The 61,015-nt window shown below is 36.1% G+C and overlaps 2 protein-coding genes across 3 annotated transcripts; one reads left to right on the top strand and one right to left on the bottom strand.

The window, feature by feature from the left end:
* Positions 1–1,795: 1,795 nt before the first annotated feature.
* Positions 1,796–40,184, bottom strand: sclt1 (sodium channel and clathrin linker 1). 2 transcript variants are annotated; one of them, XM_088630415.1, is made up of 22 exons: positions 40,087–40,184; positions 39,044–39,116; positions 37,435–37,502; positions 36,422–36,474; positions 35,914–35,986; positions 33,630–33,685; positions 33,087–33,222; positions 31,441–31,563; positions 30,502–30,567; positions 29,136–29,206; positions 27,983–28,073; positions 26,754–26,845; positions 25,450–25,627; positions 22,459–22,557; positions 17,754–17,825; positions 16,650–16,724; positions 15,627–15,772; positions 13,699–13,891; positions 12,672–12,868; positions 4,264–4,342; positions 2,848–2,943; positions 1,796–2,176 (listed from the first exon to the last, which is right to left on the bottom strand). In XM_088630415.1, the coding sequence occupies exons 2-22, from the start codon at positions 39,078–39,080 to the stop codon at positions 2,114–2,116; spliced, it is 2,064 nt and encodes a 687-aa protein (XP_088486541.1). In that variant the 5' UTR covers positions 39,081–39,116; positions 40,087–40,184; the 3' UTR covers positions 1,796–2,113. The 2 variants fall into 2 exon arrangements, with proteins under 2 accessions (XP_088486541.1, XP_088486551.1); XM_088630425.1 differs by lacking the exon at positions 40,087–40,184 and adding an exon at positions 39,844–40,058.
* A 75-nt stretch (positions 40,185–40,259) lies between these two features.
* On the top strand, positions 40,260–48,141 carry c1h4orf33 (chromosome 1 C4orf33 homolog). The gene is made up of 6 exons (XM_088630437.1): positions 40,260–40,535; positions 42,619–42,799; positions 43,870–43,930; positions 45,068–45,119; positions 46,135–46,334; positions 47,723–48,141. The coding sequence occupies exons 2-6, from the start codon at positions 42,619–42,621 to the stop codon at positions 47,832–47,834; spliced, it is 606 nt and encodes a 201-aa protein (XP_088486563.1). The 5' UTR covers positions 40,260–40,535; the 3' UTR covers positions 47,835–48,141.
* The last annotated feature ends 12,874 nt before the right edge of the window (positions 48,142–61,015 follow it).

Raw genomic sequence — 61,015 nt, 5'->3', positions numbered from 1 at the left:
ATAGAGATCATAAACTACAAGCAAAATAAAAGATCCCCCTGCCCTTATGAGGCTGTATTCCTGGAAGCTGCTGAAAGCCTGCTCAATGTAAGCGCAGTGAACGGAGTGGCATTTCTAGGCTTCCCAGTGTCATGTTGTCCTAATTAGAAGGCATCTAATACATATTTGTAATAAGGCATATTGGTTTATAACCCAACAGTGCAACCATTCATACTAACATTTGTCAAAAAATCATCTATAAATGATCAACTTTAATTGCGTTTTTAAGCCTTAAATAAAGAAATCATGTGACTGCTTAGACATTGCTTTCAACGACATGTCCACATTTTTTACTCCTATCAATTCTTTGTGTCAAGACCACAAGCGTCGGCCCATTCTTTGAGAATTTGTCCCATTCATCCCTTTTCTTATCTTTTTAGATCCTATTTTATCTTCAGACTAACTGGTATAACTGGACATGGAAGTCGTTAAACTATTAGGGCCAGCACCTGACGAAGAAAGGTCTCAGACGGTCTTCAGAAGATTTAAACTATTCCACCATGAAAAAGAATCTGTTTTTAAAAAAGGTGAAACATGAAAAACATGAAAAAATGTTTTTCACACTGCCTTGGCATTTACTGATATGACTAATCGTTTCAGATTATGTCCAATTTTCTGTGTGCCCAGTCAAATCTTACCTTTATGCACAAAAGCCAAAAGGATATTAGATGTCTAGAATTGATTAGACGAAATCCGTTCGTCTGTGGCTTTGCCCTTCAGACTCCACCCCCTAAAAATCAATGAGGCCTACGATGCCACTTGACTGCACTCTTCCTTACATGTCAGGTAGCTTTGTGTCAGGAACCTATTCCAGTAACACGTGACAACTACAATTGATCAGTTATTTCTTTTAAAACCCCATCTGATTCTGGATGACTAAAAGGCAAGCTTATCGTATCATTGGGCAGCTGGTTTCCATTTAACACGTCGCATACGTGTGCTGAATTGCCTGGAGTAAACCCAATGCTGCCGTTTTAATTAAACGTGAAACAGGCTGCCTGAGAACTTAGGTAATCAAAATGCCTGCATACTCGGTGATAGTCCTCTGTCAGTCACAATATCCTTATTATTGTTTTGCCACGTTTTCAGTTAACAAAATTAACTGTTTATTGTAATCTGGAATTTATTGTAACATAAAACTGCTCTTTGTCAGTAACAATGATGCATTGTGATGTCATTCCTTGTTAACATGTACATGTTAACAGGAAAACCTACAATTAAACCTATAGATTTTTGTGTGCTAATGTCTTATTCTAAATCATAAGTGTATACTATTATATCTTCCAGGTTTAAGAAAATGACTATCTGCAATTATAACTGGCTTGCATCAGCTAGAAGTGATTCTCATGTATCTCAGAGTTATTTTGTAACCAATGAAATCAATTCTTGATTTGACCTGAATTACATTAATTTCACTGGAAACTTTGGGAACTACCTAGACATTTCACATTTTGACTACACTACTTCAGTCATTTCTAAAATGTTCAAAGTTTGTCTGAAGAATAAAAAGAAAGTCACCTGATGTAATACAACAAAATTTGATGTTTTAACATTATTGTTATTGCATATACTGTATGTTATTGTTGTTGTATACCTTTTAGGAGGGATTAAAACTTGGCAGCGTTCAGTTATAATCCCACCTCAACCAACCACCCAGCAGATATCTGAACCTGCAGTTCCTCTTGTACTGAGCAGGATCAAAGTTGATTCTCAGAAATTATTATTTTACATTTTAAAGATAACCTTGAAGCAGACATTTCAGCTATTATTTCATTTGATTTAATGCTTTCTTAGTAACATAATCAATTCACATCTGATGAGTATCTTTAGAAATGAAATTATCAGGACAATAAAAAGGTCTTAACAAATTATCTTTACATTATGAAAAACTACATTGTTAATTCCTTTTTAGAATGAAAAAAACAATGAAAACCTTTCTAGTATTATTTTGAATTGGCTCAAATAGTCATGCTCTATTGTAAATATCTTCACAGAATGACACTGAATATACACCTCCATTTATAGTTTAATAAATGTGTAAAACAGTTCAGTATTGTATCACTTCTTTGCAGAGTTACAAAGTCTCCAAATCCACCACAGAAGCTGCTGTCTTTCTCTGGGAGGTTATTCTGCTGAGCTGAAAAGGCAAAAAAATATAAAAAAATAGATACTTGGAAGTGAGCAAAAACATTTTAGCAAGCGTTTCATCATGTAGCCTCCTTTTCCTTTTCCAAAAAAAATAACTTCAAAGAATATACTATTTTCTGTAAGAAAGAGACTGATACTGCATGTTGAGGAAAGTTACTTTAAAAGAGTAATGGAATACAGTTACCATCACCCTGTCTTCAAACGTGACCAGAGACTGGAGATTTCCAGAACAAACAAAGCCACTTCTGATTTGCACCTCACAATTTGCTGCTGTATTTTTCCCACCCTCACTGGGTCATTCGCTCCTTTGCAAAACGTGGCCTGTAACTCGGACTGCTCCTCTTCAAACGCATTTCGTCAATCAACTTGCATCTCACATCCTGAGTTAGTACTGTATATTTTATGCCCGTGTTCAGTTCAATCCCCTGTACAAAACCAAACTGGAGATGACCAGTGGTTAATCCAGGCCACAAGATGTGTCTCTTCAAGAAGGACATTAAAATATGGCCTCAGGTGATATATTTGCAAGACATTTTCTAGGATACAGTAACATGATGGTTGCAGGCATACAGAAGGGAAAGACAATAGTTATAATAAAGGTTCTACAGTTTTAATAAACTTTTGTTTTTGCTCTGCGGTGTCACTCTATGTATACGGTACCTGCTGCGTAGCTGTGAAGGCTCTCTGTTCTGCTTGCGTCAAGCGCCTTTGGAGTCGACTGTTTTTTTCCTGGTATTCTGCCATTTGTTTTTCATACTAGTTAAAGAAAAGAAAATATTGCATAAAGGATATAAAAACTGCAATTCACTGATTTAGGAAGACCATTCTATATTTCAAGACATAATTTCCATGATCCTTTAGTTTTCAACGTACACACGACACATTCAATTTCACTCAAGCAAATCAGGACCACTCAGTTCTAACACCCTTCTGGTGTCTCCACAGAATCCACCTCTTCCTACTGCACATGCAGCTCCTCAAACCCATCCTTGTATTTACCATCACCACTGTATCTAGCTGTGCTTATTGAGTAAATTATAATATTATTATGGAGTGTTATACAATTTTTGCTTTATTACCATACACTACATTAACTACTACATACTGTACAAACATGAAGTCACCTTAGACAAGGTACTGTATGCTAGTTACCTTATCAAAATTACTTCAGTAGATTATTAATAATATTATTTTTATTAATAATACGGAGTATACAGCAGTACTTTGATAATTATTTTGCACATATTCTACTAAAGGTTGGCACAGAAAAGTTGCTCATGCAATTGACGTTATGGGCCATAATTGTCATAAATAACAGGTTTCTGTCAGCAAAAGCTGTAAGTAACTAGTTGAAAAATACTGCAGTGTCATAAGCAGTCATCCATCATTCCATGTGTTCCAAAAGCCTGTGTGTATAGTTACAGAGATTTGTTTCTTTAAATAAGAGACAAGAATAACTCTCTACTTGTCACATTGACTAACCTAAACACTGTTATTACTTTTAAGGGTTTTATTACTATGCCTTACCACTTTTTTCTATAGCTTCGTCTTTGAGGTGTGATTTGAATAATTCATGCAAACAAGGTCTTAGGAATATGTTTTGAGTGCTATTGTTCGTTAGTATTTATCAGCAGTTCACACATACATACTGTACAACAAACCAGCAGGAAATAACCCAAGAGTTCCAAGCAAAACTTAAGTTGGTTGCAAAACTAAAACAGTGTTTGCAGTACAATAGCTGGGTAAAACAATTACAGCAACAATATGATAAATGTCAAATAAAAGAATCAATGTTAAAGTAATGAAATCCTAGGAAGGGATCTCATTTGTTTCAGACATAAGTTGTGTGAATATCTAAAGATGTGAGCATGTCACAGGTGCATGATATCGCTATTGTTTTCTGGGGGAGGAGAACTGTAATATTAAACCATACAGGTACGGCTTTCAAAATGCTACGATTTACAAATGAGGCAGGAGAAGGGAAAACATTCATTCAGCAATTTAAGTTTTATTTTTTAGCACAGAAGTTACGATAAAGAAAACCTTGGCAGTACTAGAACCGATATGTCAGTTTACCTCGGCAATCTTTTCATGATCTGCTTCGAGCAGAGCTTCCAGTTCCTGAGAACGTTGCTTCTGACGACTCTGTTCCGCCCTGTCAATCAGATCACAGAAAACAGAGGTTCACCCTTTCAAACAGGCATGGGTCTTCCACGTGCCCACCCCACCCCTCGAGATATTAGCATCGCAGAATGTCCCATGTGAACGAGAGGCACCATACTTCCTACTAGTGGGGACTAGAGCACAGACTGCCCATAGCCTAATTATCTTAAATGCTATTGATTGATTGGAAAAAGAAAAAAACTCATTCATGCTTTCCTGAAATTGGTACTCTTTGGAATACCTCTCAGGTCCTATTGTGAATTCTAATAGATCAGCTTTGCGCTAAAACGGAGCTCAGAGAAAATTGCATTGGACAAGGAATTGATTTGTTCAGTACTTCACCTTCATGGAGTTGTCACTGCTGAGTTAAGCTATCACACTGGTCTGAAGGACAGCAGACTGGCATTTGGAGTCATTTGTTTTCCACTAGGAAACGATCAGAAGTATTATAGCTTTTTGAAACTATAGCTTATGTATAATAAACAGTGAACTACTATTACAATAAATCATTACAATCATGATTTACTACTTCTTCACTGTGATTTTTCTCTCAGTATTTCTTATTGTGGACAGATGGGCTTTCATAAACTGTAATAAAACAGTTTATGTAATTTTGCACATTCAAAATTCTCTTGGCTCTTCAGCTTTCCATTTCTAACTGATTTAGAGATCACTGAGAATTGCTCCTTTAATTACGTTTTAAATGTAAATTTTGATATGGACTAGAGCACAGCAAAATATGTTTGCACTTTTATATTTATAGCATATTTCTTAGTATTGGTACTTTCCATAACATCAGTTATGAGAAATAAGAAAGATTTACAGATTAGGTCATAATCATCTGGCAGGTGAGGATATTGTTGGAAAAGGGTTAACAGAGAAAGTGTTATGAATAAGAAGCTTTAAAACAATGTGTTTTTGTTAAAAAAATACCAATTATTTATTTTTGGACAGTGAAGTGGATACTGAACATGATACAGAAGCAATAGTCCACACTTTTCTGAAACCAAAAACTGTTATATCCTAATGATAAATAGTTAATGGCTGTAATGCAACTGCAAAAAACTAATGAAGCAAACTGTCATAAAGATGAAAGCTAAACCAGTGCTTGGTCCAATGAAGTGACTCTGTACTATCACAAGACAATTTGATTTGTGTACTAGTACCAAAGCTGATCTAAGATCCAGAGCTCTCTCTCATTTATGAATTCCCAAGTATTGTTAAAAAGTTCAAAGAGCATCTGTGTTTTAAATGTCTGTTTTGTAATACACTTACTTCTCTCATTCATCTCCGATTGCTAATTTATGGAAGTAGATCTACATGGAGGTACAGTATGTAGCAAAGATTGCGAGATTCAAAACAAGAAAACAAGGAAATCTCCCAGTAAGCAGCAAGGCCTTACAGGAACGATCTACCGGATCTTCAGTTGAAAGATATGTCTGCTTCAGTCTGGAGGATTCTATCTATTGCAGCCACTAAAAAGATGGCTGTTGACATTTAAACGGACATGCCTGATACATGTATCATCTGAAAACATCCCCTTGGAACCTTCAGCCCACATTCTCTGAAAGCCAGAACCAGAGCTCAATACAATTGGCAGTAGTACAGGTTTACAAACCATGAACCACAGTAAAGAAATGCTCTTTGCACTCAGTGTCGCTAAGCACTGGGCACTTAATTAATCTGAAATACAGTACAATGTGGCTCTGTTCTGTTTGAACACCACAATGCTGTAATGGTGCTATACAAAAGAAGTTTTGTCCTTTTAATAGCTTAATAATGATTCAGACTGTTTTTATCAAGTAATTAAGATTTTTTTCCCCTTGTTTTGGATATAACCAATGCTCTGAAACACTTTCAGCAAAGAAAAAAGATTACTTTTTCTGAAGTGCTGATCATACCAGACAAACATTTACACTAACACAACACAACATAGTGTTAGACTGCAAATAGGTGTAGCTAATGCTTGAGCAGGCTGATTTTCAGGGTGAGGCCCAGATTAAGGGAAAACATCAGCACACCTGTGAATCACAAATTTCAAACCTTATAAAGTACATGATGGTGGAATTACAAAATGGTAGAAGCAGGGTGTACCTGACAAAAATCTGGACATGTCTATGTCAATTTATTGCCTATTGATGTCATGAGTTAATCTATGTCTAAATCACCCAGATGGCTCCCCCGAAAAGTCAGCCTTCAGAAGTGTTTTTCCAGGGAGTTGTTCGTCATTCTTTTTGGAAGTTATGACCACAAAAACACTGAAAATAACTTCACATACTCATTCTACAGTACTGTATATACACATCAAAAACCTCAAGAGCGTCATTTTGGTTAACTAAGCAAGTCTATGTCCGTGTCTTAATGCTCCTCAGTCCTGATGATGAAGGCTTGAGTCTCCTTCAGTTGACATACTCAAATTCTGCATTTGTGTGTGATAAAAACTGAAGGTCAAATGACCCAGAATTGCAACACTGAATTAACCAACCCCAGCCATGAAGACAAAACTGGACTCCTGTATAGCACAGTCCATGGGTTGAATTACTTCACAGCTCACACCCTTCTGACGAAAAAAAAAAAACTCTTCCACTTTCCCAAAAAACTCTCGGCATGAGCTGCTGTGGTTTGGTAGTTTCAGCTTGCCTTGCAATTGACATCCCCTGTGGCTTCACCTGGGAGTCCGTGAACTTGCATGGATGTATGTAAGAGCTGCCCCCCTCCTATAACAGGCGCAGACTCAGCTGTGGGCATGCTCTTTATGCACTGTTAAAAATCAAATTTCCCTGATTGTTCCCATTTGTTAGAGCAGCCTTCGACAAGCTTCATCCTTCCCACACTCACATGAGGACTGCAGCAGAAAGGACAAACCAATTACCCAGTCATTTTGTACAAAAAAAAGTAAAAGGCAAAAAACGAATATACCAGTCAACAAAACCAAACAGTGACTGGTATACTCTTATACCCCAACTCTCTCACTCTTCTACAATGAAATGGGTTTCAAATGACTGTAAAGTATTTCTTTAAATCAATTTCTTTTGTCTGATTTTTTTCCTCTGAAAAACTGGGAGGGACTGGGGGAAGTGGTTTATATTAGGAAACCTTCTGGTTCTTTAGATCTTGTGAGTCACATGGTAGTTGACAGCAGGGGGAAATGAGCAAATTGGATATCCTAAGGAAAGCGGAAAACCCATTATAGGAACATGGTTTGCTTTATCACTCATTAATTAATGCAGGATGAACAGGTATCACACTGAGTTTGCAGATTTACACTCTAACCCACTGACCTGACACAGCAGAATGCTTCAGATAATGAATAATTTATTGCAGTACAATTATAGGTACTAGTGAGAAGTCAATTCTTACACAGCGCACCTAGAGCCCGCATCCACCAAATGTAGATGATCAATCCTCAAGACACTGATCTAAACCATTTTTGAAAAACAAAAGCATTGCTCATAAACAAATATGACTATCCACATTCCTACTCAGAATGACAGAATCACCAGGAAGAATAATCTTTATTATATGAAACTCCTAAAAAGTGTTCATTAACTGTATTAGCTTAATGATCAACCATTTTAATGCCAAAAATATTTCCCGAGAACACATTCATGTTTCCTGAGAAGTTTGATGACACCCAACAAAGTTTACATTAGTGAGAGAGTAAGGGAACAGACTGAATATTTTGACAGCAACATATAAACAAAACTCAGTTTGACATACTTAACATCACAGCAAGACTACATTAACAGCATTAAACACCAAGAACAATCCTTTATGGAATGCTGAACTGCAGGCATCTGTAATGAGAAAAAATGCACCTTTATGTGTCTCTGATCTACAGAGGAGATAATGCTGGGAGAAACTGTGTCTGACTGAACTCAATGCTGTTTCACTGTATCCTCGATTCATTTACCTGAGAAACATACAGTAAGTACTGATGTATTCGATGCAATAAAAAAAACAACACAATCTACACAATCAAAAGGAATAAACTTACCAGAAAGTAAAAGACCAAGATTTTCTTAAGTGATACATGCTTATAGAAAGATTATCAACTGTAAAAGTGTCCAGGATAAAGTTTTTTTTATATATTTGGGGGATGTATTCATTGAATCCTCTGAATCCTTGAAGTCTAGTGTACAATCCAAATCCTCTAATAAAGTATTCATGTAGCATACTCACTGCATTGTTAGCATTCTGAACGACCACCAAGGTTGGAAGAGCAAAGGCAGGCCGCTGTCAGATGATTAGTTCCTCGAGATAAGGTGCTTATATTTTATTACTTTTTTATAACAGGCGTGAGCCCTTCAATACTCATAAGATGTTTATAGCATGCACAATTTGCAAATTTTGTAAATTAAAACAAGTCTTTGTTTTCTAGATCTTTGTTACATTTGAATTTTACACTTGTACCACTCAGTTTGATTTCTTATTCTAAAATGGAAAATAAAACAGTCAATGAGAATTTATTCTGTCTTATGCATCTAAACTGCTAACCACAGTCCCCATCTTTGATATACTCAGCATCAAAAGAAATTTCTGTCTAAAAACGATAAACTCACAGAGTTATAAGGAAAATAACCTTTTTTCATAGCAGGCATGTTGACACTTTCTGTAACGGACATTACATATGTAAATTCATGATATTGATTAACAACCAACAATCCCAATCTAGTAGTGTGTTTGGCCATCGTTGAAACCGGTAAAAAATATACTTTTGTGACCCATGGGTTGCTCCAGGCTGTCCTACGGGATTTGTTCCCATTCTTCTTGAAAAGCATGTGCCCACTCGCTAGTCCCTGAGCATTAAGGGATATCCTTCTTTTCAGAATCCTACAAATGTTCCGCGAGGCCCATTTTCTGGTGAGCTCACATCCAATGCTTTACTGTCACATTTTCGTCTTAAAAGCGAGCTGTTGTTACATGAGCTGCGTGAGGACCTACTAGATACCTTTGTCCAGACCTTCACATGTGGACCTCCCCATGGACTGGTCTCTTATACACAATTAGTATATGCGTTGGCATCACTCTCGCTCACGTCCATCAGAGTGGTCTACACAAGGCCTGGATTTTGCACTGTACAGGACTGGGCTTTAATGCTGGCAAGTCCACCTGCAGTTGCTCTAGCATACCGCTAGCACAAAAGCATTGTTCTTTAGCAGGGGGGTTTAGGTGCTTTTTTGAGTTTTTCTTTGCCGATTTTCACAAAGCTTGACATTCAACAGGTTAAATTACCTCATCACCTGTGCTCTGTCAACTCACTCCAATGTATTTTTATCACTACATATGTATGCTTTTAGAAATTAAATCGGCTTTTGATGCTCAGTATATTATTTTTTATATGTAAGCATGTTTTAGGTGCCATGGTAGCTAGTTCTGTTCAGTAGTGTCTCTATTTTCAGTGTATTTATGTGGTTGGTTGGATATGTGCAAGTGTGCACTTCAACTGTGATGGACTTCTCTTTGGGAGTTAAATCCCACCTTGTACTCTATATTTTTGGGATAGTCCCTGGGGTGCCTCACCCCATGCGAGGAATAAGCAGCTTCCTGATAATGGATGGATGCTTTACAAGTTGTTAATTCTTTTGGGAGTTATTAACAAAGAAAATCATGCCAACGCACAATGCATCTTCAGATCAATCAGTAACACTGCTCATTGTTTACTCGATATGACTGATGATAGGAATAGTAAATAGGCGATCAGTTTTACGGTGTGCTGTGCAAGGCAATATAAAGCACCAATATTCATCGCAGAAAAGGTGCTCTACATGACTAATGCTCTTAGTTTAAGGCCAAATTTAAAGTCAATTCTGTCTTAATGACCCAGGGTTTCTGGAGTTATACCACAGAGAATTTCTTACATAAGCCTACAAATGAGAGGCGACAATTTGTCCCATCTTGCTCATTTGGTATATTAGTTGCCTTAGGACAGCAGTAAAGAAGTATTGTTTAGGCTCTGGACTACAGACTGGGAGGCTGTGGTATATAATTATGTGGGGTATGCTGCTCAGATGACTCCAGCAAAATGCCCTGTCACATAAACAGCTAATCACCAGGCCACCATTGCACAATAAGAATTTGTTCTCAATTAAACTATCAAGTGTAATGAAAGATTACATTAAAAAAAATTATAAATGTTATCACCAATTTCATCCTACCACTTGTTGAAGGAGGCCAGAAGTTTTGGCTTCAACCACCTGTCTGGAAAGCTTTTATCAGTTATCCATCTCTCTTTACTTCTTTTGTTAGTAATTATACTTTGTGTTTCTATTAAAATTGATTTTGTGGTACCTACCCACCCAACCTGAAATCACCAGCTGTGGCTTTAAATCTCAGCTCACAACAATAACATACATGGGGAGTAGGAGGAGGTGTAGGCTAGGTCCCCCATCCCCCTAACCAACAAGCAGTTCAACTTTTGGCATGCTACAAGTTCAAACAAACAAATGAACAAACCTTATTTGTTGTGCAATTTTTATAATTAATTAATTTGCACGACATTACAAAACAAAGGAACGAGTAAAGGTTTATTCCATGCTGAAAAGAGAAGAAAGGAAACACAATGTTTTGGATGTGGAGCCTTCTTCGGGTGTCAAGAAGAAGGCTCCGCGGCCGAAACTTTGTGTTTTCTTTCTTCTCTTTTCAGCATGGAATAAACCTTTACTTGTTCCCTTGCAGCCTACGCATGCTGACGCAGCTCCCTACTTGAACTATTACAAAACAAATATTTCTGCTCTGGAATCAGTACAAAGAAGAGCAAACAGATACACTTCTGGATTTAAAGGAATGTCATCAAAGGACTGAATCTCTGCAGTCTTGAACACAAAGGACTACGAGGGGACCTAATTCAAGTATTCAAAGTCTTCGAGAACACTGATAATGTTAGTCCTATGGAATCACCGGCGAAACACAAAGCATGGAACTTACTGTAAAAACTATAAATGTGCATTTAAAATGATGAAAAAAGGCACTTGTATTAAAATTAATTGTATTAAAAAAAATAGTTGTGGGCATATGGATACAACAATCTTTGTTGTTGAAGCTCAAACACTGACTTCTTGAATGAAATCCTTGGCTCAATGAACTATTGGACCTGCAACATACTCCACAGGCTGAAACACTCTTTGATTTCTGGTTACTCAAGTAAAAATGCGAGTGAGGTATTTTGAATTATTTGATCCAATAAATAAGCATAAAAGAAAATCAGAATTTTAACTATGCAAAATTTCTTGTCGTCTCATTAATAAAATCTATGCCAGTCGCTATGAAATGGGAAAATATTAATTTTAATTAATTGATCTTTTGGTGAGTTTTTCCCAAACAAAGTACTGGTTTCAAACCAGATAATGTGGGAACCAGATTGTTGGGTGAAATTTTCCCTTCTTGTTTCTAACCCTTCTTGTGTTCTTATAGAAATCAAACATTCTTTCAAAACCTTTTAAATTTATTTTTTGTCATTTTCTTTCCATGTATATGTTCAAGTATTTTCATTCACTTGTTTTAATAAAGCTAAAGTTTAGAAGCCAAAACTGAAAAAAGATTAATTCTTCCCTGTCATTCAGCAAAGTAATTTTTGCTCAGTAGTCTAGAACAAGGACATTTAAACATTTTATAGCCTTTTTTTGAAATCATAAAAAGGTAAATGTCACATTTTAATTCACTTTTAATTTAGCTTAAAATGAAAATGAATGGACACATCTGATTCATTTTATAAAATGACCTAGTTAAGTAACATCTTAAAACCTTCTCAGAGCAATATTACTCACTAGACTTAATTCCTCAAGTGCAAATATTAATTACAAAGATGTGGCCTCAGTCCAAATTTGAGAAAACTAAGCCATTTGCAGTTTTGCTGAAACTATATTAAATAAAAAAGTTTAACCTATTAGTGTGACACTGCTAATTAAATGTTTTTCTTCATTTATTTTTGCACTTTAGAAGCATGGCCCAAAGCATTTTAATCTTGTAGTACCTACACAGAGCATGGGTTATATACAGTATTCACTGCATTCCATTCACCTGCTGACATTAGGCAAGACACAGCAAAACAAGATCAAATATAACATAAATGGTAAGTAGCCACTCCAAATTCAGCCCTTCATCCCAAACTCTGAACTACAAAACCTTATTATACTCGACACAGGGGAAATACATAAATGAACAAGGTGTTATGAACATCACCTGAAAGCTACCAACATCAGTACAATACAATCAATATGACGACTGTTTTCCACAAATCTCTGCGTTGGATGTCTTACAAAATTGGAAAGCAACGACAGTTTTCAATCTCCCATTTTGTGATTAAGTATACACGTACTTACTTCAGGCTGCTCATCTTCAGCTCAAAGGCTTCGGCCAGCTTGCGAGACTCTTCCTTCCAGCGCTTGGTTGTCTTCTGCTGGGCCATCAGCAGCCGACTCAGCTCGTTATTGGAAGCCCTGCTGCTTTCCTCCAGCTCCCTCACTCGGGCTTCCAGCCCATGTTCCTTTAGGGAGAACTCGTGCTCCATTGTAGAGACCTGGGGAACCAACTTTAACACTCAATCTTTCATTGTCAAGAACTGATCATATCTGACAAGTTCCCCTATCGGCACATCTCTTTATATTTTAATCACTATTCAAAGTGACTCCCTTGCAAGCCGAGAAGCCATAAATGGACATTGTACATGTACCGCAACCAAAGTACATGTTTGGGAATAAATGATCAAATCAAAGATTTAACCCCATATTTTGTATTCTGTACAGCTGTGTTACTGTGCATCTCAATTTGGCTAACCCGCAAATAAAACAATGGGCTCTCATTACCAAAAAAACCCCACTTGACATGTTGTAAAACTCAGTAGGAATCTTTTGTCAACAAAGCTGCATGGGGATATGACTATGGTACATCTGAGCCATGGGGATCTTGATCTTTTAATCTTGTATTAATGCCTACTAAATAAAAAAGGAGAAAGTGTCATTCAAATGCAGGCATTTGCTGATAAATTCAAAACCTCAAATAATGAGCAAAAATAGCAAATGCCGAACCCTCAAACCCTGATAAGAAGGGCTAAATCTGTATGGCAAATTTTCGGAAGAGCAGACATAAATAATGTGGTCCTGAGACAGGTTTTGAAACTTCAGACTAAAGAAGGTTCTGAAAATACTATTATTATTAGAGAAGTAATGTCAATTGCTGCAAATATATACTGTGAGAGTGCCTCTGATTTACTCAAACCATAAACCTGCTTGTTCTACAGAACGTGTACTAAACATTTATTCCTCTGGGTTCCTCGTAGAAATGTGAAATTGAAAAGTGAGTCCCCAGCCAACACCTATTGAAAACCCTGAGGTCTGAAGAGCCTTGCACCTGTTGCTTTGCCATCCTCTGGGCTTTAAGGCTGGATTTCCTGAGGTCCTCCATTTCCTTGCGGAGCTGCTGGTTCTCCTGCTGCAGCTGCAGCCTCTCCTCGCTGACACTGTCGCAGTCCTCCCGGGCCACGGCCAGCGCCCCCTGCAGCTTCTGTACGGTCTCCCGGCAGCGAGACAGCTCCTCCTCATAGCTGGGGACAAGGAAGGCAGGAAGGCAAAGCCACTTAATCAAAGATACAATATAACCAGTTTCATGTTCCAGTAAAGTCCTTGTTGTGGTTTTTGCGCACCTATAGTCATGATTTACTGTACACTCATTTTCACTTCATTTCCATGGGCAGCTAACTTTTGCAAACTCTTGGCAGATGAATATGTAGTTAAGTGTTACGTAATACACACAGGTAGCAAAACATACAAATCTATACATACAGGATAAGGAACACTTGAAGAAACTACTTATGAAGAAGACGTGGGTGTTTATATTGACATGAAACTATCTTTTTCTTTTTTTTGGACAATGCTGGGGAATAATAAAAAGGCAACCAATAATAGGTTTAACAGATGAAAGTTAAGGATTTGATATTAAAACTGATGTCATATTGAATTTGCATAATTTGCTAGTAAGATTTCATTTAGAACATTGTGCACAATTTCAGTCACAAAAATTTGTTAAAACAATTGCTGCTTTGGAATCATTCCAGGGAAGAATGAAATTCATTCATAGCTTTAAAGGAATGTTCTACACTAACAGAATAAAATAACCAAACCTTTTTATGCTTGAACGGAGAGGACTGTGAGGGGAGCCAGTTCAAATATTCAAAATCCTCAAAGGCACTGACAAAATCGACCTTAATGAATTTCTTCAGAATCAACAGTGAAAAAAGAATCAGGACTCAAGTGGAAACAATGTGGAAATGTGTTGAAAATTAAGAAAGGGAAAAACAAAGCGTTGTGGGAGTATGGAATACACTTCCAAATGTTTACTGTTAAAGACCATACCCTGGCTTCCTTTCAAGAATGGCTAGACAAAATCATTGGATTAATTACTTATCATCTACCAAATAGCCTCCTTTCATTTATAAATTTTCTTCTGCTCTAAACCTGTGTGGACTTAAGTTGGTCTGAATTCTCCTAGAAATATAATTAACAGGTAGTTAAATAAGAAACATTCATGATTTACAGATAATCCAACTACATCGTGAGTGTAATAGCTAGAAACTTTCTTGCCACACACATTGTGCCTAAAAAGGCACACTGTGTGTGGAATACAGTTTTTTTAAACAATACTAAAATTAAAAGTAATCCAAATACAATATTAATGGATATATCTAGATATATATGTAATCTTTAACACAAGGTATATAAAAAAGAGAAAACAGAATTTTAAGAATGCAAAATCAAATATTTAATAACTTTGTATTTTATAACCTTGAATACAAATAGTACAAACAATAAAACATTAAATTAAATTAACTGCTTTTTTGTGTTTTTTTCACAGCTAAAGGTATTGGTTTCAATACTTGTTCATTGCTCCGCTTCTAGTGTTTTTCTTTGTAGCAATTGTAGGATTGCTGTTACTGTTGAATTTAATTCCAGCTGAATCATTTCACACAGGGCTCTTTGAAATGAGTATTTCTCAGGGCAGGACATGTTCTTGACCTGAAAATAATTACTATTAAATGGAAGGAGATACTGACATATGAATTGAAATTGTGGGTGGAAAAGTAAATCGTACCAAGAAAAACTTCTCCCTTTACAAAGGCTGGACAGAGAATTGCTATCTGAGAATCATTAAAGCAAAACATAAAGCAAGTTAATGAGAAACCATGTCATAAGAAAACAGACTTATCCTGTGTTCTTTCTAGAGAACATTCCTGAAAAGCGATGGAAACTTTTCTAGTGTTAGGGAATATGTTTGGCACTTACTTCATCTCTAGTTTTTTTACTTTGGTCTGGGATGCCTGCAGTGATATCTGCAGGTCATCTTTGGATCGCTCAGCATTTAGGCACCTCTGATGAAGCTCATCTATCTTCCTGTACTCAGCTTCACTGCCTCTTCCATCACGATACACCTAAATCAAGTCAAAGGGGTTTCATAAGTTTTAAGGCTTCACTACACTACTATAATATACTTATAATTATGTGGCAGAACCTCCAATAAATTTGACTTCTTCATATCAGTAATTCACAGCAAATCCGTTTTTAACTTCTGAGGGGAAAGAACATTTGGAGCATATAGCATGAAAACTGCAGGGCATTATAACTGAATACACTGTGGTTCTGAATGATAAATGTAAGCCTCTAATGTTACTTCACAATAATTTAAATTCATTTCAGACTTGGAGTATTATACATAATGATATAATCTGACTGTAGCACAAAGGGAAGATACAATTCTGTGTCGTTTGACTCTATGATGTGACAATCAAACCCATCTGCCTCACATCCACTCTATGGTAACTTGTTGCTGAGCACCAGCCCTTAAGGAAAACAGTTAAATTCTGAACTGGAAATTAAAAAAAGAACTGCTTTATCTCCTTGGTGAATCCGTTTCCCCCTTCCTCTTGCTAACAATATGTACCACCTCTTTTTTTATAAATTCAGTAGCCTCACCATTGCAGATAAATGTAGTGGCGCACAGAAATAGCATAGGAAAATTTAACTTGATACGGTTTGTTAAACTACACTGATTACTTGCCATAATTACTGAATATCCTAACACTGTACAAGGGTAAAATACAGTATATAAATAATATACTATAAATATACTATATTATATATACTATATTAAAATACAGTTTATCAAATTTTTGGAAAATTAAACATTATTAAAAGATATAGTGATTTTGGTGATTCAGAAAGTCCAAAACATAAAACAAAATAAAAATGGATTGATTCTTGTGTCTTGTTGGCAAATATTGGTCCAGCGCGCAGCACTTCAGTCTTTACCTTTTCAAGCTCCTCTTCCATAGCTCGCTTCTCTCGTATTGCTCTCTGTATCTGAGCCTCCCTGTCACCACATTCCTTGTTGGCAAAACAGAGTAATTAATAATCCAGCACAATAAGCTGTAAAACTAGGAATGAACATTTACTCAGCTATGTCTTACAAAGAAAACCAAACCAAATGCATTATTCACTTGCTTCATTGTTACTTTTTTAATTAATAATCCCTTCTGTTCCTTGAAAAAAAAATCAAAGAACATGAAAACACAGATCCTACTTTAAAATAACAAAAATGGGTGTCAGTTCCTTTATTTTTGTGGTACATTAACCTCATCTAGTGCTGTCATTTCTAATTTCTGTAGCTCTGTAAAGCTAAATGTCAGAGCAATATTTATTCAAAAAATCATCAATCTAAAGCTGTAAAGGTTTACAGATTTTCATTAATCAAATGGCAGAATTAATCACTCTTAAAGGCTCCTTAATACTGACCACAATTCTAAAGGCAAGATGAAGTTTTTACAAATACAAATTACATACAAAATTATATGAAATGAAAACATATTTGCAATGAGAATAAAACACCTTAAAGGAAGCTAAGCTATATTTAGGAAAATGTTATATGGTTTATTCCAGGCTGAAAAGAGAAGAAAGGAAACAATGTTTTCGGCTATGGAGCCTTCATCGGGTGTCAAAATAACACAAATAAGTGCCAGTTCCTTTATTTTGTGGCACATTTACCTCATCTAGTGCTGTTATTTCTCATTTCTGTGGCTCAGTAAATATACGATTAATGACACACAAAGAAGGCTCCACAGTCGAAACGTTGTTTCCATTCTTCTCTTTTCAGCATGGAATAAATCTATTACTTGTTCCTTTGCAGGCTACGCATGCTGACGCAGCTACCTACTTAAGCTATATTTATGTTCATTCACACTAATTGAAAATTCTCATCATGGTGTCAGCTGTTGTGTTTTGATGTGGTTGGCAATAAAACGTGGAGTTAACTGAATGAAATTGGACTACTAGATTCTCTAACACACCAGATATACCATATTTAACACACTAAAAGAAACTTCATAGTTTAATACTTAATTCCAACAGTTTACATACCAGCTGAAGAGCAGAGAGTTCCTCAGCTAGTCTGTATATCTGCACATTACATTGCTTTCTGACATTTTCAACCTGAATTTAAAAGAAAAAAAGAGAAAACATTTTTTGATGATAATGCTGGGTAAAAAAGGAAATACTTCAATGTCATTAACTGATCATGAAAAACATTTAAATATTTTACCAAATCATAATGAATTAAGTTTGTTCAGTACAGTAGTACACCTATGGTGTTGACATAAGCAATTCAATACTACATGTTCACAAATCCTTACTGCACACATCACATGCAAGATACTCATACAATGCATTCCCAATTCAATTTCCTCTAACACCTAACCTTTGCCATAAGAAAGAGTCCCAGTCAGTAGTTATTTTTGAAGTACTTATCCAATGCTGAATCATACCTGAATCACTGTGTGCTCTCCATACACTGTGCATGCAGCCTCCAGCTGCAGTGATTCATCTGTGCTAAGGTTACACTCTGAAGATTCACAAATGGATGGCATGACCTTTCACTGAGGACATTTTTCCTTAACTTTTTTTTTTAAAACACACCTCTTACTAGCACAACTGATTTTTGTTCTTACTTCATGTAAAACATTCTGGCAAGATTAATACTCACTGGCTACATTGGAATTAGCTAGAATGACATACCAATTTTGCTGCTTTTTTCCATCATATTTGAAAGAAGAAATAATGAACTAATAATGGATTTCATGAGCTCAGCTCACAGGTTTACAGTTTATTTGTATTATTTAGTGTGATTTCTTATGCACAGGTATGGTGTGTGCTGTTACATTTCAATTTAGACACAAACCAAGAATTATAGCAATAGAGCAACTCAGAGATAACCCAAGTGCAAGTGACTTTGCAGAGCTTGTAAGTTTAATTAAGGATGTACTGTATATCAGTGTCTCTTGTAATAAACCTCAGGTAAACTGTATGATGGTCAGATTCCATCTTAACCTCTTCTCTTATCCACACTCTCAGGGTCTTGCAAACATTAGTTGCTAAAACCTAAAGTAGGGCTAGAACTCACACATAGTGAGTCAATCGCCTCTGAGAGAAACTTGATATACAAAGATACACAATGCCAGTAAATCACCCTTGCCTCATGCTATCATTTTCAAATGCTTAAGCCAGGAATATGTGAGGAGACATTCCCAGAAAGAATGTATCTGCATGGTGAATGTTTTTCAGAAATAAGGTAAAATGTTTGGCTGTGAAGGAACAGGTCCCTGAGACTTGTGAGAGACAAATGGCAAATGTGGAAAGAATCTTTGAATATCCAAATCAATCACGTGATTATAACATCACTTTATTAACCCTTTACAATTTCTTGCATTAGGAATTGGTCTTTTCGCATACCCCAGCTTGCTCTCCATGAGACACACAGACAGGGAGAGAACCCGGGGTCAGAACGCAGGGTCTGCCATTGTACAGCACCCCTGGAGCAGTTGGGGTTAAGGGCCTTGCTCAGGGGCCCAACGGAGTAGGATTCCTCTGCTGCGGGATTTGAACCGGCAACCTTCCAGCCACAGGCGCAGATCCTTAGCCACAGAGCCACCGCTCCGCATATTATCAATCAACCAGTACAATGTGTATCAGCAGTTAATGTTTTACAGTTAAACAACGACTATAAGCCGTGACCTTTAAAAAATCCAATAATTACAAATTAATTAAAAATTGAAATAAAAAATCAATTTCTTATACATAATTAAAAACATTTGAGGCTGATCTTTGCTTCTCTCGATCCTGTTCCATGTTTACACTACTCTTGTTCAGACACTTTCTCCTTCTCTTATTAAGCTTCAATGCAATTAATAATGTAGTATCACCATGTGTCAAAGACATTTTATTATTTTAATTTCCTGTCTAGAGTGATTAAGTTTAGTGTGACAAAGCTTGAGGAATTGAGGATTCCCTTGAACACTGGGCTTAATACCAGGGTGTTTCCATAATTATTTCCAATACTGCCTCTGCTGTACTATACTATTCAAATCCAGGAACAATCAATTTAATTGATAAAAGAACAATACAGTGTAACAGTATTGCACTTCTAAAAGCATTAATATTAAAAAAATGTTCTTAATATAAGTGTAATAGTATTTAATTTAATAGTAGTAGTCTGTAATTGTTTCACACATTTTATTTTTGCCTCTTCTAACACTGCTTTTGTCCCTTTAGGTTCTTGTCATCTGGTTTGACAACATTAACAGCAAATTAAATAATGAATTCATCCGCAGGCACTGTTCATGAAAGCTTTTAAGAGCATGGTGTGATATTTCAAACAGCTTTTTCACCAGGGGGCCAATTCTCTCTTCCCTCACTGATTGAAGAAAACCTAGCCCCACCCCAGTGAGTAAGACAGCAATCGGAAACATGCTGCACGTGCCTCTCAAGTGTAATCTTCTCCCCGAGACTGAACAGAGCCACTACATTCGTAGAATAACTGTCGCAGCTCAATAACCTAACAAGCACAGTCGAGGGACTCATTTATTTCTCCCAATAATGTGCTTATGGCTTATTAGACTGGTACACACACTCATGTTACATGATACAGCGTTCTTTCAAAGACCAAGGTTTGGTTTCAAAACCAAGACAAAGTAAAAACACGTATTTGAAATGTAGTGGTCCTTGACATTTCTTACCATGAGGAACAGCAATTTTCAACAAATCAATAAATACCTAAAGGTGAGCGGTAATGCAAAATATTACTATAATTTAATCACTTCAATGAAATATACTGGGTAGCAGATAAAAAAAAATAAAATAAAAAGAGTTCCAGGTTTTTCACATCATTTTTTAAAATTAAGGTATTTTAACTCAATATTGGGTGAAACACTTCTTCCAAATATGGAAATGGTTTCTTGAAAAAGGATATAAAGAGACTTTAAGCTACTTGTATTTAAAGACAAGCTTGCTTTTAATTTGGTGTACAGTTTTGCACATCTGTGAGATATTCTTTTAGGCAGTAGGTTTGAGAAAATCATGTTCTTCATGTACGCCACAGACTTCTGATTAACTGCTTATGGCCCAGTTTGTTTAAACAAACAAAATGTATCCAGTTTCATAGTGTATTCCTACCTGTGACTTTGACTATATTATTTAGAATATGCTGTGTACATAAGCATGATTGCCTCTAGTTGTTTGATGTATTTGGAAATGTCATTACCACGAAAAAGTACAAAACAGCACTGCAATTGCAATTTCACCATAATTCTGATCTGTAATTAACACCAGGAGTTTCATCTACCTAGGCAGATTTTTTTTTAGGTTTTCCAATGACTGCTTAATGTACCATTTATATTGTAATACATATAATATTAATTAGAAAATGCTCCTCCTTCTTTTTTCAAGATAAATAAACCCTCCATTTAATGGACTAATGGGAGAATGGCTGTTCGTTATTGCCAAGAATTCCATTGTACCAGTACCGGTTACACATGGCAATAAAGTTCAAGTTCAAATGTCCGTTTAATCATAGTTTTTTTCAGACCAAACACACAATATCATATTAGAAATATATATATAATAAATATGTACACAACGTATATATGCTTTCTGGTTCTTTTGACAGGGTTAATGAAGATTGTTCCTTTGCCATTTTATCATAAATATACAAGTTCTTTATTTCACATCGTAAACATACTAATACTGTATACTGTATATACAATTCTGTAAACCACACAAAACAAAAACAACACCCATTGCAAGCAACTGACCTATTCCTGTAGGACACCATTAATACTACATAAATGTAAAATTCAGGCATATCTTTTATCTTGTTTTATTATGTGTGTATTTTCCCCATTACTGTGGGGACAGTCTGGTATTTCCCCAATTTTAATAACAAAGTTCCACTATAGCAAATATTGTCTGAAAAATCTGAAGTCCATTAAACTAGGGTTTTACAGTATTTTCCGAATTTGTTAAAACATAAAACATTGTTTCCTTAAACTGAAAAATTTCAGTCCTAAATCATATATTTTTTATTCCAAGTAGAATAATCTGTAAAAAAAAAAAATACACTTGTATCACATTACAAGATATCACAGTAAAAGCTGTTTTAGACAAAATCTCTAATTTTGAGATAAGCACTTAACAACTCTTCTTCTGACATCCTCTGAAATCTCTTTTGATCAGGTCATATTGCACTTCAACAGAATTCTGTTGTGAAGAGCAGGTAACCAAAATTGTGTGATTTTTTTATACAGCAGTGCAGGTCAAACCCACACCTGAATTGATTAGAATACCTGACTCCAATTACCCTCTTTTCAAGATGTCATTATCCTAGAGGTTCACATACGTTTTCCATCAGTGACCTTGATTGTTTAAACCATTTGTTCAATAAAGATATAGCAATGTAAAATGTTGTGTGTGTTTGTTAAATAAGACTGTCTTTATTTATTATTATGACTTAGATGAAGATCAGATCACATTTCAGGAGCCATTCATGCAGAAATACATATAATTCCTAAGGGTTCACAAACTTTTTCTCACAACTGTATTTACACTGTAATGACTTGTTGGTACAACTGTAATGTAACTGAAAATGAACATTTTAAGGGAAACGACAACTATAGAGAAAGTTTAAGTTTACTTTTTCTGCCAACAAAACTTTGCTGTCTACTGGGAATACTTAATTTAATGTCTGTGTCATGAGCGTGCGTTTCATATACAAAAAAAAGACAAAGACACTAGCCTCTTTCCTTGTTCGAACTGCAGCCTCCTGAATTAACTGCGAAATGGCCTCTTTCATTTTCTCCAGCTCTTCATCTTTTTGTTTTTCTCTCAGAAGTGCCTGTTAACTCAGCAAATAGAACAACAGGTATCACTAATTATAATCACAAGGCAACTTTAGGAATGCAAGTTGTTTCCAGGCAGATTGTAGACTGTATAATGAAGAAAATATGTACTGTAAAAATGGATATACTGTAATCATGTTGGCTAGACCAATCTAACCTCAACAGGAAAACATAGTAAAATTGTCAAAGGCCATCCTGTCTTGTGTGGGATATAACACACATTGACATATACAGTACACACCTACAGTACGGTATACATCATACACATGTCTAAAAGTAATTCTATAAAAAAGTAAATATTTTGTTCAACCCTGCAAAAAAAGTGGCTTTCAAAGATCTGGCCTCAGAATACAAACCCAAACAATTAAAAAAAAAAGACCACTCTACATACTGAAAATACAAAAGTACTTGATTAACCGTTTCTTAAAAGTAAATCTCTTGCATGTGGTCTTCTGCTGCTCATGTGGAACATACAATGTATGGCAATCATCCTCCCTCAGGAATGAAAACAGGGAGCAGTACTGTACTAAAAACTACACATTAGTTAATCAGGATCATGTGTGCAGTCTCCAATGAACTAAATACAGACATTCCTCAAATAAATGAAATTCCAAACCGATGCACAAAAGAAATGCAACACTCAGACCTACTGGATTTATTCAAATAAAGTGGTATCAAATACATGATAGAAAATGTGAAGAGAAATACAGATCTTTATGAGTTTTCAGTATGAAATGCAATGTAAAGTCAACATGAAAACTTCACGAAGTTGTTAAAACTGGGTACAACCTCTCTGAACATTATCGTAATCTTAACACTGCTGATGCATAGATTATACCACCTCTCTTCCTGTGCAGCTGCAGTGAGACTGCAAAGGCTGGTTGATTACAGTTGCCTCCTGTCTTTGTGCTGATGTACAAGTTATTTGTGGAATTTCAGTGTGGAGACACACTGCCTTCCAGACTATGACCAGCCTTTCACAGAGCCAATTTCCTCTGGACTAGCCTGACTGGTGAAGCACAAGTTCTCTAGAAGTAAGGCCACCTTCAAACATGCTGATAGTGTTACATGCCACAGGGACATTAAAGATCCCAATACAGATTAGTTAATACCCACCGAACAGGTTGCTCACGTTCAGTTTAATACAGTTCAATTGTACTCAGGTCTTGACAAAGGAGATCATGATCTCTGGTTTTGCATGCGTTTCGAAAGTATTGTCCTGAGTGGGAAATGTTTTGTATATAATTCGCTTGGTCTTTCTATTACTGAATCTGTCTTTCATCCCCACTGTTGGGATCTGTTTGCCACCAAAAGTCCCAGATGGCTTAGTCTGGCCTTTGATCAGGGCGGGATCTAGGCAGTAACATTTAATGTGAATACTTGTAAATAATAACCTATGTTAGTTTGTAAATCTTGGAAATAAATTGGTGTTTGTGTCTTCTAAGTTAATCAACGTTTATTGGCTCTGCAACCAAAAAGCCAGGTTGTTATGCTCAAGCCAGGTTGTTATGCTCAAGTTTTCCTGACTACAGGGAAGGTACTACCATCTTTAATACATTTTCTTGTTAGTCCCAACTTCTAACTTTATTTTTAGCCTAATGTATTAAATATATACACACTGTCTATTAAGAATGATATCTGAACTTTACCATTATGGACAAAGTGCCTAATATACAACAACAGCAAGCTAATTCTTATTCACCTCATTTTAGCAATTTAAACAAACACCAAATAATGGACAACTGGTGGTCTTATAAAATCACATGGAGAGAGCTCAGTATTTTGTTATACAAAAGTACATTGAACAGGTTTGTTTTTTTGTCTAACCCATCTGTTTTAAAATGTGCCCAATGATCTAATCTCGTAAGAATGTTGCGTTTCCATTGTGTATCAGTATAACATACAAGTTTTACCTCCCATGTGCAACAACCATCAAACATTATAAAAAAAGCAGTTTGTTAAGTGTGTTCTAAGTTTTAGAATTAATCATCCAAATGATTTATTGTAGTTTTAGCTACATATACTGTAAACACATTGCAGTGCCTTTAAGTGTTATTAGCCCTAGCTATCAAGAAATTGTATCTTGCAGCCACATGCATCATGACCTCTCATGCAGAAGTATTCTCGTTTTCACTAGAGTGATGATGAAGAGCCACAACACTGTGGCAGAATTAGCAAGCAATCTCACAACCCCCCTTTCAGTAAGGCCTCTGCCCTTTTCGACAGGATTAATCAGACTATACGTAAATTGAACTGAAATTCCATGGAATGAGGTCAGCAAGGCATGAAAAGAATGATGACAATGACTAACCAGTGACTAATCAAGCAAATCTAACCTGGATCAATGTTGAAGCCGAAAACCAAGGAAACAGACACATTTGAGGTATATACAAGATACTACATGTAACTAATTAAAGAATGAATCAAGAATGTAAAAAAGTAATTAAAATAGATTATTTTGTGTATCTGTTTTACTCTATTACTGACGGCATACATTAATTTTCATTAAATCTGTTAGACCTATTACAATGATCGACTTTTAGCAAGAATTCGGCTTTTCCTTTACCAAAACATTTTGATTAGCGAAGTAGGAAATTATATTTCTATACAGAATCAGAGCATTGTGGAATCACACTTTTAGGAACAAAACAGAATGAAGAAACAGTTCACCAAGACAGCACAGGGAAGATACCAGTAATTAACAAAAAAACATTACATGAACACATGACACATGGTAAAAGGATCTCAAACCAGATCCCTATCTCTTTTCAGCACTACAGGACATCTTGACCTAGGGCTCCACAGACCCAGCAAAGCAATGTCAGTACGGCCAGTTATTCTGTTGGCTTCCTTCTTTGAAACTGGGATGGCAACCAAGTAAACGTCACCTGATCTTTCTGCAGCGTAGCCTCTTCTGCCAGCTGAATGTTGTCTCGAACTCTAGCCACGGCTTCGTACTTCTCCTCCTCCAGGCAGGCACATTTCCCCTGGAGCTCCCCGACCTGTCGCTCCCAGACACTCCTGTCCTTCCTTACCTGCTCTGCCTCTTGGGTGGCCACCTTTAGCCTTCAAAACAGTCAACCAGATGGCATGTGTGGACAAATGGGGGCTTCCACAATAGCTCCTACTAAATCAAGTCTGACTTTCTCGGGAGGATTTTAAAAGAGTTAAAATCCGCATCATTTGAAGATTATCTTCAAATTTAAAGCAAAGCAAGTTATTAACCGCTACAACCTAGGCGATGACGATTTATAAGAAACCCATTTTCTTTTGGAATCAAGTATGTAGAATGGGCTGCCTTTGATCTTGGGTATAAAAATATATCAAACTATATGAATCTACCGAATTATATGAATACATACCTTCATCTTAACACGATTTTGTAAAAAGGAGGTTTTGCCACCTCATTTCGGTTATCATTAAGGCCAATGCAAAGTTGGTCTCTGCACCAGAGTCAAAACAGTAATTAAAACATTCCAGCATGCTTACTTTTAAAAACATGCAGCTTAAATTGCTGAGAAGTGGAAAATGGTGGAAAGAAAACAGGTGTTTTCCAAGTTCCTCTTTCAAATCAAATTATAACATGGAGCTTAGCAACAATAAAAAGTCCATGCAATGACAGCTGCAGGTACTGTAAAAGGGATATCTGAATGATTATTCTCACATTCTGAACAAATACGATATCCACAGATGGATAAAATAAACTATTTTAAAATACAAGTAATAGGTTTATTCCATGCTGAAAAGAGAAGAGAGAAAACACAACGTTTCTGCTGTGAAGCCTTCTTCAGGTGTGAGCCCGAAAGTTGCGGAGGGACTAGACGTCCTGAACTAAGCAAAGCTTATTTCCACAAAACAGGTTGGAGAATTTCCCTGAGTTCAAACTCTTTCCATATGAAAAGAGTTTCACTTTCCCCAAGACAGAGCAGACATATTTGGCACTATGTAGAGAAGGTCTGTTGGAAATCTTTTCCCATTAGAGTAAATACACACTGCCTAATGTGTTAGGCAAACTTGATGAACGTTAGTGAAAGAGGCTGTAAAGTGGAGTGGGAACAACACAGTTATCATAGCAATCATTTTGTCAGGCTCTTGGTTCTAAATGAAGGTAATTGAATCTTTCTTGCAAGATGAAGTTAACCGTGCCCGTGATGATAGGGTAAACCACAATGAGAGTGTCGCGTTTCCTCACCTGGCTTCTAACTGGCTGATGGCTGACTGCAGTTGCTGTACCCGCCTGTCTGAGGCCTCCTCTCTCCCAAAAGCCGCCACCGCTTCTTCCTCCTACACAGAGTGACAAAACCACCGGCACCACAGACACAGAGTGGAGCTCCATTAAACACTTTCCACTCCGAAGTGCCATGATAGACCTTTCTGAGAGGGTGGTTTTATATCAGAAATCAGAAGTGAGGCAAGTTTTATCTTGGTACAGTGCACCAGTTTTATTGTAACCCTGCAACACATGCCAAGATTTGACGGGCTTATCTGATACATTGCTGCCAAAATTAAAGAGAAAGTGTAGGATTAATGTTAACCATCAGAGCAGTTTACTGCAACTGCATACACTGCTGGAGTCATAACGATCCAAATCAAAAAAGTTATCAGAAGGTGAGATATGATGTAAGTGAGTCACAGGAGCAGAAAAATAAAGAAAAGACTCACAAAAACAACATTTGGTACTAGACAACGGTATGGGGGTGCACTGAGTGGGTGCCACTGAAGTTCAAGTTATGTTTCCAGGTTGTGCACAAAGCCTTGATAATGGCAAAATGGAAGTAAAAAAATCCATTATGGACAGAGGGCAAAACTCAAACAATTAATAACGGACAGAGGTAAAAGAGAATGACTAGTCTAGTCAAGACTTATATCAGTAGCTCTAACATGCTGCCTCTCTCTTCGTCACACAATTGCACACAGCCAGCTCTACATGACGTAATGATCCTAGTACATTGGCCACATTGAATATTACAATCAATTCATCCATTGTCAAAAGGTCACATATTCCTGGCAATGGCTGTGGCAACCCAGATCCTGTCTTGAAAGCACAGGATGCAATGTGGGACTACACATTGGATGGGATTGCAGCCCGTGCCAGGGTACACACTGGACCAGATGCACAAGCACACAGGGAGAATTTAGAGACACCCCTCAAAGCCTCGCCAGCCTGTCTTTTCAAGGAGGGAAGAAGCCAGAGCACATGATGAAAATTCACTCTGAACAGTGGGAGAACATGCAAAACCCCACGTAAAAGGCATGTCAGCCCAGAACCGAACCCACAACCCAAAAGCCGTGAGGAAGTAGCACTAGCCACCATGTTGCATGCCACACTATAATAATTTGTTAAAAATAACCTAATTTCAGTTTAGTACTACAAATCAGTGAAAGACAGCAATTCATTGGCATACTAGTAAACATAATTACCCATCTTTGCATTTGTTCTTGAAGGTTCTGCATAAGTTTTGTCATTTCTTCAACCTTCGCTGTAGCTGTTCGCAATTCTAACTTTGCTTGCCTACAAACCAAAGAAATTATGATGTATAGAATGTGTCACAATATGAAAAGGATGTTACTTTCAGAGTTTGGGCTGATTCTTAAGGGTTAATAATAGCAGTTACAACCTAAACAAAACCATCCGTCTATTTTCTAACCACTACTTCAAATTCAGGTCTGCAGGTTAGCTGCAGTCTATTCCAGCAAGCTAAATCTCAAAAGAAAAATTAAACTCTGGATAAACAAGAAGGGGTCTAATGCTTGAACTAACCACACAAACAAGGTTTGCCAGGTCTAACAAAACAATAAGAGTTCATGACAATTAGACAATTAGATAAAAACAGGAAAAAAAACTAGTAAGTAGTAAGACTATACAGTAAGTAAAAGGATCTTAGCATTCAGCTAGCACAGATCAAGACCTTGATTTTTAGAACAAGGCTATTTTTTGCACAAAACGTGAAAAATCAGAAGTTTCACTCAGCAAGTTATCTTTATTGAAGCCCAAATTGTGTCAGATGGGAGATTTGCTTCAGAATTTATTGTAATATATGTATTTTTTACACACAGACATCCTTGTAGAGAGAATGCCATTCTCATAAACATACATGCACAAATAAATACCGTCCTTTATAATGAAAGATACTTGGAATGTCTTTGTCCTGTACCATATCAGGTTAAAGAGGATCTGCAGTCCCAATTTCTTAGAATGGTTATTAAATCTCGGTAACAAAATAAAATTAATTGACGGTATTACAAAATTGGACAAAATGCTGAATTAAGCACAATATCATGAACTTTGTGAAAGTACGGTGTAATCATAATGTTGTTGCAAACCCTGGTCTCGCCACGGGCAAGCAAGAGTTTGTGAAAATTGCAACGTGAAGTGGTCCTTCCTGTAATGAAGCTGCTATTCCCCTTTAAAATGAAGAACTGCAAAGTGTGTGCAGGTGAGTATAAACTGAGGCACAGGGACGTGTCGGACCACGTCCTAGGCCAAACTGCACCTGAACTGATGGTTGTAGTCCTGACTGCTTTATAGTTGCTGCTGCGCTGATACCAGCACTGGGACCTACTGCAAACCTACCTCGTCTGAGTGCGAAGCTGCTCCAGTTCTGTGCTCTGTTCCGTCACGGTTTTCAGAAGCTGCTGGTTGGTCTGCAGGAGACATGAAGAACAACAATCGTTGTGCTGCATGCTTTTGAAGAAACTCTTAAAAAAATGGCAGATGAATAAGGTAGCAAAGACATAAAGAAATCATTTAAAAAGTGCTTGGTGCTTATTAAAAATGCATGAGCATGGAGTTTCTCCAATCCAGAATCAAGAATTAAAGGATAATGAATGTCACACATTAAATACATTTAAAACATATTCATTTTACTCAGTATAGAGAAAAACCTATCTTACTAAGAGTGTGATGAGGAAGTACAGATCTAAGATTACATGTTTTTTATCTTTGCAACTAGTGTTTAAAAACATTTCTTGCAGCAGCACATGTGTTACATCTACAAACTGGCAAAAAAATGATAGCAAGCCTTCTGAAACTAGTTTCTTTCTTCATGTCAGATGGGTAAACTATTTTCAACCTGTTACAATGTGATTTTGCTCAGGGTTCTTTAATGTACTTGAATATGAAAGATAAAAGTGTAACTCTAAAGTGTTTTGACAGGAATTCTCAATTTCCCTGATATCTCTACTGATGTGTATGTGCAGGGATTAATTATTTAGCTTTGTACTTTACATATAAATGATAATGAAACACTGCAGCTACAAAAGAGAATACAGTATTTCCAGGAAATACATTGACTGGCACAAAACAATTGGTTCCACATGTTAGCATTTTAGGTTGGCCTACATATTCATTCTGGTAAGTTAAACAGAGTTTGAAAGATCTGAACCACACAGTTGTATCTTGTTGTTGTACAACAGAATTTGGCAATGAACTATTAATCTTTTTGTTCTTAAAAGGATGAAGGTTGGTTTTAGAAAACCAGGCCTGAAAAAACATCCTTATACTGTTATTAAATGAATATGTGTTTTTGCCTGTATGTATAGATGTGACTTTAATGTGACTATTGGACATACATAAACCAAAAACTAAAATACAAAAACAATATGTACCAAACTGGTAAATGCATAATATTGAAATACAGTATACTACATGCACAAATGATTTATCAATGATTTTGAAAAAACAACCTGCACATTGTATATTTTGTACTTTGAGTGTTTTTTGTTTTAGTGCAGTATTCATATGTATGTAACTTTATTTGTTATTTTTTATAAGGTTTAGATACACTTTCCTACTGTATGCAGTTCATAGAAATCTTGACAACAAACTCAGTAATGTAATGAGAATCACAGGCACAAGTAACACAATCTGTGTGCACGTTCTATAAATAATGCCTGTGGTTTGACAGAATAAGCAGGCTTTCCAGATGTTTTTGCCTTACTGACTCCAGCTTCTGATTGGCTAATTGAAGCTGCTGAGCAAGTTGTTGAACCTGGGCCAGCTGATCCTGAAAGAGAAACGCAGGAGAGGGTTTCAGACACCACTGGTCTTGGGAGTAAACCAAGCATAGAGGAACTAAAAGGCCTTTGCATTCATGTTAAAATAATGTTTAACCGTTTTTTTGTTCTTAAACGTGAATCTACTCTATGGCAAAAGCAAAGCACTTTCTAAAGACAAATTAAACACTGCACTGAAGGCATAAAAGTTGTAAGACAAAACCGTTGAGCATGCTACCCTCTAGTGGATCTAAAAAAAACATGCACTTTCACAGCTACTTTTCTGTCAGATAGCTTTGGAAGTTTCATCATGTAGAGTATTCGCCAGGAGTAAACGACATTCCTGTCTTGAACCAAATATAACTAAATAAGCAAATTAGAATTGCATTTTGCAAGCTGTACACTACAATCAGACATGGAAAAAATAACGTTTTAAATAATTAAAAAGTATAAGATAAAAATGGCTCCTTCGGCCCACCAGCTTGAGTCTTATAATGATTTTAACTTCTGATGAAACAGATTATTTAAACCCCAGACCCCAGTCTGAACTGATTTATTCTAATTTCATTACTGTGTCAGATCCCTTTTCCCATCTGTAAACCCGATCAGCTGTTGAGTTCAGAGTACAGTTAACTGAAAACCAAATACTGAGAATTGTTGTTTGGTTTTACAAGACACCTTCACTGTTCAGAACATTATACATTATTTTGAAAGAATATATACAGCTAGCTGCACACACAAAACCAACCAAAGCTGAAGTTTTCTATTTTAAGCATTGTACAAGTACATAGGAGCCAAAAAAAATACAACATAACCCAATCACACTCAGTGAGAATAAGTCCCTTTCGCCTCAATGAATCATTAAAAAGCAAATACAGGCCTGCCTTTAAATGCTGCCTTTCAACCACATGAATCTGAGCCTCTGTCATGGTTTTTTGGTAAAGCTGCTGCAGCCGATCGAGTTCTTGTGCAGCAGACTGCCACAGTTCCATCGCCTGCTCTTTCTCCTGGAGTAACATTTAAACAAACACAGCATTACTAATATTATTACACACTTCAACTTGATTTTAGGCTTCAAGTCTATGTTCTCCAGTCAGGTTAAACAATGTAATATAGTTCCACATACTGTATGAGAGCAAATAACAAACAGGAAACTAAATCTTCAAAAACAAAGAGCAAAACAACATTCCTTCCCAGAGCTTGGTTCAGATAAAAAAAAAGAAAAAAGAAAAGTTAGAATAATGCCTTACATCTATACACTGCTCCTGGTTCTAAAGCCCAAAGTGTTCTCTATATGTTTGGAGGTGTACGTGTGAAACATTACTGCTCATACTGAATAAAGGGTAAATTTTAGGAAGGCCAGACAATGCAAGCCCTAGTGTTTTAAAAAGTGCTGTGGCATCTTGACAAAGTGTCAGCAGGTGTCTTGAACTCAGTTTAACACTCAGTTTAACAAAGGACAACAATTTCTACACCCGTGCTTTCAGTCAATAAATCAAGGCATTCGTTTTGGGAAAGTTTAATACAGAGGAAAGTGCATTGCCTGATTGTTCATCAATACCACGTGTTGTAGCAACCTGATTTACTTTTAGCCCAATTCATGACCAAACAGTCCCAACCTTGCTAGATCAGGCTACTTGACAGTAAGGCTGTTGTCTGATACAGAGCTGTTATGCTGCTAATAGTCTGGTGCCATTTTTATTTTCATCCACAACATTCTAAATATATATTTTAGACAGACAGACACAAAAGGTTCACAGCAAAACAGATGACTAATTTGGTACTTAAGTAAACAATAATACTTAAAATAATAAATAATACTTAAAAGAAATAACTACTTTTATTTATTTTTATTAAACAGTGATACATTTGCACATAATCCATTTTGCATAATATTCACTATAATCAAAATGTCATAGAAGCAGTCAACGTACAGTTAATGGACACTGCATCTGGACTCCTATACCGCTTAACTGAAAAGAATTTCAATTATTTTAAAAATCTTGAGATACCCCCACAAACCGGAATTTGGAAGAGGCGGTTGTGGATTTTGAGATACTTCTGAACCATGAGTAAATACTTAAAATTTAATGACGTACAGTGGAAAACAATTAAGGTGGTGGTGACTAAATCCAGACAAATGTACCAATTGCAGACTTCACTTTCAGGCAGATGGTGGCATGGTGGCACAGTGGTTAGCATTGCTTCTCAGTAATGGGGCCATAAGTTAAATTCCTGAAGTATTACAGTATGTGTGTGGAGTTTGACTGTTCTCCTTTTGTTTGTACACGTTTTCTCTGGTTGCTCCCGTTTCCTCCCACAGTTCAAAGAGATACTGGTAGGTTAACTGGCCCCTGGGAAAGATTGTCTATGGTGCGAGTGTGTGCGTGGCCGTATCTGTCTACCCTGCAATAGACTGGCATCCTGTCCAGGATGTACCCTGCCTTGAGCCCACTGCTTGCCAAGATAGGTTCTGGCTTCCTTGCAACCCCTGAAGTGGAAGAAGCTGTTAGAAAATGGATAGATATACCTGGAGAGATAATTGTATTTGTTCTTGCAGATTTTTCACTACTCCATCATTGGTCATGAAGTCCTCTTCCAGAGCAGCCCCTGAGGGAAGGGCCTGCAACTGTTTTTCAATGGACTCGCGAAGTTCCGAGTGAAGTCTTTGTGACAACACAAACAGGAATCAGTGATGACACAATTTTAAAAGTAAACATACAATCTTCATTTAAAACATAAAAAACTGCATAATCCATAAGCCACACAAGGTATTGTACATGTACATACTTGCTAAACTACACTTAAAAAGTCCCAGTACAGTCATTAGTATTACAAAGCACAAAGATATCTATTGATAAGATTTTTTAAAACAGAAGTACTGTATTTCAAAATAATAGCTATTTTCTTTTAATTAACATCAGAAGCTGTGTTAATTCTTTTTTTAAAGTTTAAACTCTTACCAATAAAGCATCATTTTCACAGTACATCAGTCTACAGGCACATTTTAACACCTTAAACACCTCTTTCACCATGTATAGAAACTAAAAAAAAAACAATGATTAAAGAACACCTTTCATTTTCTTTTATGACTTTCTCAAGTTTCAGTTTGATCTCTCCCATCTGCATCTGTTGGTTGAGAGAAAGAATAAAAGGTTTGATATGTCAATAAGAAGAAGCCGTGTCCACGTTAAGAAAATCAATATAGATTAATTTTAATCTAAAAATGTGAAGTGCAGATACATCAATTCTGACAGTTATATTAGTATCTAATACTAAAGAATGAAAAGCATACTAGTTTGCACGAATCAAGAAATTCAAAACATACAAATTACACACAGGAACAGAATTTGGCCATATCAATGGATCCTAAACAATATAGTAAAACAAAGAAACAGTATGTACATAATTACAGTTTCTCAAACAAGTATTTGTATACAAATCATGTGTACTGCATATAAAATGTCACACAATATACAAGGTCAATTTATTCCATAATTTCCAGTATAATCTTCAGGTCAGTATTACAGTGGCTCCAAGTAGGCGATGAACTGACTGGTGCTGCACATTATGGGTATATTTTTTATTATCTGAGCCTCTTTTTGAGCTAATCAATGTCTGCCATTCATTTGCATTACTCATAGACAACAAATAAAAAGCAATAAAAAGAAAATCAATGAGAGGAAGCTGATTTGCATATGGTCCAACCTGGGGTCAATCAGAAGGAAGGGCATAGCTACAATTATATCAGCATTTTGATTAACAATACAATCACAAAAATATTCTGTTAAATAACAATTGCATTTATAATAAGAGAACCTAAAATTTTAAAACCATTGCTGTTCAAATTAATATATACACATTAATACTTAAGTAAACAAGGAGTAACTTTTGACATTACTTTGCAAATTTGGAAAAATATTTGAAATCACAATAGTTATTCTAACTGTAGTGCCTCTGTAATTTAGTGCAGTTCTGAAGTTCCTCTCTGCTTCAACCTGAATGCTAGCTTTAAGACTGTTCCTCATGCTGTTAATCTTCACCTTCCATCTAACTTATCCTTGCTACAATCCTAGCCTTAAACCTAAACCTAGTTATAAACGCAGTCTTTCACTCTAACCCCACTCCTAACTTATACTTTGCCACATTCCAAGTGGTAACCATTCTGCTGTCCCTGAATTTCCTAACCAAAGCTTTATACCAAACTTTACTTCAAACTGTATTTGCAACCCATGCCCAAAGTGTCCCATATGGGATGAGGTGAAGATGCTTCTATACATTAACCTGCATGTATTAGTATTAGGTAAATGCTGTACAGCTGTGAGAAAAAGTTTGTGAAACCTTTAGAATTATATATATTCCTGTATTTATTGTTTGTAAAGTGTGTTCTGATCTTCATCATAACAAATGAACACAATCTGTTTAAACAAATGACACACAAACAATTGTAGGTTTTCATGTCTATATTGAACAAACTGTTTAAGCATTTAGATTTAATAACTGGTGGAACTTCCTTCAGCATCAATGATCTCAACCAAACATTTCCTGCTGATCAGTCATGCACGTCGCTATGGGGGGGTAGTTTGGCTCATTACTCTTTAGAGAACTGTTTCAATTAATTGATATTCACTGATCAGATCACATTTTAGGAGCAGGTGCAACAGGAATAGAGATATTTCCAAAGGGTTCACAAACGTTTTCTAACCACTGCATGTACTTCTGTACTGTAGTGTTTCCATTTCACTTTCAGGCAACCAAGGGAAGTTACCTGACCTTTGGAACAATCATTATGGTTCCAAACTTACTAATTTCCATATGAAAGCAAGATGCAACATTAAAACCCCTGTACAATGCACAGTGTCTAGTAAGTTTAATATAGAACTGAGCACATATACCAATTCAGGTGTAGTAGTAGTCTCTGAACAATGTATAGTTTAAATGTTTCCTATAAAGCAACTAGATAATCTGCCATTATTGCCAATTATCAAGGCTGTCATTATTTGCAGTGGATTACATATCTTTATGAAATAACCAAACTTATACATGAAAAGCATAGGAGTTATTAAACTGCAACATATGAGCTCCAGTGCCAACATTGCATAAGAAAAATGATTACAATGGTATGTCGATTTTCAGCAATAACTACAGGTGTCACTGATGCCATGTTTCTGCACGGTTTTATCTACCACATTAAAAAAATGTTTATTAGTGTTTGCAGTTTTACTCCGCCTTGTATTTGAAAATAATTCTTATTTTGACTGAACACATAAGTGGTATAGCCAAATCCAGAACTTCAACAAAATACTGAAGCTATTAAAATATTGAACATTATAAGAAAGAAAAACAAAAGTGCCTACCTGATAGTACTGCAACTGTTCATTCATGCCTTCTATGTGTCTGTCATATTCTGCTATAAGTGGTGCCATAATGCTAAACAAAATACAGTTAAAAACCTGAATGGCATTTTCATTTCAAACATTATTATTTCACAAACACTAGTCATACAAACAACAATCCAATGTGTATAAGAGGGTAAAAAGAGCTTAAACAAATGATCCAGAAAAAAACTAATGAACTTCAATATATGATAGAGCACTCCAGAGTTTAATATAATATTAAGATTGATTGTTGATACAGCCAGAGGGAGATGGACAGTCCTCCACCTTCATCTTGCAGAAGAACAACATATCATAAGTCTTTTCTTGTACAGTATGTAACTCTAAGGAACAGTATTTGAAATAATGACAGATATAAAAATGTAAAAGTCCTCTACCACTATGACCAAGAGGTTTTAAAAATATCCACATTGAAAACAAAAATCAAACTTTTCCATGGGCTATGGATGTTATTCGGATATATAATCACCTTTTGTCTGTGAGCCAAGGTGCCAGTGACTCATTTCCAACAAGCGCTTCTTCCTTCAAGAACAAACAGTAAAAAATATCCAGTACACTGATACCCACAGGCAAATGAAATACCAACTGCCACTTTGAAAAATGACACACTGTGAAAGAGCACACTTCATTAGGCAAAATAAAAAGTACGAAACTTTGTAATAAACTACACTATGGCTTTGTTAAAGCTATGTTCTAACTACTGTATAATGCTACAAAATAAAAAGCTCTAATTTAAGGGACAAATATACTGGTGAGATATAAACCTTTAGGATTTTGCAATGAAAAAATATTTTTTCACCTATTCCAGTTTGTAATCACACAGTTGTTGTATCATGGCCCCTTTAACACAAAGTGACGACGAATATGTCAGCACACAGTTCACCATGCCCATCTCCATCACAGTGATAACATGCCACGAGGCCCAGGGTCCCTTAGAGGAGTGGAATGGTGCATATCTCACTGGAGTTACTGCAAACTAGCAAGTGCTTGGCAACCCCAATGCTCCCTCCATCTATCACTGCTGCAGTCTGGCCACCTCAAACCCCCCAGTCCCCAGGGGTGTGTGGGTAACCCCATGATGCTGCTTGAGGAGTCCTGGTCACAGCTGGTGAATGCCATAGCCCAGGCTCAAACCAGCAACACCTGGCCTATTGCACTTATTTAAGAATGTTTTCCTAGTCAGTGTTTGCAACTATAGTTTGACCTACAGTATTTCAAGGAAACTACAATGTATTGTGAATTTTGCTGTCTAAAACACTTTCACATGTTGCATGGTCACTTTATACAGATTTACTGTACTTTCAGAATGACCTTGCATGATATCTCTTTCAGTTTTGTACAGTATTCCAAGTTGTAAGGAAGAAGGATAAAGATCTAAGCATTACTCTAAAAGCAACCAAACCTAGAACATAACCATTCCTTGCTTTGGATACTTCTTAATTTTCTTTTAAAGTATAAAAATAATCACATATTTCCTAGTACCTGTAGTGGTGTGGGGTGAGATTGATGTCCTTCATGGTACTGTCTGAGAGCAGAATTCAGTCTTTGAACTGAAATAAATCAAAATATGCAAATATGTACACACAATATTTTGCACATGCTATCTTGAGATTATTAGGAAATAACACCACTTTATTAACCCTTTACAATTTCTTGCATTAGGAATTGTCTTTTCCCATACCCAAGCTTGCTCTCCATGAGACACACAGACACACAGACAGGGAGAGAGCCTGGGGTCAGAGCGCAGGGTTTTCCATTGTACGTTGCCCCTGGAGCAGTTGGGGTTAAGGGCCTTGCTCAGGAGGCCAACGGAGTAGGATTCCTCTGCCAGCTGCGGGATTTGAACCGGCAACCTTCCAGCCACATTATTATGACTTCTCGGAGTCATAATAATTTATTACATTCCCTTTATAATTGCTTTTAAGAATAGAAAGGTACTGCATTTTATTCAGTTTCATATAGATACTATTTTGTTCAACTATATTAGTGCTCAGTTATTAAATTATTTTACTTTGAGTCTTCAAGAAAAGCATATACTGTAGGTAATGAAAACATTTTTCTTTCTTAATAAAGTCATTGCATTCCTTGTTTAGAAATTAGGTCTACTCTTTTCATAATATGAACAGGATGATCTCTTATGGCAAATACTATATATGACGAATATATATAGGGAATGAAAATGTCCCCATACGGAGTACAAATTACTTCACCACACATGCTTCACTGAAGTGGATTAGATCAGTGACATAAGCCTGAACAATCCTCACTGTCTACAATCACTGAAGATGCACAGTATTACAAATTACTGTATGGCAAAAAATGTTCATCCCGCCACCAAAATCTAGATTAGGAAAACAAACAAAAAGGTGTAAACTCATGTGCAGATAAATAAGCAGGACAAAGTAAAAATGGATGCTGTCATCACATATTCCAGTGTGAAATATGCATTATTGGTATCTGTAACTTAGAAATATAATTGTTGCGTCAAAGGATATCACAGTTTTCTTACAACACATGCATGATGGTGGATTTCATGTTTCAATTTACCCCAGCAGCTCCCCATCTTCTAGAAGGCAAAGCCTTATCTGAAGCCTTCACACAGTGATTCACCACTAGAATTATGCTACAATCCATTGCGTGTGCAATCTCCAGGCCAGATCGCATTGTCACAGCAAGGACCAAAGCATCATTCAATCACAAATCACTGAAAGGGAAAATTGTCAAAGGCAGCCTATTTCTTTCAGCCCTCCTCCAACAGTTCGCTCATTTCACAATACCATCTCTGCAATGTCTCCCCCCTACATCATGTTTTCTTTTATTTAGAGCCATTTCATCAATCTGCAAAATGAGTCCATTCTGAAAGACCATTTGTAGAGTAAAAGTACTATAGCATTTAAGGGTCATAGGTGATTATCTGACTGACCCATTCTTATTCATGCACTTTAACATTAACAAATGAGTCACTGAGTCATGTTTTTCCTCACCACACCATTGCTTTCATGTTGCAGAGACTAATTGTTACTGTGACAGAAACTGGAATAACATTATAGATTCATTGCACTTTTGACATTTTCAGGCTTTTAGACCTTACCTTGATCTCTTAGAAATTCAATTTCTGCAGCAGCCATTTATTTTTCTATTGTATTACCACAGGTAATATTTGGCTGTAACAAAACAAGAATAAAACAGTTACCAAAAACAACTTAACAAAAATTGCATACAAATCCGCGAAATGAAACATTTTTTTGCGCCAAGAAGTAGAATAAAACGTTAAACACATGTTTTCAATACTTTGAGATACATGTACCTTAAATTAAGGTTTTAAAGTATAAAACAGGTAAATTATTGATAACATACAGTAAGCTTCTTCAATTTAAGACAGTCACTTGTAATTATCTGTAAGGTTAATGATAGTGATGTGTTGCAGCCTACATTGTATCTCATTGCATCTGTATTTTAAATAAGCATTTGTAATTTCCTGTTATCATTCAGTTACAATTAAGACCATAAATTCAAAGTCTCATCCGAAAGATGCTGAAAACTGTGAAAATAATTTTAAACAAGTCGAAACGAGTTTCTGTAGACAAAAACCTAAGCAAATACTTAAAGATAACTTCATGATTCCTTTTAAATTCATTAGTAACCAGAGAGCCGTCAGCAATAGGTTGTATTTTGCAGGTTTACAGAAAGTACCAGAACCAGACTTGATGTTGTGTATTTTATGTATTTTTAATTCATTACATAAATCGCCGGCATGTACTGTAATTACAACGAACGCTGAACACAACTTTAGCAACACTGTTTCGTAAACCGACTAACATAATTTTAAAATGGCAACGTGCATTTGATAGCTATTGGAAAAAAATCGAATATTAAATCGTTGTTTCTTACGGGGAAAAGCTTTTTTAAGAAAGCCGGCGTTTGTTACCAATGGCAACCCAACCAAATTACGTGGATTCAAGTTTAAAGCTAATGTGATAGGAACACTGATTGAAATGCATTTAAAGCTTATCGTTACATTACAAAATCAAAGTAATTCATTAAATAGCTGAATGCTCAGAAATCTAAATTATTATTCTAAGTGTACTTTTAAAGAACAATGTCCTACAGAAATAACCTAAAGAAAATACTCACTGCACACAAACAAACTCAACTTCCCGTTTCAAACGTCTTCCGCCGTCTTATTTCTTAACCAATCAAACCCCGGGCCGCTTCATCTGTGCAGCTCTAACATTGTCCCTACGGAAACACTTCAGATTTTTTTTTCTAGAGATTTTAAGGGTGAAAGCTACAACGTGTTTTATTGTTTTTTTTTCAGTTTTCAGGAAGAAGAATCATCTTTCGTCCTGATCCGACACTCACTGTGACAGTTTTAGTTTGCTAATGTGTCTTGTTCTCCGACTGTGCCCGTGGTACAAGTACTGTATTAAACTTATTGAATTGGATCGTAGACAAAAGTTCTATCTGAAGGAGGTTTAAGCTGAATGAATTCGTGAAACTATTTATGATTTGTTTTGTACAAAGTCTAATTCGGTGGAATAACAAGGGAGCTGGTAACTTCTTTTCCTGTCCATTGCACAAAGGTAATTTGTTCTTAATTCAGTAACTTTTATTTCTTTGCAAGTGTGTAGTTAATAAAAATTGAGCTGTTCGATGTCTCATGCTATGCATTTGTTTGTTTCGGTTTTAGTATTACCTATGGGGTTTTCACCAGTACTGCTGAATCGGAATGCACAGCCCATGTGAAGAGATACAGGTTACAACTGAAAGAATGCCATTTGGGGGCTAATAGTAATAGACGTGCTGAAAGAAAGTTTCAGAGCAAGAAATGGGCTGAATGGCATCTTTCCATTTGCAACCTTATGCCATTATCTAATTACAAAGTTTTAATCAATATTAAAAAGAATTAAAATATATAAATACTATAAAAAACTATTTATATAGATGTCAGATAGAGATTACAATGTGAAAAACATAAAAATGATTTTAAACTATATTTTAAATATGTCTAGCATACAGTAAATTCCTAGTGATTTTATTGTATAAATATTTTAAGAGTTGTAATTGAGAATTAAAAGTAGTAAATTAGCGATGAGAAAAACATATGCTAAAAATCTATGCAAAAATATGTTTTGCATGTAAATGACTCCAATGACTCTAAAAACAGACTTTTTTTTCTCATTTTACATGTCTCCAATCACTACAGAGGTTTTCAAAGGATGCATGTTGGGATAACAGCTTACTCTTACTCTTACTCTTACTCTACAGACTCTGTAATCTTTATATTACAAAAGTCAGAAGAAACAGTTCCCTTTCAGGAAACAATCAGCTAGGATTCACTGCTTTTTAAATGACACTGAACAAACACTTTTTGCATTTACAAAGCAGTCTCTTTTATGAGTCCCCTTTGCCCTCACAATTGAGTTTGCTCTTAACTTTGTTGGGTTATTTGGAAAGAAATAAGCCATTACCTCTTAAGCATATTGCAATATTGTCTCGAAGAGCTACTCTCCTTCCATCACATTAAAGATAAGAGACTGAGAAAAAGTAACCAATGTCGTGTTTATTTTGACATAGGAACTGTTGTGGCCTCAAACAAATAAAAATCAGCCTTAACCCTCTGAAGTATTTGTTATCTTTTTAAGTTTAGCTAAGAGAATTGTGTGTGAAAGATCCTACTGCCAACCAACCCAAAGGTCTTCAAACAGAAAAACACATAACAGCCAATGGCATGATAGTCAGGAAGCTTTATTTTAGCCCCTTTTTAGTTTATATCCAAAAATTCCCACCCCCACTCCACACTCAAAAATCTCAAACCCATATTAGTCATGTGCAGACCCTTTATATACCACACAATCTGAATTAGACCTATGTGAGAATGTGCATTTCCAGACCGTCACCAATAATCCAATAGTAAATTAACACCCTGTGTGCCTATTTACAACAAGTAGAAGCCATATAGCTGACTCTGGCATTTTAGCTAAGTAGCATCTTGGCTGTAATTACAATCTCTTCTTAAGCCAGCCAAATGTTTACACTGTATCTTTGATCTGATCTGACCACTAATCTGAAGTTCAAAGTACTATAGAGTACGATATTTCGGTTTAGGATTCTTAGTGTCGCACATTCTGAGTGTGTGTTGACTGTTAAGTCATACCAGCAAGTACTTTAATTATTATTGAGTTTTATTCTATTAAGAAAACAAGATTTAATAAACAGATTATTTTCAGGGAGTTGTGTATTTTAGTTTTACAGTTTATGGTTTAAGGCTAGTGTTGAGTCCAGTTCTGTGGTCTGCTAGGGAGGTTTACAACTAACTTCAAACATCTCATCCATTACATGAAGGTAATGTGTTGCTTTGTTGTTGTAAAGTTAATTGAATCAGCTGTTATGGATTCATTTTGTTTTTCTGTTATAAAAAAAACGTTTTCCTTAGTTTGATACAAGGTCTGCTTTTCACCTTGAAACAAATGTCTCCTGTTGAATAAAAACATTGCTTATTTTTGTAAAGCTACACACCACTGGTGATAGCATGGATCGTTGTTGATTGCAATAATAAGTAAAATTTCTTTTGATCAGTTTATTTACTTATGATAATTGTATATTCCGGAGCTCTATTGCAGATTTTGACTCTTTTGGTATGAAACTTATGTATTATTTCAATAGATGGACTTTCTCATTGAACACACATGGGACAGCACTCCAGTAAATCACAGCCCTGTGAAACTGACCTTTTCTCCTGGTGACGGCGGCTTGCTTATGGAAGTGTGTGCTCCTTTCTTCAACGATCCTCCGTCTCCACCAGGGCCTCCTAACCAGACTTTTCCTGGGCTCTGGGATTATGAAGGTGAGTATTTCACCTGATGCTTATAACAGAGAGAAGTGTTAATGTGAGGGAAAGTATAAACAGTGCAACATTCATGACTATTCTCACTATTATAGAAAAAAAACACCATTTTGAGGAGACTTTGGTGGACATTTTTAGCTAATTTGTCAATGCTTACTTAAAAATAATGAATGTCAAGCTCTGTTTTTAGTTTTTGACCCTTGAGATTGACCTATCATAACTATTATCTAGATACCTGGTATTCTGATATGTGGAAAAAGTCCAAATGCACATAGGTTCAATGAAATGGGAACATTTTGTTTATTATGCTATCAGAAGTAATAATAAAATAGTCACATACAGCAGCTGCTCTCTGTTCTAATTTGCTAGAATGTTCTCAGTGCACTGTGTTGTGATTCATTCCCTCATGTTCTTATTTTCTCTTTTAGTCATAAACATTTAAAGTACTGTATTTCTTCATTAAAAACAAATTAAAGTACACAGTGGCCTTTTAAGGAGGACAGTACAACAACAACAACAACAACAACAACAACAACAAATACACAGTGCCCAATATAGGTCCTAGTGAGCTAAAAGTAATCCAATCCTCAGGTTGGCCGGAGAATTCCCTGTGTGTTCCAGAGTCCACAACAGAGCTGAGATAAAATGAGGCAGAGGAGCTGATTGCCCATGCAATTAGAATGAAGCAGGTGTCTGATGCCGCATGCTCTGGCTGTGCAAGGGTGCAGTATGTCAGTAATGCTACAATATCTGAACAGGCCAGTGCAGTAACCCACTGTGCCATGTGCTGCATATGTCTACACTATACTTGCCTTATAGAAAGGGATGTTAACCAATAATGAACGATCTACTACATGCATACAGTGCCTTGCAAAAGTATTTACCCCCTTCCAATGATGTTCTGTTTAGCTGAATTACAAATGCTGTACAGTATTCACATTTTTAAGTGAGTATTTTCATCAAAACCTGAATGCTTGAAACCTTTTCATATTTTACTCTTTCTTACTTGATTTTGCTTCTGATTGTTGTTATTCAGATATGGGGATGTGTCATCTTGTCTTGTTTCCTAGTTGTTGAAGCTTTCTTCCTCAACAGTGCAACAGAAAAATACCTGGAGGTTGAAGTGTGTCCGTAAGTAAATAAGTTGTCACATTTTTGCCCTTTGCTGCTCTCCACTATGTAACAAAAAAGATTCATCAGATTTTTTCACCGTATTTTTCAGTTCATTTTTACAAATAATATTAATTGAAGTTAGAACATGAAAGAGGTAAGTTGGCTCACCTTCTCAATTTAGAAAGTAGCTTATTGGCACAAGAACCTTATCAATCTGGTTCCAATTTGTCAGCACTTTGGTTTAGACACCCATTATTATCAGCTCCAGATCTACTTCCTTGTACTGGTATTTTCAATTTGTGACCTCTGGACCTGGCTTCTGTGTGGGATTGAAGTATAGGCTTAGCCTAGATTGATTTCAGGAATCTCTGGTTGGGTTATGAAAACATCGAATTTCCCTGACGTCTTCTTTATGCCAAGCAAAAGATTTAATCCTTTTTTACTGTCTGGATAGGGCACTCTTTTGTACACCTGGCTGAAAGTCTTTTGCCTTCTATTTTGTGATCTCATTCCAGAGCACTGTGACAAACAGAAATGAACATGGCAATCTGATTAAACTAAATCATTCTGTCAAAGCCATTCTTGACAGTAATCTAGTGATTTTTGTTATTTGCCTAAGAATTCTTTCAGCATTTTTAATTACTTCCCAAACTGTATAGATCAGGACAATGATGAGTCAACTTAAATCCTTAGATAGTTTATATAGGCTTTGTGTTATGTTTAGTACCAAATATTTAAAATGCATATATTTCTTTCAAGTTTTTATATGTAGTTATTATACTTTTAAACATTTAATGTTCTACAAAGGCAATCTTCACAGTTCTGGATAAAAGTCTTTTAAATTTCATCTCCTGCAGTCATAGTTTAACATCGTCTAACTTCCTCATATCAGTACGTTGCAATACCATTCTGTACTGTGAACCGTTGACATGTTTTGGATAGAAAACTAATTAAAAAAAATAATCAATAAGAAACAAAATGCCTTTTTTTTACAAATAAGTATGTTTTAATATAAATTAAACCATAGAAGCAAATTTTAATCTTAAAAGATGACACGACATGCCTGTTTTACATATTTAAATAATATTCTCATTATTTATATTTATAATGTAATAAACAATAATATTAATTTTGCTCTTCATGTCTTTATTACAGTCATGGGCAGCACTTAGTATTGCTTCTCTCTGGGAGAGGAAACGCATGGAAAGTAGGTTAAATCTCTCAATCTCTAAACTACTAGAACTATGACGTGTTTTATTCAGAATTTTTGTTCTAACTCTTTGGTGGAACATATCGATATTGGACATTTCTATGCACTGAAACAAGTCATTTAAGGTGAATTATAAACATATTTTTATATGTACATTTCAGTTATAAAATTGTAAGGTTTATTGAACTAATAGGAAGAACTGAAGGGGTGCTCTGCTCACTTTGGCCATGTTGTTTCTGAACATGAAAGACTATGTAGTAAATTTTTGCTTTTGTTTAACCTGTTGCTCTGTTCCATTTGTGTGTTCATACTTGTGTATTTATGTTGTGCAGGTTTAAGTATACATCGGTTCACAAGTGGAAGATTAAAAAAAAACATTCAGCACTGATTTTGCTTCCCTGTAATGAAGGTTTAGAAATAATTTCAAGAAATTACTGTATTTTTCCTGAAGTACTTTGTGTTTAAAATCTTTATGGCCTGAAATCTTTTGTATCAAAAGGAAGTCAGAATTATACATACATACATATATATATATATTTTAAAAGTATAATGTTGTACAACACTATTTACAGTACATATGCAGCAGGACTGTATGTATTGTCAGCAGTGACAAGAATCATGCACAAAGTTCCAAATTATACTGTAGATATAATGGAGCAAACGTTAAACTTGTTACTTAAAGATGGGAATATGGCCGAGAACTTAAATGAAGGAATTGTTGGTTCATATGGCAATGAAGGACACTTTGCAAAACCAGAGCTAAATGAAGAAAGTTCTGTAACAACACCTGAGTCCTACTAAAAACAAAATCTTCTAAAATGTATGTTCTAATAAGTAATATGGTTAGTATTCTTACTGTTGGATAAAATGAGTGTTTTTCTCTATTTGGAAAAATAGAAAATCTCTAACGGGGGGAAAAATACTCCTCATACGTTCAGAACAGACATTTCTTATAGGATAAAGATGTGTGGAAAATTAAAACATTCACTTTGGTCTCTCTCTCTCTTTTTAGCAAGGACTAGATTTAGCTTATGAAGCTTCCATTTGTGGAAAAAAGTGGAAGGGCACTGCCCTCCTTCCCTGGAGCTACTTCCCACCTGGTGTGGATAAGATGAATTCATATGCCATTCACGGATCTGGAAATGGAAGGATTTATGAAGCCCTTTATCCAGTGCCAAGAGATGAGCTAACAGAAAACCAAGGGCCCAACTTGTAAGTATGAAAAGTGCAGTATCTGAAAGGTTATGGGTTTTTGGAGGGATTGACAGTCAACTGCAATTTTCTTATATCACTTTTTTTAGTTTTGCTTCCATAAAATTGGACTAAATTGGACTAAAAAATACTGCAAAAAGAAATACTTTTGCATACATGTAATTTCCTAGTCGCTAAATAACAAAATAATGTCCTGGAAAGTATTCTAAAAAAGCATAAAAGATTCAACAGATTAATCTTAATATTAAGATATTTTTTAAAACTTTCATTATAAGTGTCAACATCCTTTGAGATCAGGCTGACCTTTAGTTTTGGACTAATATTTAAATGGTTGTAATTAAAGTTGGTTAAATGCCTTAAGCAAAGACCAGGTGTTTACAGTACATCTGTGCTATATTAACGCCATGTAGATAAATATATATATATAATCATACATTGTTTTTATGTACTAAGCTCTGCTCTTTAGAAAAATTAAAATTGCCAAAGGCACATTTACCACTGTTTAGATCATTTGGTTAAAATATATGCTGAAAACTCAGGCACATTTTAAAATATTCCTCACATCTCCATTAGTCTCAGTAAATGACTAATATAGCTGAATTACTTGAAACATCCACATAGCAGTATATTTTTCTGTAAGAACAAAATCTCACCTAATACACATTATTTCACAGTCCTTATAGAGTCTTATAAAATAAGACTGCAAAATGCCCTTCTGTGAAATGCAAGCATGATTTTTGTGAGAACGTTTTTAATAGCTGCCTCTCATATGAAATGCGCAGATGAGAAGATCCAGTATGAGCTGTAAAGGGCCTTTTATCTCTGTCCAAGCCGTCTGGATGGCAGATGTTTTCTGGTCTTTCTCATAGGATTCACATACACCTTTCTCTACAAGAATGTAAAACCTTACTGATCAAGTCCTTCTTATTACTTCATCTGTAGTAAGTTCTTATTCCCAGAGAAGTTTCTTTTTGGAACACCAAATACTTCACCTTAACCCCTTCTTCCCTCCACCTCCAAGAGTCAATTCATGCTAAAAACGTTTTTTTTTTAACATTTTGAATTATTTTTCATAAGGTGCTGATAAATAGAACCTCTAAGTTAAAATGTAAGAAAGAAAGGAAAAAGTTAAGGAAGAAAAGTTATGGTAAGTTAGGTAATGTTATTGAAATGTCCAATTCCTTGTTTTTCAGGATGGGAATAATAATGGGGATAAATTCCTGCCATATATTTAAAATTATTTAATAGAGCAACAAAAACATTATTTTGAATAAAAAAATAGTTGCCCACTATTTCCATAAAATTATTATTTAAAAACATATTGCTCATAATATTGTACTGGGCAGATGCAGGTGAGAAACTAACATGCAAGTGACTGTTCCTTTTAGCCATCTCCTGGAATACTTCCAAGACTTCAGTCTTAAAGCAATTATGGGAGAAGACTGGGTACAGCCGGAATCAGACCTGTGGAAAAACTGTGGTGATCAGCAGAAACTGTAATAATGTTGCCAGAATTATTAATAGGAATTCAAAACTCAAGATCGTTGTGGCTGACATGAATCATAAATTACTGTAGAACACCTTTATGAGGGAATGCTGTGGTGAGCTATGGTGTATTGTAATTAGATACTGTATATACAGTACCATGTCTTATAAAATGTGTAGAGCAGAATATACATGAATTTGTTTAGAATACGGAACTTTGTTATTTAGGTACCAAGTTGGTTTATTCCTTAAAAGGAACAACGCTTTTTTCCTGTGGTAAATTTAATTAATTGTGTTTAAATTAAAACTTTGGAGAAATCAATGGAAATCTTTTTTTTTTTAAATGAGGAAAGTGCAAAAACTGAAAAAAAATTGTAATGCTCAGCTTCATTTATTTTATTTATTGAATTTACTTCCCCAATAATTCAGCACACGTCGCTTACAGTGACGCTCTAGGTTTTAGGTAATAGAAATCTACATTTCCCTTTATGTGGGGAAAAAAAAATACGTTTCAGTGTTTTTTCAGACTTTTAACAGAAACCATCTTCAGGTCAGTTTTTTAAAGAAATGGCCAGAGGCTCTCTATAAGTAATGTAGCTTCTAATAAATAAATGAGTATCAAGTTGAATATTTGTCAGGACCCTAGTCCTAGACTAGGCCTAGAATACAATTCTGGGGATGGTAATCGCTTTGTGCTTCGTCTCCGGGTTTGATCATGCGTGGATGGCATTTTCCTCAATTTTCTTTAAAGGCATCTGATTAAATACACAAAACATCAACCTAACCACAGCGACCATGCACTTTCCACACAAATCTGCAGCTTCCAGTGATTGGAAGTAGGCATTATGCACCCTACTGTACAGTATGTGTGTCTTATTTGAAAATGACTTTTCCAATTATTCTCCTCACACTCCTTATCATTTACTGTAGCTGTAGTCAGTGAGAATATCTTGTCAGATACATTTCAGTTACACTACAGTTCATAACCATGAATGACAGGTTTGGAAAATAAAGTCTGTATGCATTGTATGGCACAATTCCAAGAATATGCAGCATCTTCAAAAATTAAAACCTCTTTAAACTGTATTTCATAATCTTTCATGACGTGCAACAAGATAGTTTGAGCCTGGTTAAGCATTGCAATAAAACAACCTTGTAACAGTAACTCAGATTTCCAGCCAAACCTTCACACTTTTCTAAAACGGTATTTTCGTTAATCCCTGGTTTTGGGTTGTTCAGAATCTATAGAAAACTCACATTGAAAAGTAGAAATTGGAGGTAAAACGTAAATGGCAATCTGATAATGAATAAAAAATGGAAGAACTTTGAAGCCTAATTAAGAGATTGTTCAGATCGGCAGGAACCAGGACAGTGCAGCCACAGTCATCATGAGACATGTTTGTGATTAGCTTGACTGGAGTTTGAAAAAACACGCATCTACAACTAAATCTTTGCTTAACCGCAATTACGAAAACAATAAATAATATCTCATCATGTTTAAATGTATCACGTAATTAATGCATTTTAACAAATTCCAACTAAATCTGTTTGTAATCCGCCGAAATTTCATTCACAACATTTACTCTAGTGCTTCGGCCTTCTGGTAGTATGTCTTTCAGCCTGCACAGTTTAAGAGAAATACAATAATCTTTCATCAATAAACTCAAACGGGGGATGTCAAGATTTCAGACTTCTTTATTACTGTAATGCGACTCTGTCGCCACCTAATGGTTAAGTAAAGAAGTCAATACATCTCAGAACTCGAGTCCAAATGATTTACTTTGCTTTGCCAGTAATTTCAAACAAATTTATCATTTCTGGACATTTAAGTGGATGTATGTTTTGTGCCTGGGACATTGACGCTTTGTTTTAACCATCCCTGTACAGCCAGCAGTAGCTGAAGAGACTGGAAGACATACAGAATTTGAGCCATAAAGAACCATTGGCCTGTTTACTGAACATATGCTTGTGAGATACAGTACCTATAGTAATTTGGTTTACCTCACATCAGAAGTTTAGATAGATTTACAAAGACCTAAATGCCTATATGTGGACTGGCAAAGACTTCTAAACTCTGTAATTTTATGCTCTGCATGACTGATGTTGAACATTGGTGTATAGAATAGTCTGGAACAAAGGTCTGAGAGAATAGAAAACTGTGAATCCCCTATAGAGTATATGTATAAGAACCTGTGTTCTTCAGACCCACCAGTGTATACTGTATCATAAGATAGATTCCTAACCTGTACCCACAATAAGCAGTTTTAATAATTTACTATTTGGACATCTAAAGCCAACACAATTCAAAACAGTTTTCTCCACTTTTACAGACTGAATGAACTCCACTCCATTTTCCTTCTATGTTTCAGTGAAAAATAATTGCTTATTTTTGTTCTTTTTTCCCAGTCTCTGTGATATATTTGTTAATCTTTTCGAACTTACACTCAAAGAAGACGGGGGAGTTATTTAATTACCTTTGACTAGGATATTTCAAAAGACTCTTGGAGCATGGGATATGTCGACTGATTCGAAAATCTTTAATGTAATACCTGTTCATAAAAATAACTTGGATTTTTTGTTAGTGTACAATATGACAGACTAATACTCAAACTTCAAACTGTAGCAATTTAAGGTATTGTGCACATGTGGCTTAAACACAGAAGATAGAGGTTACTGATAAGTGAAACTGCCTCAGCCTGGAGTGACACCATAAGCTGGAATGTCACAGGGTTCAGTCCTAGGACCACTGTCTTCCTACAGTACATCAAAGACACACGAGGAATAGTCAGTAAAGTTGACGGAGTTGCAAAGAGTGGAACAGCAGCACAAGCAAGACAAGAGGACTCGGAAAAGACTCTGGAGTGTACAGACATCCATCTGGCAAATTAAATTGAACATGGATAAGAACAATGTATTATATACATTTGAATCAAGAATTGCAGTTTTGGTCACTACACTATATAATGATTACAGTTGTACTACAAGACCTTAAATTGTAGTGTGGGGAACTGTATGGAGACTTGATTTAATATCAAAGTCCTAAAAGGTATTGAAGACATCAGCTGTGAGGGTTTCTTTAAAAACAGCAGCAATACAAGAATCTGGAAACACCAACAAAAAATACATTGAGGAGCCTCAGTGGGATCCTTTAAGAAAGGGATAGGTGGAATTCGTAGATCATTAAACTGCTAGCAACGTAATGAGCAAGATGGTCTGAGCAGCCTCCTCTAATATGTAACTATTCTTATGTAAATCTCTTCGCAGCTATGGTTCCTATACTGTTCGTGCACAATCTATTTCTGCATTATATCCCTGGGCATACCCAAAAAGAAATGAATCCTGGAATCCTGGTGGTTCCCATAACCCAATTAAAATAGGAAGGGAAACAGATATTTGGTTGTTAATTTCACTTCTTTTTTAATCGGAGAATAATAGATTGTAAATTTGTGTATCCTACAGATGTTTACAATGGATTTTAGAAAATGGCGAAACACTTTGCTGTGGTAAAAAGAGTTTTCAAAATCACCCTGTAAATATATACTTTAATGATATGTGATATCATTTGAGCTTTCTGAAATTACATATTCGAGACTGTTGATGACTGTTGAAGTCATAAGCTTTCTAAATGAGTCATTTTCTAAATTAGAGTCCATGTGTACATAATTCTGTTAGGTTAGAGCTGTAATAATTTGTATCTTTTCCATAAGGATTGAAATAATGTAGTAATAGACTATACAGTATTTCCCACTGTACTCCCACACATATATTTCCACAAGTGCTCTGTTACACTAGCTTCCAGTCCACAGCTGAGTGACCAGTGTTTTTTCCTGGTTCTTTCTGGCCAGTGCTAAGCATACAAAAAGCATATTTGTAAAGATCCAGCATGAATATTCAGAGAAAACTTAAAAGACCAGTTAATGTATTTCTCATTGAAGTTTATGTGTAATTGACCAACCCAAATAATTAAGAAATGTAGCTGCTGCATGGCTCATAAATAAATAGTAATGTTTGCAGATAAATCTTTCATTTTCATTGTCAAGCAGCTCAGCTTCTTTAAATTCAGGAGGTGGTAGCGGCAAGTTTGTTTATGAGTCCTGCTCCATTGGTTTAGAGTCCAGGGATGCTGACAAAGAACCTTGTTATTTTTAAAGCTTTTTAAATATACAGTCTATACGGAAAAAAATATTCTGGTAATGTTTATTAATGGTGTAAGTCAACATATACAACATAGCTCATTTGAAAGATAACAACCCCTCAAAAAAAGTGAAGTATTTTATGTTTTTGTCTAATGTGACTAGAATTCCATGCAAGTAACGGACAATTTGAATTGCAGCCAAAATAAATTGTCAAGGACACACACCAAGCCTGGGGTGTGAGTGCAGTTTCTTTTCATTTATGGGTTTATATCAGCAGCTACTGTATAATTTCTTTTATGCAACACAGGCATGACAGAGAAAGACGTCTGTAGGTGATAAGTTATTTGCTAGGTTTTATTTTTTTCCCTTGCATTCTAGATTAAAAGGGTATTTACTGTATTTGCTTATCCATCATTTTTGACATCTGCCTTTTGCTTCCGTACTATCTTCCACCCTGGTGTTACAAAGATGTTCAAAGTTCTGGGCATCACTGGTATGGCCCATGGCCATCTGAAGAATATTCCAGAAACAGAGTGCAAAAGGGGATGACAGTTCATTACATGACACATACTGTACACAAGCTCACAGGGGCAACTTAGAGAAACCAATTAACCTAGTGCACATATCTGTGGAAAGCAGGAGGAAATGTGCAAAAAATAATTCATAATGCAAACTTGCTTGGATCGACCTCATATTATTTTACATATAATTTATTTCTATATTTAAATTTTAAGCTGCGCTTGACATCCTTATGTTTATCCTCTCCCTTGGTGTTGGTAAACTATTGGTATTCAGACACATTTCATTGATTTTCACGTACTTAGCAGCAGTCACTACTTATAAATGTAATCCTTGGCTGAAACTTGTCCATTTTAATTGGTCTTTTACTTGTGAGAAATCAGACACTGATTAGGTGCTGAGAACTCTACTTAAGCTCCTCATTAAATCCTCTGCCACCGACTGGTTCATCTTATGAGGAGTGTAAAGATTACAATGCATCTATCTCTCCTTGTCACTTGTAATAATGAATTCAATCAAATCTCTTGATCTGAGAACACTGATGGCAGAAATCAAGCCTGTCTCTGGTCATTATGTAGGAAAGTGATGTCACTTCAGGTAGTTTTCAAACATTGTAAAAGAAAGCTTGATACTTACAACACTGACACATCAATTATTTCAAACATAATGAAAATCTAGAGGTTAACGTGACCATTTTCCTCAATTTCAAGTTTCTTTTGAGTTTTGCCTTTTCCGTACCAAAACAAATTGAACAAAACTTGGATTATTAATAGAAAATGGATTAAAAATAAATTACGGTTTGAATTAAGAGAATACACATCCATATTGGATGTTAAATTAAAGGGTAAATAAAGTTAGAAAGCAGGAGTAAAGGGAGCTTAGCTGTATCATAAAAATATGAGAATTATCTGTTCAAACTAAACAGTAGAAATACTTTGAAAAAAGTTAGCATTGTGTCAGTGTATCCTGATAGCGCGTTAGAATAGATAGAATTGAATATTAGATAAACAGAATTTAATTTTAGTCTGTATCCGGCTTTAAATTTTACTTTTTTATTTTCCTTCATAAAAAACTTTTTGTTCTGCTAATGTGTTCCTGTCTTGTCAAATTAAAAAAGAGTGATGCACAACCAAAGTGAACACATATTTCTGCATATAGTACAGTAATGGAAGTGTCTATCCTACCCGGCGTCCTGGCCAAATTTCCCATTGGCCTTAACCAATCATGGCCTCCTAATAATCCCCATCTATGAATTGGCTTCATTACTCTCTGCTCTCCTCCCCACTAATAGCTGATGTGTGGTGAGCGTTCTGGCGCACTATGGCTGCCGTCGCATCATCCAGGTGGATGCTGCACATTGGTGGTGGTGGAGGGGAGACCCCATTACCTGTAAAGCGCTTTGAGTGGAGTGTCCAGAAAAGCGCTATATAAGTGTAAGCAATTATTATTATTATTATTATTACCCCCTGCCATTATGACCTATTTTTTAAGAAAGGTGTTTTTCACAAAAAAATGTTTTCTCTGGATGCATTTACTATACTGTACATGTTTATTGAATAAAGCAGAGATTCTAGCCAAAAGCTATATATTCAAAATAAAAGGAGAAAGAAGAACCATACTTGTGTAATTCTGAAAATGTATCTGAATGTTGTGGATCCACCAGGATGTTGTTTGTATTACAACCTGCATTTATATTACAAAATGGAGATGAGGCACAGTGCCACAGCAGTTAGTACTGCTGTCCCAAAGGACTTGGGTCCCGTGTTGATTCTGTAGGGTATATCCAGTTTGCATGTTCTTCCTGTGCTCCTTTGTGTTTTCGGTAGGTGCTCTGGTTTTGCCCTAGCTTACTAAGACATGCTGGCTAGGACTTTGGTCTGCTGTATCTTCTCTTTTCGTTTTTTAAAATGTCAGTGTGGAGTACCTCCCTTTAAGATTCCCAGCTGTTGTACTCAAAATGTCTAGGTATTTACAAGTCCATTCCAAGGGATTTAAAGCTTAAAGTTATCCATCCATCTGTTTTCTAATTGCATTTATTTAATCAATACAAGGTCGTGGGGGAACCGTCTTAATGTGGGAGGAAACCGGAGCACCAGTCAGAAACTCACACAAACACGGTTAGAACAGGGAGAACATAATTCAAACTCCACACTGATAGTACCCCAGGTCCGGAATTGAACCCAGGGCCCCGTGCTGCAAGGCAGCAATACTAGCCACTGTGCCACCCACTTAAATTTATTTATATATATATACTGTATATATATGTAATGCACAAACCCTCTAACCAGGCTGTTGAAACTGGAATTTATCAAGCGATAATTGGCTGAGACTATGGGATTATATCACTAGTAACCAAACAAGCAGCACGGGACTGAATAGTTTCTTCATGCTTGTAACTTTTCCTGTAATCTGATGTAGTGAGGTGTTACAGCTTAATAAATATACATAATTATACCCTCAGTTATGAGTCTCTGTTTTTAATTATTGCTTTATTCTTAAGTGCTACATTGCTCACTGCTTTTGCAGTGTGTTAACAAAGTGCTATGTTATCATTTGCACTAAACAGTATAATACATAAGAGGAACTGTTTGTCTGTTAGATGGCAGGATTGTTTGGGAAAATTTCTGAGGATATAATTGTAATTGTGTTAATTCACAATTCTTTGATTGACATCGCCCTGCTGCTTTTGAATTAATTCAATGGTTTAAAATTGTGAAAGCACAGCATCAATGGAGGATTAATTAATTAATTTCAATGTAACAAAATCTACCAATATATTGTATAGATCCTTTGGGCATGAAGAAACATCTGTGTTTCTGAAACAAAATACCAAGGTTAGCAGTCTCGTTTCCATATTAGAATTTCAAGTGGCTTTCTCTGTGTGGCTTTTTTTGTCAGATGTTTTATTTAGCTGAAAATGAAGAAGGTGATTGTGGAAATATTTTGAAGGTTATGGGCTGTTGCATGAGAAATCTTACCTAAGGAGGCCATTACTAACAGAAAAGCAGTGCATGTATTGTACAATGTTGTTATACAAAAAGTAATATTGTAACAGGAAAAACTGTTGCATGATTTGCTAGATGTCACCTCAAAATACAGTAACATAGAAGCTGAATGGTGCAGAAAGACACCAGGGTGTAATTGGACAAAGGATGCTTCAATGGGTGGGATATCCGAATATGTCAGTATACAGTGCCTTGCGAAAGTATTCGGCCCCCTTGAACTTTTCAACCTTTTGCCACATTTCAGGCTTCAAACATAAAGATATAAATTTTTTATTTTATGTGAAGAATCACCAACAAGTGGGACACAATTGTGAAGTGGAACGAAATCTATTGGATTTTTTAAAACTTTTTTAACTAATAAAAAAATGAAAAGTGGGGCGTGCAAAATTATTCGGCCCCTTTACTTTCAGTGCAGCAAACTCACTCCAGAAGTTCAGTGAGGATCTCTGAATGATCCAATGTTGTCCTAAATGACTGATGGTGATAAATAGAATCCACCTGTGTGTAATCAAGTCTCTGTATAAATGCACCTGCTCTGTGATAGTCTCAAGGTTCTGTTGAAAGCGCAGAGAGCATCATGAAGACCAAGGAACACACCAGGCAGGTCCGTAATACTGTTGTGGAGAAGTTTAAAGCCGGATTTGGATACAAAAAGATTTCCCAAGCTTCAAACATCCCAAGGAGCACTGTGCAAGCGATCATCTTGAAATGGAAGGAGTATCAGACCACTGCAAATCTACCAAGACCTGGGCGTCCCTCTAAACTTTCAGCTCAGACAAGGAGAAGACTGATCAGAGATGCAGCCAAGAGGCCCATGATCACTCTGGATGAACTGCAGAGAACTACAGCTGAGGTGGGAGAGTCTGTCCATAGGACAACAATCAGTCTTACACTGCACAAATCTGGCCTTTATGGAAGAGTGGCAAGAAGAAACCCATTTCTCAAAGATATCCATAAAAAGTCTCGTCTAAAGTTTGCCACAAGCCACCTGGGAGACACCCCAAACATGTGGAAGAAGGTGCTCTGGTCAGATGAAACCAAAATCGAACTTTTTGGCCACAATGCAAAACGATATGTTTGGCGTAAAAGCAACACAGCTCATCACCCTCAACACACCATCCCCACTGTCAAACATGGTGGTGGCAGCATCATGGTTTGGGCCTGCTTTTCTTCAGCAGGGACAGGGAAGATGGTTAAAATTGAGGGGAAGATGGATGCAGCCAAATACAGGACCATTCTGGATGAAAACCTGTTGGAGTCTGCAAAAGACCTGAAACTGGGACGGAGATTTATCTTCCAACAAGACAATGATCCCAAACATACAGCAAAATCTACAAAGGAATGGTTCACAAATAAACGTATCCAGGTGTTTGAATGGCCAAGTCAAAGTCCAGACCTGAATCCAATCGAGAATCTGTGTTCTCAAACGCTCTCCATCCAACCTCACTGAGCTTGAGCTGTTTTGCAAGGAAGAATGGGCAAGAATTTCAGTCTCTCGATGTGCAAAACTGATAGAGACATACCCCAAGCGACTTGCAGCTGTAATCGCAGCAAAAGGTGGCTCTACAAAGTATTAACGCAAGGGGGCCGAATAATTTTGCACGCCCCACTTTTCATTTTTTTATTAGTTAAAAAAGTTTCAAAAATCCAATAGATTTCGTTCCACTTCACAATTGTGTCCCACTTGTTGGTGATTCTTCACATAAAATAAAAAATGTATATCTTTATGTTTGAAGCCTGAAATGTGGCAAAAGGTTGAAAAGTTCAAGGGGGCCGAATACTTTCGCAAGGCACTGTAAGTACAGTATCTTTTCTTCTAAAGACATCTTCTGTGAGTTAGGCAGTTATACTGAGAGGACTGGAATTTTCAGTGCGGCATTATGGAGATAATTTCATAGAAAATGCCTTTGCTTAGTTGAGTGCCTAGAAAGTTCAAGAAGAGATGGTGTAACTTTGGTAATGGTATACTGTATGTGCATCCTTCCTTGGTGGTGAAGGTGCTGGACGAAGCTTCTGTTCCTGGACCAGACTGAATAGAGAGAACCCAGGGCACAGCCTAGGAAGGACACATAGTCCAGGCTAGGCTGGGTCACCTCCTTTCATTTCCTTTAATCTCTCTGAGTCCCCTCTCCCTGCTCTGAACTGAACTGAACTGCTCCCATTGCCTGTCTTGATCAGCATGTGTTGCTCTAAAAACCTGAACTGCAACACGGAAAGCAGCGATTAAACCCAAAATAAAACACTTTATTCTCCCTGACTTCATTTCCTGAAAAACTACAGGTATGAATACCACAAAAATCTTTGCCATCTCCACCGGTGCAGTCACACCTTGGATAATTTCACACGTGGTAGGAGGGTTCTAACTTTCTTGTCCTATGGTGTGATAATTGGCTCCCAGGCAAGCGTGTTGAGCCAAGGCTTCCTCAATATAACTCCTTGATAAACATTCCTGAATGCACCTTCTTACTGGGTGTTGGTATTTCTTGTAAAATTAAACATGGTCACTTGTGACATAACTACTTATTGAAAAATAACAGTACTACTTTACCCTAATGTAGTTGTTTGCAGCCACTTTCACAGAGACTATATATGACATGATGCTATCAAAAGATCAATACCTATTCATAACTATATCAAATAGCAGTTCATAGTGTATTTTATGCTTAATTGCATGATAATCGTATTCTCCAAAATATACCTCAAATTAAGAACAAACCAAAGATTCTAAGATAGAACACAATGCTGTACATCCATGTATGTACAAACTGTATGCTTTGAAGAATTTATTGTCTTAAAATGAATATATACTGTATAACAGCACTAAAAGTGTACACATTAAAGTCAGTACAAATGGTGCTTATCTAGGAAACTGGATGTCTGTTGTTTCTGGTTATTGATATATTGCATCAGTCAAGGAACTCTCATATTTAAAATATGAAATGTAGCTGGAATAAGCTGTATTCACTTCTAGTGTAGATTTTAATACGTATTGTTTTATTTTCACAGGAGTGTGAAGCATTGTAAAAGTATGAAATATGATTATCAGTGGAGACAGTATTTGAATTGAAGGTATACAAATATTTATTACAGAAAAGCTTCTTGCAGGAAATTACACCTTTCCATAAAACCTTCCTTGGAACGCTTAGGTAAATGGAGTGTACATTGTAGTATTTACCTAGTAGTAGTTATCTAAGTTTACCAAGTTACAAAATGTGGGAAAAAATTTGATAGCTTTTTTTCTAGTGTTTTCTAGCTAAAACACTGAAAAAATTAAAAATGATGAAAATATACAACAGAAAACTTTCAGATGGGGGAAAATTTTTTTTACTGAGTTGAAAGCCGTGTTTTTTTAGTCTTTGGAGTTTGTTGGCTTACTTTGAAGGCTATATAAAATATACTAATGGAAAAAGGAATCGCAACATTGTCTGGAATGAGAAAACTATAGTTATAGCTTATTTTCTTTCACAAAAAGTTGTGAATTTATTTTAAGTCCTCTGACCAGTGATACAGCTTGTGCAGTGAGGCATTGCAACTTGCCAATCACATGGAAGTTCATTAGGTGATCTTTTACCCAAAGAGGTCCAGGTGAAACAATGTCTGATCAGGACACCTTTAAAAAGGCATTAATTCAAAGCTTAGGTCACTGCAAGAAAAAGGCCAGAATTAGTCAGTTTTCTGTGCATTCCATTATGCCTCGAATGTCACCAAAAGCAAGGTAGAGGACCATTGGCATCCTACAGGCAGGCATGTCATGTGCCAGCGTTGCCAGACACTATGGATTAAGCCGCTCCACTGTGCCCCGACTGCAGAGAAGGTTTCAGCAGACTGATAGGACAGATGATAGTCCAAGATCCGGTCACCCTCGAGTGACCACACCAGACCAGGACTGACACATCAGACTGGTCCATCTGAGAGATTGTTTCAGATCTGCTGCTGGCCTTAGAGCAAGGCAACCTGTCAGAGGCCCTCTGCTCACACCTCCTAGCTCACACCCCACTGGCTTGGGCCAGACAGAGGCTGCGATGGACTCGTCGGCAGTGGCATCAGGTCCTCTTTACGGATGAGTCACTCTTCAGCCTGTTCCACGCAGATGGAGAAGGAGGAGGTGTAGCTTTTCTTTTTTCCATCAGTATATATTGCATTATAGTTAACACTTGACAGAACAAAACTTTACTCTATTGGAAAAATGGCCATGAGGATATATTGTAGTTAGATAAGAATTAGTGTAGGAAAGCTAACTTTAATCCTAGCTCAGGTTTAGCATGAGCACTTCTGAAATCCTTTTCTGAAACCTTCCATTTATCTGAAATTGTCCTTCAATCACACAAAATATTAATTGAAAACAAACAATATGATAGTTTAATCATGCTGTATATTTATATATTTTAAAAAAATGTACCAAAATTAGGTAAGTTTTCAAAGATTGTAAAAGTGCTTTTCAAATGGGTTTCTGACTGAGCGTGCTTTTCAAGCAGAGTTAGGGTTATGGATGCACTTACAATGACAAAATCAAGTTTAACAAGCAGAATGGCATTTCTTCAGTCTTTTGATTTGTCTGCATTTTAGATTGTAGTTATCGTTAAAGAGTAATACAATATAATATGCATCTATATCTGGAAAAAAGTGAAGATAGAAACATGGTGTCACTTATTATACATTTGAACAGGGTCTAAGAATAAAACCATAAGGGCAAGGAATCTCTAAAAAATGCCAGAAAGCTAACCCTTACCCTAGCTCAGTATTTCCTCAGCATATCTATAAAATAGTTGAAAAAGGTGTCTAATCAATGAAAAAAAAACTTAAAAACAATCTCAGTGATACTTTGAAAGATCTGTAAGAGTGAGAAAAGAGAAAACATGAAGACAAGAGATAGGAAAAGTCTCAAACTCTTGACAATAAATAGACACATGCTCATCTTCACTTTCTTTGCATTGAATACAAAGAAAGTTATTCTGAGTGAGGTGAAGTGAAATGAGTTTCTGAGTGACAGAAAATAGACTGGGAGGCATTGATTGATTTGGAATGTGATATGATATGGGTGCAATTTTTCTCTAGTCCTTTTAGTGTTATAAGCAGTGTGAACAGAGTGTGGCTTAAGTGTATGACTCCAAGGATTAACAATGGTTATTTACAGTACTTATTTAAAATCCAGTCTCATCAGATCTTATTAAAAAAACAATATCTGTCTATGTATACTCGTGGAGATTACAATTGCAATTCACCTGTCCTTTCCGGTAAGATGCTATCAATGTTCAAAACCATGGTGTGATGAATAAATAAGCAGCAGGCTGCTTGAGGGTATGTGTTTACTTTGCATTAGTAAGAGGTCTCTCTGCAATTTTTCAGTCTTTTGATATCCGTGACTACCCTCTGGGAACTCCAGACATCACAACAAGATGTGATATTGGCATTAACATCCTGTCAGTGCTGAAAAAAAACTGAACAGATCTTATTAACTCCGTGAGTCGCATTTTCATGTTATATTTCTCAGGTGTTGTAAAGAATTCACTGTATTTTATTTCACTCTTATCTGTAG

Source organism: Lepisosteus platostomus, chromosome 1 (assembly GCF_059453375.1).
Source record: "Lepisosteus platostomus isolate fLepPlt1 chromosome 1, fLepPlt1.hap1, whole genome shotgun sequence".
NCBI classification, from domain to species: Eukaryota; Metazoa; Chordata; class Actinopteri; order Semionotiformes; family Lepisosteidae; genus Lepisosteus; species Lepisosteus platostomus.
This window is presented reverse-complemented; position numbering and strand designations above follow the sequence as displayed.

What these genes read in the sequence shown, in the direction of transcription:
- sclt1 (XM_088630415.1), bottom strand. Translation starts at nt 39,080, where the DNA reads ATGGCTGCTGCAGAAATTGAATTTCTAAGAGATCAAG. An exon ending in CTCACCCCACACCACTACAG is followed by an intron (nt 36,475 to 37,434) that starts GTACTAGGAAAT and finishes TTGTTCTTGAAG; the next exon opens with GAAGAAGCGCTTGTTGGAAA. An exon ending in CCTTCACAGCTACGCAGCAG is followed by an intron (nt 2,177 to 2,847) that starts GTACCGTATACA and finishes TTGCCTTTTCAG; the next exon opens with CTCAGCAGAATAACCTCCCA.
- c1h4orf33 (XM_088630437.1), top strand. Translation starts at nt 42,619, where the DNA reads ATGGACTTTCTCATTGAACACACATGGGACAGCACTCCAGTAAATCAC. An exon ending in CTGGAGGTTGAAGTGTGTCC is followed by an intron (nt 43,931 to 45,067) that starts GTAAGTAAATAA and finishes TCTTTATTACAG; the next exon opens with TCATGGGCAGCACTTAGTAT. An exon ending in GAAAACCAAGGGCCCAACTT is followed by an intron (nt 46,335 to 47,722) that starts GTAAGTATGAAA and finishes TGTTCCTTTTAG; the next exon opens with CCATCTCCTGGAATACTTCC.